At 47.2% G+C, this 71,460-nt stretch overlaps 3 long non-coding RNA genes across 4 annotated transcripts; 1 reads left to right on the top strand and 2 right to left on the bottom strand.

Annotated features, from left to right (window-relative positions):
* Positions 1–40,606: 40,606 nt before the first annotated feature.
* Positions 40,607–43,124, bottom strand: LOC129052261 (uncharacterized). The gene is made up of 3 exons (XR_008517233.1): positions 42,732–43,124; positions 42,036–42,083; positions 40,607–40,687 (listed from the first exon to the last, which is right to left on the bottom strand). It is a non-coding gene; the product is annotated as an uncharacterized LOC129052261 (long non-coding RNA).
* Positions 43,125–43,188: 64 nt separating this feature from the next.
* LOC129052264 (uncharacterized) lies at positions 43,189–54,810 on the top strand. Of its 2 annotated transcripts, none has more exons than XR_008517234.1 (3): positions 43,189–43,573; positions 44,057–44,285; positions 44,960–47,005. It is a non-coding gene; the product is annotated as an uncharacterized LOC129052264 (long non-coding RNA). The 2 variants fall into 2 exon arrangements; XR_008517235.1 differs by lacking the exon at positions 44,960–47,005 and adding an exon at positions 54,214–54,810 and having other exon boundaries at positions 43,249–43,573.
* A 3,968-nt stretch (positions 54,811–58,778) lies between these two features.
* Positions 58,779–59,607, bottom strand: LOC129060528 (uncharacterized). Its single transcript, XR_008527338.1, has 2 exons — positions 59,368–59,607; positions 58,779–59,129 (listed from the first exon to the last, which is right to left on the bottom strand). It is a non-coding gene; the product is annotated as an uncharacterized LOC129060528 (long non-coding RNA).
* Between the last annotated feature and the right edge of the window lie 11,853 nt (positions 59,608–71,460).

The following is a 71,460-nucleotide window of genomic DNA, read 5'->3' as shown; positions in this document are numbered from 1 at the left end:
GCACAGGGCCTCCCTGCTATGTGCAACCTCAGGACTTGGTGCCCTGTGTCCAAGTTGCTTCAGCTCCAGTGGTGACTAAAAGGGACCAAGGCACAGCTCAGGTCATTGCTTCATATGGTGCAAGCCCCAAGCCTTGGTGGCTTCCATGTGGTGTTGAGCCTGTGGGTGCACAGAAGTCAAGAGTTGAGGTTTGGGAATCTCCGTCTAGATTTCAGAGAATGTATGGAAACACCTGGATGTCCAGGCAGAAGTTTGCTGCAGGGGTGGAGCCCTCATGGAGAACCTCTGCTAGGGCAGCATGGAAGGGAAATGTGGGGTTGGAGCCCCCACAGACAGTCCCCACTGGGGCACTGCCTAATGGAGCTGTGAGAAGAAGGCAACTATCCTCCAGACCCCAGAATGATAGATCCACCTACAGCTTGCACCATGCACCTGGAAAAGCCACAGAAACTCAATGACAGCCTGTGAATGCAGCCAGAAGAGGGGATGTACCTTGCAAAGCCACAGGGGCAGAGCTGCCCAAGGCTATGGGAGACCACCTCTTGTATAAGCATGACCTGGGTGTGAGACATAGAGTCAAAGGAGATCATTTTGGAACTTTAAGTTTAATGACTGCCATATTGGATTTCAAACTTGCATGGGGCCTGTAATCATTTTGTTTTGGCCAGTTTCTTCCATTTGGGATGGGTGTATTTACACAATGCCTGTACCCCCATTGTATCTGGGAAGTAACTAACTTGCCTTTGATTTTACAGGCTCATAGGCAGAAGAGACTTGCCTTGTCTCAGATGACACTTTGGACTTGGACTTTTGGGTTAATGCTGGAATGAGCTAAGACTTTGAGGAACTGTTGAAAAGGCGTGATTGTGTTTTGACATGTGAGGACATAAGATTTGGGGAGGGCCAGGGGTTGAATAATATGGTTTGGCTGTGTTCCCACCTAAATCTCATCCTTAATGTAGTTTCCATAATCCCATGTATTGTGGGAAGAATGTAGTGGGAGGTAACTGAACCCTGGGGACTGTTTCCCCCATGCTATTCTCATGATAGTGAGTGAGTTCTCACAAGATCTGATGGTTTTATAAGGGTTTTTCCCCCTTTGCTATGCACGTCTCCTTCCTGCTGCCATGTGAAGAAGGTCCCTTTCTTCTCTTTCACCTTCCACCATGATTGTTTCTTGAGGCCTTCCCAGCCATGCAGAACTGTGAGTCAATTAAACCTCTTCTCTTTGTAATTACCCAATCTCAGGTATTTCTTCATAGCAGACTAAGAATGGACTAATACACCAGCCCACAGGTGTCTTGGTGTGTGACTGTCACTGCAGTTGGGGGCCAACTGTGTGGGCTGGAGCTGAGTAGGTTTTGTGAGAAAATGTGTAAACAAACTGATTTCTTGTTGGTAACTCCAGCACATATTTGTGTAAGGGGGTGCTTGTCAGCTGAGAGCTCAGACCAGCGTTTTTAAGATTGTGTTCCGATAGGGCTCACAGTGACTTTCCCCAAGTCTGTTCTCATCAGAGAAAAATGTCTGGCCCATCATCACAGGGATGATGCCTGTGATTCCTATTATAGATTAAATGTTTGGGGAATGTGCTACTGGGTAAGGCTGTCAGGGGCATTTCTTGCAACCTTAAGTGGATCAGTTGGTAATAGATCTTCTTGGTTAAATCCCAGCAATTGCTGTCACACAGGACTGACTTTACTTTCTGACCTGTTACTTAGTAGCTGTGTAGACTTGGACAAGTGATTTAATTTTTTAAACCTCTGTTTTCTCCTACAAATGATGTAGGATTAGATGATGCTATGATTATAATATGCATAGCACCATTATATATTCTCTTATCCTAATCACCAATATCATGACAGTTCATGTCTGTTGAGCTCTTACAATGAATATTTGTTGAGCAAATAAAATGAGTTTTAAATATTGTGGTATAGAAAAAACAGGGTGGGAATGTCAGGGACAAGGGTTCTTTTAAAAGGGCAAAAAGAAACCAGGCTTGGAAAGAATTGGGAGCTGGCTAATACAATTAATTGAATTATTGAACTACTGATATAGGAACCTTTTTGTAAATAATCAAATAAAGGAGCTACTTATCTCTCAGACATTCCTTCTGAGCTCATTTTCCTAATCCTGGATTATATTCTTTAGATATTCCTTTACTGAGGGTCTTCTCAGTTTTTGTTTGTTAGAAAGCATCTTCACGTCATTGAATTCTTCACAATTGACAGTTATTTTCACTCTGTAGCCTGGTGCTTTCCACTGCCTTTTGTCTTTGCTGTGGCTGTTGAGAAGTCTTTTTTTTTTTTTAGATAAGCTGTCTTTTCTCTTTGACTGCGTTTCAGATCTTTGTCTTTGACGTTTTACAGCTTTGATATAATTAAATTTATTGAATCCTCTTTCTCCCATTGCTTTGCATGTTTACATTCCATTTCTTTTCAGTTATGATATAGTTTGGGTCTGTGTCTCTACCCAAATCTCATATCGAATTATAATCCCCACTGCTGGGAGTGGGGCCTGGTAGGAGGTGATTGGATCATGGGAACAGTTTCTCATGGTTTAACACCATCCTTCCTGGTTCTGTCATCATGATAGTGAGTTCTCCTGAGACCTGGTTATTTAAAAGTGTGTGGCAATCCCCCCTCCCTCTCTTCTTCCTGCTCCAACCATGTGGCATGCTGGCTCCTCCTTTACCTTCCACCATGATTGCAGTTTCCTGAGGCCTCCCCAGAATCTGAGCATATGCCAGCATCATGATTACTGTACAGCCTGCAGAATCACGAGCCAATGAAACCTCTTTCCTTTATAATTTGCCCAGTCTCAGGTATTTCTTTATAGCAATGTGAGAATGGATAAATGCAATTTATTTCCTCAACAAATATTTGCAGTTTGGCTCCCTGTTCTGAGGATATGGGATTCCAGCCCAATGACACTTACATTCTAGCAGGGAATATAAGCATTAGACATAATAAATAGGTAACTTAGCTCATAGAATAAGCTAATTAAAAGAGTTTTGAACAGTGTAGAGCAAGGTATGGAGGAAGTCATATGGGTTGGTTGATAATGATGATAAATAGGTGATGAAGGTCATTGAGAAGGTGACATTCTGTTACCAAAAAATCAGCAATTCAGTCTACATTCTGCTGCTCACTGCACAGAAAGCCAATCACTGAGACAACAAGTATTGCCAGGGAAGAAGGCTTTAATCAGGTGCTGCAGCCAAGGAGATGGAAGATCAGCCTTAAATCCATCTCCCTGACTGACTAAAATCAGGAGTTTATATAGCAGGGAAGAAGTATAACTACATGCAGGAAAACAGGAATGAAGAAGGGATAAGAAAGAGGAGTTGGTCAACAGGAAGCCTGTAGTCCCTTAGGCAACCATGATGGGTGAGGGGGTTTGTCTTCTCACTGTCCAGATGTAGTGATCTGGTGAGGTACAGTTACTTGATAGTATCTGGGAGGCCTGATGGTTGGTTTCCTGAGAATAGAACTCAGATAGGACAAATGTAAGTTTCTCAAGTTTTAAAATAGGGAAGGTCAATTTCTATGTTTATTCAAAAGAAACCATAAGCATTAGTTCTATGGGACAAAGGGGCTGGTTTCAATTTGAGCAAAGAATGAATTTAATTGTACTTAACTGTAACATTTTTGCCTTCACACTTGACTTATACAGTCTGGAGTGAATCGGAACCTTGCTCTCGACCTGTTCAATACTAGGATCACACACTCTTCTCTACCTACTCTCTCTTACCTCACATTCCTGTTTTCCAGCGCTTTTGTTCAACCTGGTTTCAATGCTCCTGAGATGCTCATTACGGGGGCCTCTGCAGGGACTCCAAATATAGCTTTGTTCTTTCCCCCTCGGGCTCTGAGGAATTTCTGAAATAAAATCAATATCAGGATTGAGGTCAAAAGATCACCTTCATTCTTGTGGGTGGCTAACCTGGAAGATGGAGCTCAAATCCCAGAAAGAGGCAGGCCTGCCTGCTTGCACCTATGCTTTTCACCCTTGTGTGGTGTGAGTTTGCTCTCAGGGCTCTCTTCCCACTGTCTTTTCTTTCCTTGATTTTTTTTGTTTTGTTTTAAGGAGCAGAGAGTTTAATAGGCAAGAAAGAAAAGAGAAGGCAGAAAAAAGAGGATCCCTCATATAGAGACAGAGTGAGGGGGGGCTCCAAAGCTGAAAGAGGAGGTCCCCAAGTGTGGTGGACACCAGCCAGGTGTATATGCAGAGGCTGGAGGAGGCAATGTCTTGTCACCCTTGCTGGAGAGCAGGTTTTTGTTTAGCCTACATTTCTGCTGAACTCCTCAAACGGGGCTCTCACTTCCAAGACTCTGCCTTATGTGGGGTTCATGATTTCACTCCTGTCTTTGTGTTGGTTACAGAAGCCGAGATGTACTCCTACCCCAGCTTGCATGTGCACACATGTTTATACATGCATACAGAAAGACATATGCACAGACATGCAAACACACGCACACACATGTGCACACAGTCACACATGCACATGCATTCACAGACACATACATGCACATATAGACACATGTACACATGCACAGACACACACATGCACACACATAGGCACACAGACATACACAGATACTTGCACATACAGCCCCCCATCCCCCCCCCCACACAGACACATAGACACACACCCTGGGAGTTGTGGCCTCAGCTTAGGTGCTTACCATTCTGGTTGTCAGTTTGTCTCATTCTTTTTTAAGCCCTCAGGGTTTTCCCTTACTCTCTGGAGAGTTCAGCTGTGTATATAAAAGCATGCTTGCAGATCTAACCAAGCATTTCTAGGGATTTGAAGTTATATAGTCTATCACATTCCTGGAGGTGGAAGATTGGGTGATTTTTAAAAACACTCCCCACACTATTCTGCACCTTGCTTTTCACACATCACATGATGTCTCAGAATTATTTTCATACAAGTGCATAAAACCCACTTCCTTTTTCTTAAGTGTTGTGTAGTATTCCTATATCTTAATTCATTTACTATTTCCCTTTTGATGCACTTTGAGATTTTTTCCAGTTTTTCAATATTAAAAACAATGCAATAAGCATTTCATGCATGTCCACATGCACATTTTCAGGGTTTCTCTATGGTAGAAGCAGAGATAGAGTTATTGGGTTAAATAGGCTGTCCATGTCTAACTTAAAAGCATTGGCAAAGCTTTATCCAGACAATATCAGTTTCCATTCTCACAGATGATGTATGCGTGAATTCCCTTCACTCCAACCTCAAAAAGACTTCTTCATCCTTTATGTTGTAGGGGGATAATGGCTATGCAGAGAAAGAAAGTGAAATCAGGGTATAGAGGGAGGCAGGGATACTATTTTGAAAAGGGTTGTGAGGGAGACCCGAGGGAGCAAGGGAGGGAACCCTGCAGATATCCTGGGAGGCATGTCAGGAAAGAAAACAGAAGTGCAAAGGCCCTGGCGCAGGAGTGTGCCTGGGCAGCAGGGGTGGAGAGAGAGAGGAAGGGAAAGGACCAGCCAGAGACGTGGTGGGAGCAGATGGGGATGGGCTCTGGGGTCTCTGTGCAGATGGGGTGGGCCAGGTTGGTCTCTGTGCAGATGCTGGTATGACTCACAGTGAGACAGGAAGCCATTAGAAGTCTAGGAGCTGAGATGGGGCAACATAGGCTTTTGTCTTGGGAGGGTTATTCTGGCTGCTGTACTGAGAATGAACTGTTAGCAGATGTGGGCAGAAGTGAGGAAACCAGTTAGGAGGCTCCTGTGGAAACCAGGAGGCACATGGTGACATCTCAGACCAGGAGGAGATCAGTGGAAGTGATGAGAAGTGATTGAATTAGGGATTTATTTTTAAGACAGAGTCAACAGCATTTGCTGAGAGATAACGTGTGTGTGTGTGTGTTATGTACACAATTATTTGTATACAGAATAAGAATTTCATCCAACACAGACTGTCAAACTGGGAAGGTGTGTGTATGTGAGATAGATGCATAGATAGATGAATAGATGGATGAATGGATAGATAGATACATAGATAAAGAAATCAATGGATGGATAAGTGAATGGATAGATACATGGATGGATGGATAGATACATAGACATAGATAAACGCATAAATGGATTGATAGATGATGGATGGATAGGTGGATAGATACATAAATATATGCGTAGATACATAGATAAGTGGGTAATTGGATATATAGATAGATGATGAATCAAAGAGTGGAAGGGTGGATAGGTGAATGGATGGACAGGTACATACATAGATATAAGTGTAGATAGATAAATGCATAAATGGATAGACAGGTGATGGATGAATGGACAGATACACAGATATATACATAGAGAGGTGCATAGATAGATAAGTAGATGCATAGGTAGATAGACAATGAATGTATTAATAATAGATAGATGGACAGACAAACAGATAGAAAGCAAGGTAGATAATGCCTTTCAGAGAAAAGGAGAGAGAGCGAGAGGAATGCTGGACCAGAGTGTGGGGGTGCAGTTTGATGAGATGGGGAAGAAAATGAGAAGTAGGTTGGAGTGAACTAGTCTGCTCAGGCTGCCATAATCCAAGACTAGCACAGACTGGGGGGCTTCAACAACTGAAATTTATTTCCCACAGTTCTAGAGAACGGACATCTAAAATCTAAGATCAAGGTGTTGGCAGATTTTGTTCCTGATGAGGTCCTCTTCCTGGATCTGTGGATGGCTGCCTTCTTGCTGTGTCTTCACATGGCATTTGTTCTGTGTGAGTGGAGAGCTCTGGCGTCTCTTCTTCTTCTTATAAGGACTCCAGTCCTATCTTGATAGGGCCTTGTTCTTCTGACTTCATTAACCTGAACCACCTCCTTAAAGGCTGCATCTCCAAATATAGTCACACTGGATTTAAATATTCAACATATAAATTTTGGGGGGACATAATTCAGTCCATAATATTGGAAAATCAAATTTATTTTTGTTACATTAAGTTTGAGATGCCTATTAGATCACCGAGTGAAGGTTGGGTGAAAAGCTGGCTTTATGAGTTTAGGAGACAGGGATGGGCTGGCGATGTGAATTTGGCAGTTGACCCTATGAAATTTGTGTTAAAAGCCATGAGAAAATCTAAGAAATGGACCAGAAAAGAAAAGAAAAGAATGGAAATCTGATCCCTGAGGGATGTGAATATTTAGAGGCAGACCTTTCTGTAGACAGGCACTAGCCACGGAATTGTCTGCATGTAGAATTAAACCCCAACCCCCTTCTTTTTTTTCGGGCTCTGGAGAAATCCCTTACATTCCTGAGAGCTTTGCCCTGTCTGTAGTGCCACGATTGTGTATTCACCAGGGACTTCTCAGGGACTGTGGTGGAAGCATTTCAAGCTATTTAGCTTTATCTTCAGCTTCAGCAGATGTCAACCACAATGCTTCCCAAAGTGGTGGTACTTATTTATAATCCCACTTGCAGCTGCCATTCTTTAAAAGAAGTTGGTGTAGGAAGAAGGAAATGGGAATGTTTGGAGAATCTTCCCCCACTCCCCCAAGCTCTGGATGGGGATGGGTTACTCTGAGGTCGTGGGGGACTGAGTTCACTGCAGGACATGGACCCATGCCCATCTTCTTTGACAAACAGGCTGCTGTTTGAGGACCTGGAAATATGCCTTTTATACTCTTGTTCTGGATCAGGAGTTCTCCACCTCAGCACTACTGACATGGGGAACAAGATGGTCCTTTGTCCCAGGGGGCTGTCCTGTGCATCATAGGAGGTGGAGCAACAAGCATCCCTGGCCTCTACCCACCAGATGCCAGGGTTCACTCCCAATCACAGCAATCAAGCATGTCTCCAGACTTTGCCCAGTGGACCCTATGAAGCAAAATAACCTCTGGTTGAATCCACTGTCTGGTGCAGACCAACCAGGTTCCCAAAGCAAGAATGTTGCAGATCGCTCTTATCTACATAGGATGAAAAATGTGAGGACAGATGCCAGACTCACGTTGAAATTTAATTACCATTGTAACAGTATTAGGAGGTGGGACCTTTAAGATGTGATTAGGCCATGAGGGTGGAGTGAATGGATGAATGTCATTGTCTTGGGAGAGGGCTCCTGATAAAAAGATGTGAGTTCAGTCCCCTCTTCTCTCTCTGTGGTCCTCTCTTTGCCCTTCTGCCATGGGACGATGCAGCAAGAAGGCCCTCACCAGATGCCAGCACCTTGATCTTGGACTTCCCAAATTTCAGAACTGTGGGGAAATAGGTTTCTGATTTTTATAAATTACCCAGTCTCAAGTATCCTTTCGTAGCAGCACAAAACATACTAAGGCAACAGATTTGTGCAAAGCTCCTAATATACTAAGGGGGCAAACCAATTGCACCCTGAAACCACAGATCTCTGTCTCATCATCGTGTCTCCTTTCATTATAAAATTACATAGTATACACCACTAATTACACAAATCATCATCTGTTGGAAAAAGCAAACACAGCAATCATGGTTTAATAGAAATTAAAATAGTTTACTCTCATCAAATGATTACCTTGCCATCCAAGGCAAAAATGACAACTTCTGGCATGAACCCAGCCCCTATTTACAGCTGACTCCTGAATTGATGGTGGTTGTCTTTTAATACGAATTATTTGTATACAGAATAAGGATTTCATCCAACACAAACTGTCCAACTGGGAAGGCTTAAAACTGGAATCTTTTTACATAATTAACCAGCCAAGGGGACATGCTTAGAAATAAGATGTCGGAAACATTTACCCTGGGCAGCTGGGGGCAGAGCGGGCTGCCAGGCAGTCAGTGGTGAAGCCATCCAGGCCACTGCCCCCAGCTTGGGGACAATTAAATGATCCTTCCCTTTGCCATTAGCCACAGGCTCAGCTACTGAGGGCTTAAATGTTCATGAGAAGATTTGCCCAGATCCACACGGCACCTTCCCAGGACATCTCTCTGAAGGGTGCATGTGAGCTTGTGCTTGGTATTTTTTTTTTTTTTTTTTTTTAACTAATTCTGGGCCTTTCCCTCTTCTGCCTCAGAGGTTCCTTGTTAGAAGGAGTGGGAGCCACGCAGTGGGTGCCAGGAGAGAAAGCCTGTACCAACCCATGGAACCCACTTTGCTCACTAGGCTAGGACCCCAGGGGACCTAGCAGGAGCAGCAGGGCAGCCGTAGCCCGTGGCTTTGATGTTTGCCTGTCTTCACTCGCTGTCTTTGTTCTTAATGGAAGCTGCTTCTCTCAGTTCTCTTGTGATTTTCAGAAAGACCATGAAGCAAAGATCAGAAGAGCTGGTTCCTGGTAAACAATTAACTGGGCATTTATTATGTGAGCAGGTTGTTGCTGAGTCGGGGCAGCCTCCCTGAGAGGCATGCGAGGCAGTGTTTGGGGTTTGCTGGGTTAATATTCTGGCTCTCAGTCTCTGAGCCTGACTTCTCATCTGTGATGGGGAGGAATAATAGCTCTCTGGGAAGCCAGGGTCCCGCAGGGAGCAGGCTCCATTGCAAGGCTCAGATGCAGGGTCCTTTGCTGAACTGTTGGCAAGTTACAGGAGCCAAGAACTCAGGGAACCCAGAGACCACGCAGGATGGGCAGTGGATAGCACACCAGAGGCTGATGGGGCGCGGGGAGGAGAAAGCACTCCTGGCATCCTGGACTGAAGGTGTCCTGCAGAAGGGACAGAGCAGCTGCCGAGAAGTCACACCCAGGCAGAGACGGAGAGGGTCAGAAAGAACTGACCTCTCTTTCCTCCACCTGCCATGGCCTCCTGGTTCCTCTCGCTGGCCAGAGGTGCAGGAGCCTGGGTGATGTGGTCTCAGGGGTCAGCCTGCAGGACACAGGGAAGGCAGAGGACAAACCTGGGGGCAACATGAACAAGCAACCCCATCTCAGGCAAGGTGACCACAGTGACCAAATGGAATGAAGTGCCAATCACAGAGGATGTCTTAATCAAGGTGAGCTGTGTAGCATCAATGTTCCTTGCAGGAGTTAGGGACACCACCTTACTGCCCCACCTCTCAACTGTAAACAGGAAAGAAAGTCTCCTCCAATGCTGCTTTTGACTCAGCAAGCCATAGGAGGCGAGGGTTGAAGGGAGGTCTGTGGTGAAGAATTTGTAGGTGCAGAATATCTCGTCTCCTGCGTCAGGAAGTTCTGCTGCTGGTGTTCCCCGTTCCACTCCATAGCCTTCTCTCCTGGCAGCGCAGCCACCTTTCTCTCCTAACTGAAAATGAGGACGACATTTGCAAATATCATGGGGAAGGCTGTGCAGGCCAGAGCTTGCTTGATAGTGGGCCTCAGGTGATATGGCTTCGACGTATTTGCCAACCACCCCTTCATCCCAAGAGACCCGTCTCAGGCCTGAGTCTTGTGTGATCTGTCCCACTGGCTCGGGCAGAGGCAGTTTCAATGAAAGGGAGTGCAGTCAGCCTCCAGGAGCTAAAGTTCCAGCTCATCAAATGCCTCGGGAGACCAGATTTGTCCCAGGGGACTTCTGCAGGCGGGAGGGCCTGCTGGACGCTCATAAATGCTGTAGAGAGTCAAGCGGCTAATTGGGAGTGAATGTCTCAATTCATCAAGTCACGTTTGGTGCTGGTGCACATGGCTGGGGATAGAAGAAATGGATATCTAAAACCCTGCTGCAGTCCATAAAGGGCTCTCCATCTTCATGGGTGGCAAGGCCAGGCGACATGGCCAGTGCCCAGTGGACAGAGAGCTCCCAGTGGTCAGGGAGAGGAGAGGCGGCCAGGGCCTGGGCTGCTGGGGTGCGGGAGCTCCTGGAGAGGTGAGGATATTTCTAGAGGATATTAAGCAAACAAGACCTGGGAGCTATCTCCAAGGCTGAGAGAACGTTCCAGCAACTCACCCGTGGAGGGTCCCACATGTCCAGTCCCGTGCCCTCCCCACGGGGACACAGAACCAGCCGTGCGGCCAACATGCCGCACCACACTCTCCTGATGAGGTCTCTTCCTCTTTCAACCCATCCCAGAGATTGCAGCTCTCTTTTCTCAAGTCTGTTTATTTTTTGTGCTTCTCTTTGCTCAAGAACAAGATTTAAAAACTGAATTAATGTAGCAAAATTCCATCACAAAAGCTTTGAAGCAACAATTTTCCAAATGCCACGCTGAGAAGGGCAAGAGGACCGGCGCGGCCCCACTGGCGACTTTATTATCCAGTTGATAGCTTGCTAAGTGAATCTCCACTGCATTTTTCTACCCGGGACACCCAGCTGACAGCAGCTTTTTACCTCTGTCTTTGAAGCTTAATTTACAAAGTGCCATCTGACATAGCTAAGATTTGGCTTTCTCTTTTTAATTCCCTTCCCTCTGGTTTTTCAAAAAAAGTGGGGGAAAGACTTAAAAGCTGCACAGGCGAAACTAATGAATAAATAAAGAGCCAGGACGAACACATGGACACAGGAAGGGGAACATCACACACCGGGGCCTGTTGTGGGGTGGGAGGAGGGGGAAGGGATAGCATTAGGAGATATACCTAATGTTAATGTTAAATGATGAGTTAATGGGTGCAGCACACCAACATGGCACATGTATACATATGTAACAAACCTGCACGTTGTGCACAGGTACCCTAAAACTTAAAGTATAATTTAAAAAAAAAAAAAAGCCAGGACGGTGGCCCCAGGTCCGGGCTTCATCATGCATAAACAAAGGGGTTTCGGTGGAGAAGCCTCAAATCTTTCCTGCTTCCTCAGTCCTGGGGTTCGGGGTGATTTGCTCAGTCATGGCTGGACCTGAGCTCTGTTAGAAGTCTTCTTCAATTAACTGTTCGTTTTAGGATGAAAAGAGCCGCGGCTCTGTCCGTTATGCCTCCATATTGATCGTGTAGAAATTGGCTGTGGGTTCAGCCATTTGGCGGTTGATTCATTATTTTCAATCAAGCAGCTTGTGTGTCAGGCTGTTAAGGTAGCCAGAGTCTCCAGGGCCTATGCATGATCCAGTTATTTCCGTTATTGAGACACAACCCAAATTAACTGAACCATAAATGTTTTCTTTTAGTGGGCAGCTGGGGAAGAATGCATGGAAATCTATCAAGAGTTTCATTTTCCATGGAAACGTAACATAGTAAATGGAAACCTCTCAGTCCTCGGAGAGAAGCCCATGACACTAGCACTGGGGTCTTTTAGGGGACCCCAGCCCAGCCTTTCAGTGTCTCAGGAAGGGGTGATTTTGAGAAGCTGATATATGTAATGCAACAGAAAAATACTGCGCTGGGCGAGCTGAGTATTTCCAGGCGAAAAACAAGTGTGCAGCCTCATTCAGAGACAGGTATCACTTAGGGCTCTTTTTAAGGGAGGTTATAGAAAGTCTAGCTCCCGATGTCATCTGGCTTAAGGAAAAAGGCAGTTCCTTGCCTCACAGGGCAGAACAGACCCGGGAGAGCCCTAGCATCAGGTGTGGTTTGATCAGGGCTCACCATCACACGGTGCCTGGGTTGTCCATCTCTATTCTTGGTGTTGGCACTGTTTTCAGGCAGCTCTCCCTGTGCTCATAACTTGGCTGCCGGCAGCTCTCAGCCTGCATCTTTCCCATCTTGAATCTGTAAGAACAAAATAAAACAGTTTCTTCTAGTAGCTCCTGCAGAAAGCTAGAAGAGACTTCTTCCCAGGAATCTTCCAAGATAAACCTTGATTTCATTGGCCTGGCAGATCGCATAACTGTTTACAAATCAATCAGTGTAGCTATGGAGATGGGATATATGAAGGGCTAACACTGCCCGTGGTGGGGCCTTGGAGCCTGGGGTGGCATCAAAGCTCTCCAACACCTCTGCTGAGGATGGAGGAGGACAGTCTGAGACTACGGGAAAGAGAAGGAGCATGGAGGCTGCTGTCCATGTGGGTGTGCTCTCCTGCTCAGTGGGCAGCCAAGACAAATACCCTCAGAGAAAACAAACAGCCCCCCTTGTCCTCATTCCCTAGTCCTGCGGGAGCTTCATTTCCAGGTGGGAAAGCCACAATCTTCCCCAAATGTTCAGCGGCACCTGAGCCAGCTCTTCCCCTTCCTGCAAAACTGCACCACCCTTCTCTGGGCCGGCTCCCTCACTCTGGGCTCCTACACTTAGGGCTCTAGCCAGGGTCCCACCTGGGCATTTCCACATCTAGTCCCCTCCCTGATTGCCTCTGGGCTGGCACGGGGCTGCCGTCATGAGCCAGGACCATGGGAATCATTGTTGTTCTGGTTTCTTTGCATAGTTCCAGCTAACTTCCCCCTGTACAAGTTAAATGTTATAAAGCATTTTAAAATCACATAAATCCATATTTTGTAATAAAAATGCAAATGATACAGAGGTGACTACCTCCCCACCTCCCAGATCACTCCCTCCCGACTGCCCCTCGTCCAGTTAGATGTGGGCGGGATGAGCAGGAGAGGGCCCTGCTGGAGAGGCGCAGTGGTCAGAACCACGGTGGATGGGCTGTGAAAGGCCCCTGCTGAGAGAGGCTGCAGCATCAGGTGGGAAAGGCTGGAGGGCAGGCAGGGCTCAGTGCAGGGGCTGGAGCATGCAGTCTGCAGGGTGGACCCTGAAGGAGGATGGAGCCTCTTTCTGGGTCAGGCTCTGTGGCCTTGCCTGCCACCTTCTCAACTGCAGTGTCTGTAAACCTCTTCCAAGTGTGACTTCCCAGAGCTTGCAATCCATTGCTTCCTCATTTCTTCTTCCTTCCTTCTTCCTCCTACTCTTTCTTCCTTCCTCCATTCCTCCTTTCTTCTTTCTTCTACCTCTCCCTCCCTCATTCCTTTGCCCTGCTCCATCCCAGGGCATTAGTGTGCTTATTGTGGGTAGTGGTGAGTGGGAAGACATTGCCGGGTTAATAGCTGTAATTATTGACTCATGGACAATCAATCGCCCCAGCAAGTCCACAGTCCTGAGTGACTGCAAAGAGCAGCAGTGACCGCTAGGCTTGGCCAGCAGCAGATGGTCCTCTCCTCTCGTGTAACCTAGGAGGTAGGACCGGAGGGGCTTCTTGGATGAAAGAAGGGCAGGCAGTCCGCTCTGGGCTCAGGGCAGGGTGGCTGGATTTAGCATTTTATCTGGCAACCTCATCTTCCTGCATCCAGAGGGTTGTCCCCCGCAGCAATCACTCAGCAGATATTTGCTGAATGGACGACTGAAGCATCTCTGATGGTGCCCGTTCTCTCAGCTCTCTGCCTCTGTCCAGCACCTGCTCCTTTCCTGCCTGGATCATTCCAACAGGAATGGGCCCCAGCCTATGGACACATAGAATTTTGTGTTGCCACTTTTCCTTTTAGCATTTTAAAGGTGTTCTACTGTTGAATTGCCTCCATAGTTTCTGGTAGAAGTCTACAGTAATTGAAATTATTTTTTCTATGTCTGTGACTTATTTTTTAATCTCCGATTGCCTTTAAGATTTTTGCTTCATCTTTGTTTTTAGCAGTTTGATTATTATGTGCCTGGCATGGTTTTCTTTGCATTTATATTGTTTATGATTTGCTAAACTCGAAAATGTCAATTTATATGCATCACCAAGTTTAGGAAGTTGTTGGCTATTATTTCTTCAAAATTTTTTTTCTGCTTATTCTTCCTCTAGTCTCCAGTTACCTGTATTTTAGAGGCAGTCCCTAAGGCTCTGTCCATTTTTCTTCAGTATTTTTCTTTTTACTCTTTAGATTGGATGATTTCTACTGATCTGGTTTCAAGTTCATTTACTTATTCACTAATAATTTCCCTGTTGCTATGAAACCCATCACTTACGTTTTTATTTCAGATACTCTAATTTTTAGTTCCACCTGCTCCATTTTCTCTGTTCATACATTTTCTACTTTCCGCTGAGAGTTCCTTTCTCTCTACTTGCTGTCAGCATTTCCTTCTGCCTCATGGAGCACGGTTGTGCTAGCTGCTTTACAGTCTACCTCTGTTAATTCCAGCATTTGAGTCATCCTGGGTCTGATCTCTGTTGATTGTCTTTTTACTTGAGAATTATCCCCCCTTTCCTGGTTTTCTTGTGTGTTGAGTAATTTGGGGTAGCACCTGGATGTTGTGAATGCCGTGTGTGGAGATTCTGGTGTTTGTTACATTTCCCTAAGGAGGATTGTTTTGTTTTAGCAGACAATTAACTTGGGTAGATGCAAACGACAAATTCTCTTACCTACAGGTAGTGGCAGCTCAGATCTTGGTTCTGTTCCTTTTCCTTTTTCTTTAACTGAGTTGTTTTCAGGTAAAGAGAACAGTTCAAAGGCCAGTTGGAGACTTTGGGTTGAGATTAAAGGCAGACTCTGGGGCTCCCCTTCTCTAGTCTTATCCTTCATGAGCTCCCTTCTCACTCCCCAGCATCGGTGGCCTCCTGGGCTATGTCTCTTCCTAGCCAGAGAGATGGCGGGTTCTCTATCAGGGCTCCAGCAGCACCAAGCCCTGCTGGAATCAAGGTCTTTCTACAGATCAAAGCCACGAAGATGGGAGACTTGTCACGCACTGGTCTTTTCTTCTTGCCTTTGTTCACTCTCTAAAGCCTTTGAGAAGTTTTGTTTGTTTTATTTTGGGCTGGAGTTTATCATTCTTTTTCCTTCCTTCCTTCCTTCCTTCCTTCCTTCCTTCCTTCCTTCCACTCTCTCTCTCTCTTTTTTTTTTGACAGAGTCTTGCTTTGTCACCCAGGCTGGAGTGCATTGGCACGATCTCAGCTTACTGCAGCCTCCGCCTCCCGGGTTCAAGCGTTTCTCCTGTCTCAGCCTCCGGAGAAGCTAGGATTACAGGTGTGCCCCACCACGCATGGCTAATTTTTGTATTTTTGGTAGAGATGGGGTCTCACCATGTTGGCCAGGCTTTTCTCGAACTCCTGACCTCAGGTGATCCGCCCACCTCGGCCTCCCAAGGTGCTGGGATTACAGGCGTGAACCACCACACCCGGCCCATTTATAGTTATTTTCCATGGAAGCATTAGTCCATTGGGAATGTATTCTACCGTATAATGTCAATAAATATTTAATTCTGTCCACTTATTTATCTGTTTACTTATTTACTTTTTGGACTCCTTGGAGCTGGGGATCTATGCATCTAGTTCTGCCAGGATTGAAATGGGGCAAGGAAGGGGAGGGCTGAAGTGTAATGTGGATGAAGTGTCCATCAGTGCCTGAATCTCTGCTTCAGAAACAGCAGCTTGGGTTTTTTCTTTTGTAGCTATTTTATATATGGACATTTCAAGTAGGATTTCATTGTAAACTTTTTATTGGCTAAAGGATGTTTGAAAACCATTTCTCTAAATATTCTCCAAGTTCTGATGCTCGGAGGAACTCTGGCTTCTGGGGGCTTCAGCCGTGTGTGTTTAGAACCCTGGTTCTTGAACCAGACTGACTTGTGTTTGAATCCCAGTTTGGCATGTACCAGCTGTGTGACCTGGGGCTCATTCCTTACCCTCACTCCACCGCCATTTCTTCATCTTTAAGATGGAGATAATTACACCCCGCTTATAGAAGGGTGTGAGTATCCAGGGAGATAGGGCACATTTAGCCTTCAGCAGAGGCGTCACGTACGGCAGGCATGTGTTATGGACTAAATGGTTGTGTCTCTCCACATCCATATATTGAAGCCTTGACCTCCAGTGTGATGGCATTTGAAGGCGAGTCCTTTTGGAGGTAATTAGGTCATGAGGATGGGGCCCTCTTGATGGTATTCGTGCCCTTATAAGAAGAGATGCCACAGAGCTTTCTCTCTTCCCTGCTATGCGAGGACACTCAGAGAAGGCAGTCAAGCCAGGCCCTCACCCTGCTGGCACCCTGGCCTTGGACTCCCAGCCTCTACAGCTGCATGAAGTAAGTGTCTGTGGTTTAAGTCCCAGTCTGCACTACTTGGCTATGGCAGCCCGAGATGCCAAAGACAGTGTGAATGCTGTTGATTAGTAGTACTCATTAAAGTCGACATGGATACTTCTGTGAATAAAAGCTAACCTACTGGAGAGCTTGATGAGATCTGGGGACAGCATAGAAAGCCCCCTTCCCCCACTCTGCGGAGCAGTTGCATCCATGTGATCGTGAGACAGAAGCCCTCTGCTCATTGTCAAAGATGTGACAGCTGCCACTTGGTCACTTTAGAATCAACAGTCCTAGGCGCCTTACTGACAGCTCCCGGCTCCCCCAGCTGGACTGGCCAGGGGGATTGCCTCTCTTACAAATCCCCTCCAGGATGCAGCGAATAGGAAACTTGCATTTAGAAAAAGGATGGACCAGGATTCTGGATGTGAGTGGCATTATCCATTGTACAAGAGGGTTTCCAGTATGTCCCATCCTAAATAGCTAGCTTCTTTTAATGCCCTTACAACAGATTCATTGTAAGGATTTGAGCGTTTTAGGGAGTAGGTCTAAACTGAGGTCTGCTGCCCCTTTATTGGAGTCCTGGCATATCTGGAGGTGAGAAGGGCACTGCCCTCTGAGCAAATGCCCAGCGAAATTGCAGAAGGAGGTGGATGTGGGGTGGGGAGGAAGGAAAAGTCATGCAGGGCACTTGTCCCGTCGGGCAGCTTTACAAGGTCATCATCAAATGCGATTTTCCAATTGCCACCTTGTTGCTGTGGGAACAAATGAAACCTGAGATTATTGGAAATCTATATGAAAATCCTGTTCTGTGTCAGGCTCCTAACAGCTTTTCCTTGTGCCTCCCCCGAGCGGGGGAAAGCTAACCTGGCACAGCACAGGAACAAATGTTTTGGTTTGGTGAACATCTTTAAATCTTTTGTAGCTTAGGGCTTTGTCCTCATTTGCGAAGCAGGATTGAACCTTTGTGTGGGTGAAGGTGGGGTGTGTGGGGAGGAGGGAAGTCAGGATTTAGGCTTAACACAGAGACTCCCAACTGAGGCTAACCCAGTGTGGCCCACACTCTAAAGTATCCTGACAACTGTCAGGAACCACCTAAGGCTCCCTGACATGAAAACAGACTTTTTCTCCCTGGACTTAAGAGCCGGGTTGGGATTTGCTTAATTTCAAAACTGAGTTAACACCTTTTTGCCCAAAGAGGTCCAGGATCTGTGGTCTGTTAGTGTTAAATCAAGATAAGCCTAAAGCTGTCTCCTCACATATTTTAAGTTTGACCTAAATATTTCTATGTTCATGGTGAACTATAATCTAAATGGATTTGTAAACAGACTGTAGCCTACTCTTGTGCCAATCACCGAGTTTTGGCCCATCAGAGGTGGCCAGCTGTTCAAATCGTGTTCAATAAGGCAAGTGCCAACTTGTAAAATCTGGCTGTTTCTGCATCTCACTTCTGTTTTCTGTACATCACTTTCCTTTTTCTGTCCACAAATCTTCTTTCGCCATGTAGCTGTGCTGAAGTCTCTGTGCCTACACCGGCTTGGGAGGCTGCCTGATTTGTGCATAGTTCTTTGCTCAGTTAAACTCTTTTAAATTTAATTTGGCTAAAGTTTTTCTTTTAACAGCAGAGAGGTAGAAAATCTGATCAGCAAAGGTCTTTGATAAGCACTTTTTGCTTATTTGTTTGTTTTAAACAAGGTCAACCCATGTTTCTTAAGATCAAGTGGTAGAAAATACTCTTTGCAAAGTTATAGCTCTCCTAGCAATGTGTGCTTGCATGAGTGTGTGTGTGTGTCTTATTTCACCCTTTGTTGCCACTGTTGATGTCTTCAAAGCAACTGAAGTACTCAACTTTTACAACTGCAGCAACAGGGCCTGGCATCTGTGCCTTGGTGGAGAGTCTGGGAGAAGGCAGGTCCAGAACCCAGCAATGGGTATGATCCTGATCTGGCCTACTCAGATTGGGAAGGCTGAGCTCCTGAGGCAAGTCAGCGCCCTGAAGCAAGGAGGAAGAAAAAGTAACTGGTGGGTGAGAAATCAGAACGCGTCACCTGGATCAGACTCTGAGAGAAGTGGGGCTCTCAAGAAGGGCTGCTGAACTTCAGATAACTCCTTGAGGCTATTAGTACCTCAGAGGCAGTCAGTAAGCGGATGATGAATGAATGAATGATTAAATGAATGAATGAGGCTGGGGACTCTGCCACACTTACCTGTTTATTCCCCACAGGTCTTGGCTCAGGGCTGGGTACAGAGAAAGTACTTGGTAAATGTTGAATTAATTACAGAATTGTTTCAGCCCCTCAGGGAATTCAGAATTCCACAGCCTTTGCCATCCTGGGGGCTATGCACCTGCCTTATGCTGCAGCTTTGGTTTCTCTAAAGGAACCTGGTCCAAGGTCTTTCCATCTGCTCTGGAGCTGTGGAACTGGTAGAAGAATCCTACCAAGCTGATTTACCCTCAGGCAAATTCAAGCCTTTTCTTCACAAGTCCAACTGTGAATATTTGTCTGTACTCAGATTCATTTTCTCTTACTCTGCTGGAGGACTGAAGCCAAACTGATATAATGAGTCATAATAAATAATTTATGATGGTGGTGGAAATACAGATGTTATTCTTCCAAAGTATGCAGATACAGAAAAGTTTTTAAGTCTCAGGGAAAGATTTGTGAGGATATTTTCACCACTTTGACCATAGGTGGAAAAAGATTTCAGGGCATGTTTAGCAGCCATGAAGTCATAACATATAAGGTCATGCCTTAGGTGGCCCAGAGCTCTTCCTTCAATCTGACTTAAACTGCACACCCTGTGTTGATGGAGCCAGACAAGCATATTGAGCTCCTTTAACACTTGCTTCTGAAACTGGGCTTCACTGTGGAACTTGGGAGGGACTCCACCTGAACTAATTCTCCTCTAGGCAATTTTATTGGAACAAAGTTTTATGTGGCAAATAATGAGCAAAGCAGCTGTAAAATCCTAAAGGAATGAAAAATAATTTCTGAAGAGATGCTGAAATCTCTTAGAATGAGAATATCACATTGATTCCTTCAATTACTATGAGAAACATACATCTGTAGCATACATTTTAATAGGCATTAAAGACAATTTAATGAGAAAACAATTTAAAATTTGGTAAACATGCCTTTTGTTGATATGCAGCAGAGCTTTTTGGGGGTTGGGGGAGGGGCTGGAGGCTCATTAGGTCCAGGTTGCTTTATTAGGTGCTCTGTTGTTCTGAATATTTTAGCAGCTGAGGTTCAGTCTTGGGTGCCTGCAGACTTGAGTGTGATTATAAATAGGTTGTGATGTTGATGAAGAACCTGGGCATCTGTTTCAGAGATGGGCTGATGTTAAACTCTGGCACACTGCATCCAGTAGCCAATATCAGATAGCTCAAAACACTCATTATTCCTTCTCAAAATAAATGGCTTGAGAAGGAGGCAACACAGGCTGAAGATGTAATTTCATGAAAGTCCAGGCGTGGTCAGGGGGAGAACCATTCAAGTTACTGGATGTGAGAGAGTGACCACCCTGTAGGGCTTTGACTTTGGATGCTCCTTGAGCTGGAATTTCATCCCTTGGTGCAGCAGAGCTCACTCTGGCAGGGAGAGAGGAACACCAGCTAATAACCCCAAACCATGCTTGTTCTCAGGCTAAGCCAAGTGAACATGGGACACAACCATTGTTTCTGACTGGTTTTACTCACCTAATTAAGGGACAGTGAATAATAATAGCTCAGTTATTCAGCTCTTACTCTGTACCAGGCACCATGTCCAGGATTCTACATGGGTTACTATATTAGTTTTCTATTTCTTCAAAACAAATTACCATAGAAGCTTAAACAACACTCATTTATTATCTTACAATTGTGGGTCAGGAGTCCCAGCATGGCTTAGCTGGGTCCTTTGCTCAGGATTTCCCAAGGCTGCATCAAGGTGTCAGCTCGTTTGGGTTCTCATCAGAGGTTCAACTGGGGAAGGATCTGCTTGTAAGTTCTTTCAGGTGATTGTCAAAATTCATTTCCTTGCTATTGTAGAATGCATGGTGACTTTCTTCTTCATGGTTAGCAGGAAAGAAAGGATGTGTTGCTTGGAGCCTTTGACTTCAGGGAGGGTCCCTGTCCCTTTTTTGAAGGGCTCATCTGATTTGGCCAGGCCCACCTAGGGCCTTTTGATTAGCTCAGAATCAACTGATTAGGGACATTTATCACCTCTGCAATGTCTCTTCACTTTTGTCGTATTCTATTGGTTAGAAGAAGGTCATAGGTCTCACTCATACATATGATGTGTGTGACAGGCCTAGGGCTGCTTGATGAACACATTGTCCTGATTAGAGTGTCATGACCAACAGCAAAATACACTTTGAGTGTTTTGGATCACACAAAGGCATGGATATTGGGGGAGTGGGAATCAAGGAGTCACCCTAGAGTGCCACATTGCTGCCACAATTGGCAATATCCACCAAAACCCTATGAGCTGCTTATAAGTTCATATGCTGCTGTTCTTCATTCTTCTTTCTACCGACCAGGGAGCTGAGCCTTGCAAAGATAAAGTGGCTTGTCTAAGGTCGACCAGCTAGACATTGGTTAAGTTAGAATCCAAACCTAGAATGTCTGCTTCCAGAGCCCTTGCATGCTAATATCCTGCAATCCCTGGTGAGAAATGAATGAGGCAGAAAAGTCCTGTGGGAAAGGTCATGGTGGCTCTATCATGTGAAATGTATATTACAAAAACAATAGATTGAATTTGCTCATTTGCATAAACAAGCCCTGAGTGAATGTTAATTCCCACCCTGATTATTTTCATGATTTTATTTTTTTGGCTACAGGAGTAGAGTTCAACAGAGTCTCTGGCTGGTGGAAACACACAATAGCTGGAGTGAGAGCACATCATAGGCATCAAGGTTAACAGCAGCTTACATCCAGGTCTAGAGGCAGCACAACTCAACGTGTATTTTGCTGTTGATTATGACATTGTAGTCAGGACAACGTGTTCGCCCAGCATCCCTGGGCCCGTCACATACATTATCTCATGCAGTTCTCCAAGCATTCCTTGTAGCCTGTCTATAATACCCGTGTTAACAATGGGCAAATGGCAGGTCACCAGGTTGAGAGACTTCTGCAAGTTCACCCAGCTTGAGAACAGCCAAGGTGAGATTTAAATCCAAGTCCAGGGGTAGGCCCACAGCTTAGTTTTTGTATGTAGTTATCATGATGAACTGCATTCTATGGCAAGCTGGCAACATGTCTTTGCTCACATGGCACCTGAGTCTCTGAGGGCAGGACCTGCCCTGGTACCTGTGTGCTGCACAGAGCTTGTTGCCTAGCAGCACTGGCCCTGAGTTCCTGGCTTATCATGGAGGTGCTGTTGAATAGGCCCTGGGATCTTGTGAGTTGAGAGTCTTTAGAGACCTATGAACTGCACATACAGCTCCATGCCCTAAGGGCTCACAGCCATCCAGGCTGAGGGCCTGAGGATCTGAGGATCTGAGGGTCCACTGCACTGAGCAATGGCAGGGAGGTCATCTGGAAGGAGAGAAGAACCTCAGCTGTGCACTGATGTGGGTTCATGGACCAGGTCACTGATTCACTTAGGTTTACATCCTGGGAGTGTTGGGTGTGGGATGGGAGTAGATGTGCCTGTTGGCATAGGCTGGGTGGAGAAGGGCCTCCCCTTCCCTCTGCTACAGCCATCCCTTTGGAGCTTGGCCTCATCTCCCTCACTGCTGTCATAAACACTGGGCCTTGGGCAGGTGGGTCATGGAGCGGAACTGCAGAACCCATTGGTGTGGGCTGGGCCAGGTCACTTGTTCACCCACTTGACCTCATAGTCCTGTCCTATGATGGCATCTATCTGGCTGGCTCCACTCTGTGCTTCCTGGACCCCTAGGATAGATGCTGAGATGGGTCCTAGACCCCCGAGACTGATCATGGCCCCGTCATTCTCAGTTTCCAAATCTCTTTCCTAGACAAGGATCCAACATTTTCTTGCCTTTCACCTGCAGGAAATTAGGACCATTCATAACTTAAGAAATCAGGCTGTTACCACCCCACTCCCAAAACACCTCCCTGAGTCCTGTGCAGGCTCAATGAGGTCCTTGAGAGGGAGGGCACTGAAAATGCAGTGAGTCAACTTCAGAAGAAAAATGGAGAGCTCACCAGAGATGCATTTTCATGAGAAGGAATATTCAAGGAAGAAAGACTTCTGGAATACACAGAACCATGCCCGAGGTCTACTAGAAAGCTCTGTGAATCACAAACACAGTCAAATAGTTTTATGACTGATCTAATGCTTTTGATAGGTTGCTGCACAGAGCTGCTGGACTCATGACCTATTGATAACTATACTTCCAGGAGCTAAATTCACCAGTTACACACATTTGATAGGGAACATACTTTTCTCTTTCTTGCTTTTATATTCTTTTTCTCTCCTCTCCTGCCTAAATTTTGTGTGCTTGAGAGTGACAGATGCAAACATCACAAAGAATTAACAGCATTTTGGGAGGTGACTTGTGTATCCAGCCTTACGAATGGCCCCAAAGCAATCTTGCTTTCTTGATTCCTGTGTGCAGATGATTCACTGATGCTCACTCTTGGCATGGATTCTATTAACTTCCATCAGCAGCATCCCAAGTAGACTGCAGATCCTTTGGTGCCCGGGATTTCTGTCTTATCCTTCTTAGGAGCTGCTACAGCTCCAAGTGTAACATCTGATGCACAAAGTGTGCATAAATATTTGTTGGTTGGTTTAGATCTGAAATAGGAGTTTGGAGAAAGGAGCAGCCTGCCTTAGGTGAAATAGTCTAATATTTCAACTCCTTCACATGATGCAGTAATCTGTGAGATGTCCAAGCATCTTGTGGGGGACATTTCTAGAATGTTCTAGAATTTCCTAGAATATTGCACACCCACAGAGTAATGAGCAGAGCAGATCAGATCATCAGATCTAATCAGAGAGGAGATATGATGATCCTGGCAGTAGACTGACATATGCTACCTCTCATTCACCACAAAGGGACACATCCTGCTACTTGGCCCACACAGCATCTGTTTTTCCCCCTTTCTCACTCACAAAACCATGGATCTTTTATGGTGACATGTGTCCAACTAAAATGACAGCTCTCCCAGATTCCCTTGAGAATAATGATGGCCAGATAACCCAAGTCTGACCAAGGAGACTCAAATGAAAATTACTGGAAAAAGCAACCCTTCCCAAACAAAAATTAAAGGCCGCACTGGAAGAAGGTTATTTGCTCCTCATCCTTTCACCCTTCCCTTTTCTTCCTACCTGGAAACTGGGAGTGATGGCTGGTGGCACAGCGGCCATCTTGGGGCAATGAGCATAAAAACCGTAGTAATGATGATGGAGCAGAAGAGGGAAGAACTGAGGTCTCGTGTCATGGTTGACTATCCTACCAGCTCGGGACTGCCTATCCCTGCTGCATGAGTTAAATAAACACCCTGAAAATTACAGCCACTGTTAGATGGTTTCCTGTTATTTGCAGCTCAGTGTAGTTCCCATGTGCTGCCATGGTGATACTTCATATTCTCCCCATGCGTTGGGTATTATTATTATTTTTTATTTTATTATATTTTGAGATGGAGTTTCACTCTCGTTGCTCAGGCTGGAGTGCAATGGCACAATCTCAGCTCTCTGCAACTTCCACCTCCTGGGTTCAAGAGATTCTCCTGCTTCAGCCTCCTGAGTAGCTGGGATTACATGCATGCACCACCAAGCCTGGCTAATTTTGTATTTTTAGTAGAGTTGGGATTTCTCCATGTTGGTCAGGCTGGTCTTGAACTCTTGACCTCAGGTGATCCGTCCGCCTTGGCCTCCCAAGGTTCTGGGATTACAGGCATGAGCCACCGTGCCTGGCCTGATTGGGTATTATTAATCATGTTTTGCAAATAAGAAAGTCCCAGCTCAGAGAAGTGATATAACATGCCTCTGATCACAGAGCTTGTGGGTGGCAAACATGGACAAGCATGTCTTATTCCAATGCCTCCATTCCATATATTCTTTCTGGGTGTGAAGAAGGGGAAAAGATTTGAACAAGAGGTCCCTTCCTGCCTGCACAATCTCATTTATCATTGGGTAATTTATTCAATAAGTATTATTATACTTAAGCTCTATCTGTGGTGGTCCATAAACAAGAGGCCCTTCTCTGTAGAATCTTCTAGACTGAAGGGCTCTCCTTCTTTCTGGAGATCTTTGGGGCAGGGATTTGTGTTTTGCTGTTTGCTAAGGGAGGTGGCTCCCTCACCCCAGTTCCCACCCCACCCCTCTGACCCAGGTTCCCAGTATTCTCAATGGAGTTGCAGCATCTCTCGCCCTCCATGGTCAACAGGGACCAGGGAAAGTTTAATCCATTTGCCACCTACTGAACCATGGACAACAATTGTTGACAGGACAAAGTTAACTCAGGTTTTCAATTAAAAAGAACACTAGGGATCAGCATCCAAATGCTGATGTAGCTGCCAGGAAGAAAGTGATGTAGATCCAGCAGAGTAGGAGTGGCTGTGGCTCTCGCAGGTGCATTTATAAGGAAGTTTCCTTCTACATTTGTAGACACCATGGGTGGTGTCTAAAGGTTAGAGATAGGAGACCCCTATTCAAATGGTGTGGCTATTGTAGAATTAAGGGAAAAGCAAACACTCAGTGAGTGCATACTCTCCCTTGGCTCTGTGTTAAGCACAGTAAGAGGAGGTGTGTTGCCTCCTCTTACCCCATGACAACCATGACCTCTCATTCACCACAGGTGAATAACCATGGGGTCATTATTACTGTGATTGCCAGTTTAGAGGCAAAAAATAATGGGAGGGCCAGAGAGGCCAAATGACACGCCCGAGGTCCCATAGGAAGATGGGCCAGAGATGCTTCACCAGAGCCTCTTCTTTTGTCTCTGGGCTGGGGAAAGGGAAGTCTGAGGCTGCTGTAGGAAAGGCAAATGTATCTCTTAACCATTTGATGAGCATCTCTGTTAGGTGTTCAGGATATAAAATTAATAATTGATGTCTCATTACTGGGTCAATATCCAAAAGAAAATAAATCATTTTACCAAAAAGATAGATGCACTCCTATGTTCATTGCTGCGCTGTTCACAATAGCAAAGATATGGAATCAATGCAGGTGCCCATCAATGGTAGATTGGATAAAGAAAATGTGGTACATATACACCATGGACTACTACACAGCCATTTTTTAAATTTAAAAAATAATACAATCATATTCTTTCCAGCAACATGGATGGAGCTAGAGGCCATAATCCTAAGCAAATTAATGCAGGAACAGAAAAGCAAATACCACATTTTCTCACTTATAAGTGTGAGCTAAGCATTGAGCACACATGAACATAAATATGGAAACAGTAGACACTGTGGACTACTAGTGGGTGGAGGAGTGGGTGGGTTAAAAAACTACCTATTTTCTGGGTTCAGTGGCTCACACCTTTAATCCTAGCACTTTGGGAGGCTGAGTTGGGCAGATTGCTTAAGTTCAGGAGTTTGAGATCAGCCTGGGCAACATGGTGAAACCCCATCTCTACAGAAAAAACAACAACAACAAAAATATAGCTGGGTGTGGTGGTGCGCAACTGTAGTCTCAGCCACTTGAGAGGCTGAGGTAGGAGGATCATTTGAGCCTGAGAGGCAGAGGTTGCAGTGAGCTGACATTGTGCTATTGCACTCCAGCCTGGGTGACAGAGCAAGACCCTGTCTCAAAAATAAATAAATAAATAAATAAATAAATAAATAAATAAAATAAACTACCTATTGGGTACTGTGCTTATTAGCAGGGTGACTGGATCCATACTCCAAACCTCAGCACTATGCCATTTACCCATGAAACAAACGTGCACATATACTCCCTGTATCTAAAATATGTTTGAAATTAATAAAAAAAATCTAGCCTCTTTCTGGGAGGGAACTAAATTGAGTGAGGAAGTGATGAATTCACTGAGAAAACAGGTCAGATATTGTAGAAGAAAAGACTCCCAAGCCATTTGCTTATGACCCCATCAATTCCAGCAATGCTTACAACAATCCACTTCCCCAGGGTAAAAAGCTCAGCAACTTTTTGAGACCAGTGACGCTGAAGATTTCCTGAATGCCTCCAGTGTGCCAGGATTTACTCAGATTAACTCACTCCTTACAACAATTGGAAGAGGATGCTCTCTGCTTAAGTTGCCCCCAGAATCAGATCCTGAGATAACGATTCAAGTGCAAGTTGATTATTTAGGAGGGGAATAGAGAACTGACACAGGGGAAGGACAGTGTTATAAAGGGGATGTTGTCAAGCCAGCTTGACAAGCGTGATATCTGGAGTTTAATCCCACAGGGAACCTCTGAGAAATGGGTAAACACAGCACCATGGTTTACTGTGTAATTTACTATGATGGTGACGGTGATAATGATGGTGATGAGCATCGTGATGGAGGTGCAGGCGATGATGTGGAGATGATTTCTTTTCTAAATATTGAAGTATATTTTGCATTTTGATGAGGTTTCTGTCTCTATAGAATAAATTCTTGGTCATTAAAACTCAAATAACAGGAGATGACTACATTTTATTTATTTTGAAATTAAATTTATTTTTTTCCAACTTTTATTTTAGGTTCAGGAGGTACACATGCAGGTTTGTTACATGGGTAAATTGTGTGTCTTGGGGTTTGGTGTAGAGATTATTTCATCACCCGGGTAATGAGGATAGTACCTGATAGGCAGTTTTTTCATCCTCACCCTCCTCCCAGCCCCCACTCTCAAGTAGAGCCTGGTGTCTGCTGTTGCTTTCTTTGTGTCCATGTGTATTCAATGTTTAGCTCCCACTTATAAGTGAGAATATGTGATGTTGGTTTTCTGTTCCTGGGTTAGTTTGTTTAGGATTATGGCCTCCAGCTCCATCCATGTTGCTGTAAAGGACCTGATCTCATTCTTTTTTATGGCAGTGTAGTATTCCATGGTGTATATGTACCACATATTCTTTATCCAGTCCACCATTGATGAGCATTTAGGTTAATTCTACGCTTTTGCTATTGAGAATAGTGCTGCAGTGAACATAGGCATGCTTGTGTCTTTATGGCAGAACGATTTATTTTCCTCTGGGCGTATACCCAGTAATGGGATTGCTGGGTTGAATGGTAGTTCTGTTTTAATTTCTTTGAGAAATCCCCAAACTGCTTCCCACGGTGGCTGAACTAATGTGCATTCCCACCAGCAGCATATAAGTGTTCCCTTTTCTCTGCAACGTCACCAACATCTGTTATTTTTTGACTTTTTATTAATAACCGTTTTGACTGGTGTGAGATAACATCTCATTGTGGTTTTGATTTGTATTTCTCTAATGATTAAACATTTTTTCATATGCTTGTTGGCTGCATGTGTTTTGAGAACTGTCTGTTCATGTCCTTTGTCCATTTTTTAATGGGATTATTTGTTTTTTGCTTGTTGATTTAAGTTACTTATAGGTTCTGGATATTAGACCTTTGTCAGATGCAGAGTCTGCAAGTATTTTCTCCAATTCTGTAAGGTGTCTGTCTACTCTGTTGCTAGTTTCTTTTTTGTATAGAAGCTCTTTAGTTTAATTAGGTCCCATTTGTCAGTATTTGTTTTTGTTGTAATTGCTGTTGGTATCTTCGTCATGAAAATCTTTCCCAGTACCTATGTCCAGAATGACATTTCCTAGGTTTTCTTCTAGGGTTTTTATAGTTTTGAGTTTTTTTTGTTTGTTTGTTTGTTTGTTTGTTTTTTGAGATGGAGTCTCACTCTGGAGTGCAGTGGCATGGCCTCGGCTCACTGTGAGCTCCGCCTCTTGAGTTTTAAATTTAAATCTTTAAATCACTTGAGTTGATTTTTGTGGTGAGGGGAAGGGGCCAGTTTCAATCTTCTCCACATGGCTAGCCAGTTACTGCAGCAACATTTATTGAATAGGGAGTCCTTTCCTCATTGCTTATTTTTGTAGACTTTGTCAAAGATCAAATGGTTGTAGGTGTGTGGCTTTATTTCTAGGTTCTCTAACCTGTTATATTGACCTATGTGTCTGTATTTGTACTAGAGCATGCTGTTTTGGTTACCGTAGCATTATAGCATAGTCTGAAGTTGGGTAGTATGATGTCTCCAGCTTTGTTATTTTTCCTTAGGATTGCCTTGGCTATTCTGACACTTTATGGTTCCATATAAATTTTAGAATAGTTATTTCTAATTCTGTGAAAAACGTTGATGGTAGTTAGGAATAACATTGAATCTATGAATTGCTTTGGGCAGTATGCGCATTTTAGCAATATTGATTCTTTCTAGCCATGAGCATGGAATGTTCCATCTGTTTGTGTCATCTCTGATTACTTTTAGCAGTGTTTTGTAATTCTCGTTGTAGAGATCTTTCACCTCCTTGGTTAGCTGTATTCCTAGGTATTTTATTTTTGTGGCTATTGTGAATGGGATTATGCTCTTGATTTGGCTCTCAGCTTGGATGTGGATGGTGTATAGAAATGCTACCGATTTTTGTGCTTTGATTTTGTATCCCGAAACTTTGCTGAAGTTGTTTATCAGATTTAAGAGCTTTTGGGTAGAGACTTTGGAGTTTTCTAGGTATAAAGTAATATCATCTGCAATGAGAGATAGTTTGACTTACTCTCTTCTTATTTAGCTGCTTTTTATTTCTTTCTTTTGCCTGATTGTTCTGGCTAGGACTTCCAGTACTATGTTGTGTAGGAGTGGTGAGGGTGAGCATCCTTGTCTCAAGGGGAATGCTTCCAGCTTTTGCCTTTTCAGTATAATGTTGGCTATGGGTTTGTCATAGATGGCTCTTGTGATTTTGAGATGTGTTTCTTCAATGCCTAGTTTATTGAGGATTTTTTAACATGAAGGGATGTTGAATTTTATCAATAGTTTTTCTGCATCCATTGGGATAATCATGTGGTTTTTGTTTTTATTTCTGTTTATTTGATGAATCACATTTATTGATTTGTGTATGTTGAACCAACCTTGCATCCCAGGAATAAAGCCTACTTTATTATGGTGAATTAGCTTTTTCATATGCTGTTGTATTTGGTTTGTTAGTTGAGGATTTTTGCATGTATGTTCATCAGAGATATTGGCCTGAAGTTTCCTTTTTTTTGTTGTGTCGCCACCAGGTTTTAGTATGATAATGATGCTGATCTCATAGAATGAGTTAGGGAGGAGTCCTTACTGCTCAATTTTTGGGAATAGTTTCAGTAGGATTGGTACTAGCCCTTCTTTATACATCTGGTAGAATTTGGCTGTGAATCCATCTGGTCCAGGGCTTTTCCTGGTTGATAGACTTTTTATTACTGATTCCATTTCAGAACTCATTATTGGTTAGTTCAAGGAATCACTTTTTTCCTGGTTCAATCTTGGGAGATAGTATATTTCTAGGAATGTATCTATTTCTTCTGGATTTTCTAGTTTGTATACATGGAGGTATTTACAATAATCTCTGAAGGTTTTTTTCTGGTATTTCTGTGAAATCGATGGTAATGTCACCTTTTCATTTCTGATTGTGTTTATTTCTATCTTCTCTCTCTTTTTTCTTTATTAGTCTAGCTAGCATTCTATCAATCTTCTTTCAAAAAGCACACTTTTGGTTTGTTGATCTTTTTTTTTTCTGTATTTCAGTTTCATTCAGTTCAGCTCTGATTTTAGTTATTTATTTTCTTCTGCTAGCTTTGGAGTTGCTTTGCTCTTGTTTTTCTAGTTGCTTTAGGTGTGATGCTAAGTTGTTAATTTGAAATCGTTCCAACTTTTTGATGTGGGTGTTTAGTTCTACAAGTTTTCCTCTTAACACTGCCTTAGGTGTGTCCCAGAGATTCTGGTTTGTTGTATCTTTGTTTTCATTAGTTTCAAAGAATTTCTTGATATCTGCCTTAATTTCATTGTTTACTCAAAAGTCATTCAGGAGCAGGTTGTTTAATTTACACGTAATTGTATGGTTTTGAGAGGTCTTCTTAGTATTGATTTCTATTTGTATTGAGCTGTGGTTGAGACTGTGGTTGGTATGATTTCAGTTTTAAAGAATTTGTTTAGAATTGTTTTATGGCTGATGTTGTGGTTGATTTTAGAATATGTGCCAAGTGCAGATGAGAAGAATGTATATTCTGTTGTTGGGTGGAGTGTTCTGCAGCTGTGTGTTAGGTCCACTTGGTCAAGTGTTGAGTTCAGGCCCTGAATGTCTTTATTAGTTTTCTGTCTCAATGATCTATCTGGGACTGTGGGTGGGGTGTTGAAGTCTCCCACTATTATTGTGTGGTTATCTATGAACTTGTTTTATCAATCTGGGTGCTCCAGTGTTGGGTGCATATATATTTAGTATAGTTAAGTCTTCTTGTTGAACTGAACCTTTTATCCCTTCTTTGTCTTTTTTGATCGTTGTTGGTTTAAAGTCTGTTTTGTCTGAAATTAGAATAGCAACTCCTGCTCTTTTTTTGATTTCCATTTGCTTGGTAGATTTTTCTCCATCCCTTTACTTTGAGTCTGTGGGTGTCATCACATGTGAGATGAGTCTCTTGAAGACAGCATACAGTTTGGTCTTGCTTCTTTATCCAACTTGCCACTCTGTGCCTTTTAATTGGGGCATTTAGCCTGTTTATGTTAAAGGTTAATATTGATATGTGCAGATTTGGTCCTGTCATGATATTGTTAGCTGGTTGTCATACAGGCTTGATTGTGTAGTTGCTTTATAGTGTCAACGATTTATATAGTTAGTGTGTTTTTGAGGTGGCCAGTAATGGTCTTTCATTTTCACATTTAGTACTCCCTTAAAGACCTTTTGTAAGACAAGTCTGGTAGTTATGAACTCCCTTAACATTTGTTTGTCTGAAAAGGATCTTATTTCTCATTTTCTTATGAAGCTTAGTTTAGCTGGATATAAAATTCTTGATTGAAATTTATTTTCTTTAAGAATGCTGAATATAGGTCCCTAGTCTCTTCTGGCTTCTAGGGTAGGGTTGATGATGAAAAGTCTGCTGTTAGCCTAAGGATTTCCCTTTGTAGGTGACCTGTCCCTTCTCTCTAGCTGCCTTTAATATTTTTTTCTTTCACATTGACCTTGGAGAATCTGGTGATTATGTGTCTTGGGAATGGGAATGGTTGTTTTGTATAGTATCTCACAGGGGTTCTCTGTATTTTTGGATTTGAATGTTGACCTTTCTAGAGAGGTTGGGGAAATTTTTATGGACAATATCCTCAAATATGTTTTCCAAGTTGCTTGCTCTTTCTTCCTCTCTTTCAGGGATGCCAATCAGTCATAGGTTTGGTCTATTTACATAATCTCATGTTTCTTGAAAGTTTTATTTATTCTTTATTCTTTGTTTTTGTCTAACAGAGTTGATTCAAGGAACCAGCCCTTGAGCTCTGAGATTCTTTCCTCAACTTGATCTATTCTGCTGTTAATATTTCCAATTGTATTGTGAAATTCTTATAGTGAGTTTTTCAGCTCTATCAATTCAGTTTGATTCTTTCTTAAAATGGATATTTCATCTTTCAGCTCTTGCATCATTTTATTGCATTCCTTGGATTCCTTGGATTGGGTTTCAACTTTCTCCTGAATCTCAATGATCTCCACTCCTACCCAGATTTTGAATTCTATGTCTATAATTTCAGCCATTTCAGCCTGGTTAAGAACCATTGCTGGAGAACTAGTGTAATCATTTGGAGGTTTGAAAAAAACACTCTGGCTTTCTGAGTTGCCAGAATTCTTGCATTGCTTCTTTCTCATTTGTGTGTGGTCTGATGTTTCTTTAATCTTTAAAGTTGTTGTCCTTTGGATAGGGTTTTTGGATTTTATATTCTTTTATGCCCTTGAGGGTTTGACTGTGGTAAAAATTTGATTCAGTTGAATGGCTTCATTTCTGAAAGATTCTGGGGGGGCAAGGCTCAGCTTAGCACTCCTGGCTGCATGCTGAAACTCTGGGAGGCTATTATCAGGCCCATGGTTTTGTTCTCTGGTCCCTTAAGGTTAAGCACCTGCTGGACTGGAGGGGCTGACTCATTCCTAGTCTGCTGGCAACAACACTCTTCTGGAGGTCACTGGCCAAAACACTTCAGTGGGGCAGTGGCAGCAAGGTCCATGCTCATGTGTGCATGCCAACAGTGGTGGTGCATAGTGAGGTACATATGCATAGGTGGGGGTAGAGCTGTAGTGGGGGCAGGGTGTCTGTGCATGTGTATGCCAGTGGGGCAGGGTGGCAGTGTCTGTGTAGGGACCTTTTTAAAAAGTTACCTGCTATTTAAACAATAAATAGGTAAATTCACACCAGGTATATTCTGGAATCAGTAGAAGTTCAGAGTGATCATTTATACTTCCCGTAACATGTCTTGTAGGCTGTTAATCCCAGTGAAAGCAGACATCAACACCACCAAGCTTCTAGCATGGGGGCTGACATAGTGTAACCTGCAGTGAACCTTTGCAGAGTGAAGGATGAGTATAGCGAACGTATTCGGTGATGGCCCTGTGAAAGCACAACGGCTTTTTGTATGTAAGAAGTGTTAAGTTCCAGTATAGGTATGTTTTAGTTTTTATTTTGCATTGTTTTGTTTCTAAATTTTTGTATTAGATTGGAGTACAACATACGTATAGTGAATTGTATAAATCACAAATGTATGGCTTGATGAATTTTTACAAAGTGCATATACCCATGTGACCACTACAAAAGTCAAGGTTTGGGGTGTTGCCTGCACCCTGGAAGCCTCTCTCATGCCTGTTATCTTCATTATTCCCCAAAGTAACCCCAATGAGACTTCTACCTTCACAGAATAGTTTTTCCTATTTTTAAACGTCATTTAAATGAATCGTGGTTTTTACTCTTTTGTCTGGTTTCATTTGTTCAGTGTTATGTGCTTGAGATTCATTCATGCTTTTGCATATAGCAGTACTTCATTCTTTTTCATTGCTATACAGAACTCCTTTGTATGACTATATTACAATTTATTTATCCATTCTACTGCTGTTGGACGTTTGAGTATTTCTAGCTTTTTGTTATCGCAATAAAGGTGCTATGAACGTCCTTGTGCATATCATTTAGTAGATAAACGTGTTCATTTTTCTTAGGTATTTACATAGAAGTGGAATCTCTGGGGACTAGGTTAAGAGGGTGTTTAGCTTGAGTAGGTTCTGAAAAACATTTTTCCAGACTGGTTGTGCAAGTGTGTACTCTGCCAGTGTTGTGTGCCCGTCCTAGCTCTGTAGCTGGTCTTGTGTAGGTTCAAATCTCATTCTTGCTGCTTCCAAGCTGTGTGAAATTGGAGCTTAGAAAGGTTCAGTAACTTGCACCTTGATAACTGTAAAATAAGAATCCTAATTTGTCTACTTCATCTATGCAGAATGAATGCGTTTAAATATATAGAAAAAGAGCATACTTTAGTAAAGTCCTGGCTTCTGGTGCATGCTCAAGAAGTGATAGCTGTTATCATCCCTATTAGTATTTATCTAGACTATTTAGTGAAACAGACTTATCCATGCTACACTTTTCCAAGAAAATGGAGACTTGGTATGACTGGATTATTTCATTTTGATGTTTTACAAGCATGACGAAGGATGTGACCTGAGGCAGAAATGGCAGGTCTGAGAACTACACACCAGAGATCATCCTCCCAGGAACTGTGCAAATTATCTCATGCAGTGTCATTTTGTAGAACATGGATTTTTCACGAAAGCCTATCAAGGGTAGAGTAATTATTCTCCATGACAGAAAACATCAGTCAGCTAAAATTATCATTCTAGCCAAGCATGTAACTAGGATTAACTAAATATGCAATTGTGAAAAATGCTCATGAGGTAGAAGGTTTTTCTTTTTTCACACAGTTGTTGGGGGGTTCAAATAAGTGACTGTCTTTCCAGCTTCACTTCCTCCAAGTCCTCCCCCAAGCCTGCTTGCCAGAACATGCTGGACTTTTCTGCATCTCAGGGTCTCCACTGGCAACATCTCTCTCCTTCTCCCCTCCCCAGTGAACTTCTTTCAGCTCAGTCGAGAGGCAACACCCAACAGTAAACCTCCCTCTTACTGCCCCCTGAGCTACCAAAGTAATTCATCACATCCTCTGTTACACGGGTGCCATTGCACCTTGATCAGCTGGGTATCTTTGCTTCCTATGGTCTTCTAGAAGCTTCTCAAAGCCAGAAATTTTCAAGGTTCCTATTTGTTTCCTCTGCTTACCCAATAAATAGTTGATGAGTTAATTCATTCACAGAACACAAAATAGGGCCTCTCTGTGACCCCTTCTAACTCTAAACACCTGCCTTCTTCCACTGCAGTATTGAGTGCAAGCTTCTCCACCACGGCTGATGCTCCAGGCTCTTTAGAGAGGCCACACAGGGCAGTGGCAGGGAGCACGGGTGTCAGGTGCAGACCCGGTTGCTGCACACTGGCTCTATTGCTTATGAACTGTGAGGTCTTGGTCGGGCTGGCTACCTGCTCTGGACCACAATTCTTCATCTGCCATCCCTAGGGGGCTACCATTAGAGACACAGCCACATCCACGATAAAGGCCACCAGGGTTGTGTGAATAAGGAGGTTGAAAATCTGCTCCAAGTCACCTGTGACAAGGGGCCTTTGGGAACCAGTTTCCACCAGAAGCCAGTGAGAGAACTGAGGGCACTGCCTGTAGACACTTGGGGAGTATTTGGGGGTGACAATGTCTGGGAACCTATGAGAGGTTATACTTGGTTAACTGCCAAGACCTGTGTGGTAAAAGGATGAAAAAAATGGAAATTAATCAAAAGAGCAAAAGAGAAAGTATTGATGTTTTGGTAGATGTCCAAACTCTCCTTGCTATTTTTGCCCTGACATGCCTGAAATGTGTTGATTTTTCTAAAAGGTTGGGATCAGAGAGACTACATGACATTATCTGGCTTCCTGCAATGGACGTTCAACTTCAGGTTCTCAAAAGTGCCCTGTGAAGGGCTGTGTGAGCCAATGTTTCATTGACTTTCCCATTAGTTCAACATCTAGTCTGTTATTTCCATGTGCTTATGAAAAAAGATTCTCTAAATCATACTTGGTGCTAATTATTTCCCTAGGTCTAAATTAGTGACAATAGGGAAAATTAACTAATATTTCCCCACTTGGAGGTAACTGTGTAATAACTTCAGACATGGGTGAGCCCGTGGAGGCAGGGGGCCTCTAATCCAGTTTCCACACAGCAGCCAGGAAGTGACAAGAGCAGAATACCCCTGGGAGCCCATGTGCAGACTGGGGGCCAGTGTCCCTGGCCCTGCCCTGCTACAAGTGCAGAGCCATCCATGCTGGTCAGGGAACCCCCTTGGACCTAGGAGTCAAGGGAAAATGTTTCAGGATTTCACGAGAAATCCGTAGCAATTCCTTCAAAGAATATGAAGACATATTTCCACAACTGATAAAAAGAAAACCAATTACAACACAAAAGAGAACTGAAAACCAGCCTTGCTCAGCCTTCAGGAAATCAGGTGACAATGGGCAGATACCAGCTCCTGAGCCAGGACATCACCCAGAGGAGCAGAGACATCAGCAAATGCCTCTTTCTGGGTAGGGAGCCAGGGGGGCTAGTGGGAGCAGCTCTGGATCTCCTCCCAGGGCAGGTTGACTAGGCTCCTCTAAAAACAGTGCCGTGTCCTTGCTGGTACCTTTATGACCTGGTTGCCCTTCTCTGGCTGGGGACCTGGCAGGGTGACCAACCATCTTGGTTTGTCCAGCACTAAGGGGGTTTCTGGAATGTAGGACTTTCAGTTTTAAAATTCAGACAGTCCCAGGAAAGCCCTGGGATGTAAGACTTTAGTGCTGTCATCTGGAAAGTCCCAAATAAACAGGAGTAGTTGGTGGTCCTGAGTCTGGGTGGCTCATTTTGCTTTCATGCCTACCCTGCCCACGCCTAGGAGGCTTGGCCAGGCTCAGACCCTGTGTGTCTTGGTTCCTTAACAGCTTGGGGCCTGGCATCCTCACAGCTGTCCCCTTTTCTCCTCCCAGACTCCCAACTAATGCCTTCCAGCCTCTGATCATCAGGGATGGTCCTTTTTTGTGGTACCCTGTGCGGCCGAATTCCACCCTTCACTCTGAGCAGAAGCCACTGCTTTGGTACAATCTGTTGATTTCAAGGCAGGTGTCCAAGTCAAGATAAGGATGAGCAGAAGCCCCTCCCTCCATTGCAGCCCCCATCTCCCTACATGGCTCATTCAACCCCATTCCATTCACAGCAGATCCTCTGAAGGTGACCCCCCTCGAAAAGAGAAGCTGGGTGGTGTGGATGGAACAAGAACAGGAAACAGAAATGAAAATCTACTGAACTCTCTCTGTGGCCTCAGCACCTCATCAATAATCTTTTCAGATCCTGCATGAATTGATTCATCTCTCTGAGTTTTCAGGCTCCTCGTCTACAAAATGGGTCAATAAGTGTGCCCACTTCAGAGGTGTTTGTAAGAACAGACATGTGAAGCTCCAAATGGAGAGTAAGCACTGTAACAGGGCTAGCTGTTCTCATTATTGTTTTCATTTATTCATTCATCCAGCTATCCTTCTGCCTATCTATTCACCCATCCATCCATCCATCCATCCATTTATCCATCATCCATCCACACATCCATCCATCTGTCCACCCACCCACCCATCAGTCATTCCACTTATTCATCCACACACTCATCCATCTATCTACCCATCCATCCACCCACTCCTCAACTCATCAACTCATCCATCCATCCATCCATCCATCCATCCATCTATCCATCCATCCGTCTACCCACCCATCCATCTACTTATCCATCCATCTACCTATTCATCTATCTACCCATTCATCCACTCATTCACCTATCCATCCATCAATCCATCCATCAATCCATGCATCCATCCATCCATCTACACATCCATCCATCTATCTACTCATCTAACCACCCACTCATCAACCCATCCATCCATCCATCCATCCATCCATCCATCAGTCCATCCATCCATTTCATGAATATTCACCAAAAGGCCATGTTCTAGCGACTGTGGGAATAATTACGAACAAGACAGACAAGGTTTCTGTCCTCACAGGGACTATATTTTAGTTGGGGGATTGTATTAGTCCATTCTCACGCTGTTATAAGGACATACCTGAGATTTCCTAATTTATAAACAAAAAGAGGTTTAATGGGCTTACAGTTCCACATGGCTAGGGAGGCCTCACAATCATGGTGGAAGGCAAAGGAGGAGCAAAGGCATGTCTTACATGGTGGCAGGCAAGAGAGTGTGTGCAGGGGAACTGCCCTTTATAAAACCATCAGATCTCATGACACTTATTCACTATCATGAGAACAGCAAAGGAAAAACTCACCCCCATGATCCAATTACATCCCATTGGGTCCCTCCCATGACATGTGGGGATTATGGGGGCTATGATTCAAGATGAGATTTGGGTGAGGACACAGCCAAACCACATCAGGGACTAAGAATAAACAGATAAAAAGAGTTACTTCAAGTGTGGTGGATATTAGAAAGGAATCAAACAAAGCCAGGAGGGGGTGTGACAAACATTCTTCTAGATGTACTGAGAACAGGAAGACCAAGAGGAACTGCTTGGGAAGAATGGGGGCTGGGAGCTGACGTTCCGAGATTGTGGGGCCACATGTGCATGGCCCTAGGTGGAAAAGAGGTTGGCGAGAGAAGGAGGAATGAGTAGGTGAGGAGAAGCTGATGCTGTTGTAACTGAGGGGCAGAGGGCCCTTGTCAGGAGGTGATACACAGGCAGACCCTCAGGTGTGGGGGTGCTCAGGTGTGCTCTTCTGCAGTGGGAGCTTTGTGAGGTTGCCACACAAAGGAGTGGCCAGATCTGAGTTGCTTTAGGAAGATCATAGGTGGAGACTGGACTGGAAGAAGCAGATGTAGATGTGAGGGGGCCAATGAGGAGGGTCCTGTGGTCACGTGGAAAAGAAGGATTGGTTCCCTGGATGAAGATGTGGCATGGAGACAGAGCAGCAGGCTTGAGATGGGGTCTGAAGGGAAGGGATTGGAAGTGGAGGCTGAGGAAGAGGATGCCATCAAAAGTCACTCCCAGTTTCCAGGCCGGATGATCAGTGGGTGGAGCTGCCATTGCCAGGGCCCGGGCTGCAGTGGGCTGGGTGGAAGAGCTTTGGGGAGCATATGGTGGGCAAGGAGCATTCACCCCACCTTGTGCTTTCAGGAACCCAGAGACCTCCAGTGGGGACGTCAGGTGCCCAGGTGGAAATGTGAGTGGAGGGTCCCCTCAGGTGAGGTCTCGGGCAGGTGTAAGGGTGGGTCAAGAGCCTGTGTTTATGATGAAGGCACCTCAGAGATGTCTATGTAAGGAAGCGCAGTGTGCTCCACATGCACCAGGCCAGTTGTGTGGGCTTATCCCTCCTGCAGTTTTACAGCCTGCTGTGGTGTTGTCTTTTGAAAGGGGCCAGGCAAGGGGGCGCCCATATGGAGAGCTGCATGATACAGCAGTGCAAGGGCATTGGAGGGAGGGAGGGAGGGCTCCTGAAGGAAGTCCCTGTTCAGGGAGTCTGGAGGCCTCCAAGCCCTGGGAAGCAGGGTCATCCTCCTCCAGACTGTGGTGTTAACTTTCGAATTCACCCAGCAAAGGGCAGTGGGAGGAGCCCCCTCCCCACACCAACTGCCCTCGGCTGCACGATTCACAACATCAGGGAGAGAACCAGGAGGCGTGCACCAGGCATGCACCCATGCACCTGGCATGCAGCGTGCAGGTGTTGTGGCCTTACCAGCATGTGGGCTTAGGACCCCTAAACTGGCCCTGCTGAGGAGGGGAGATGGCCATGAGGATGAGGGACTCACCTTCTCTCCCCAGGAAACGTGATAAGAGAGACAGCTCACTCTGAGGCAGAGCTAACAGCTCCCTGCAGACACCATGAGCAAATCCCTGAGCCGTCAGGGAAACAGGCCAGGACCACCCTGCCATACATCGCTCCTACAGGGAATGTGTTCTGAGTTCCAAGCACTTGCTGACACTGCATTTGCGGCTGAGCTTGGAGTGGTGAATGAGGAGGGGGTGGGCATTTTCTGTGCAGGACCTGGGATGGTGGGGAAAGAAAGGACGTTGCTCACGTGTCTCCTGGGACTGGGCCTCCAAGTTCCCCACCTACCCCTGGCAAGGAGTGGGACTGGGGAGGGGGTGGCCTACAGCTCACCCTTCAGAGTATACATGGAAATAATTATGTTACTGAGCAAACATCGCCCCAAATAAAAGCAACGAATTTGTCCTACGGAGGATTTTATAGGGAACATGAGCTAAAGGCAACATTCTAAGTGGTTGTCAGAGCAAAAAGACAATAAAGCCTGCAATTAGGTATCTAAGCCTCTTCCAAAATGCCAAATTGGATTCTTATAATTCCTTAAGATTTCTAATGTCCAATTCAGACCTGCTGGGCCAGTGCGAATGTCCCATCGATGTTAAATGCATCTCCCTTCTTATCTCCAGGGAGTTTATTTTCACAACAAATGCTCCCAGAGGTGATAAATACATGGATTGATTTTTCCACTTGTGTTTTCCAGCCAATTGTCTTTTCAGAAGAACGATGAAACATTCTGGGATAACAATCCCAGTCTCCCCAATTACTCCAATTGCCTGAAGTTGTCTTTATCCAAGCAGATTCTCTTCCCTTTTGCGGTCTTGGAGGGCTTGGGATTGGGGGAAGCTGCTCCCTGGCCTGCAGAATGCCCGTGGCCAGACCAGGTGGCCAGGACTTCATGGAGCATCCTGGATGCTATCATGCTTTCTCCCCTGGCAAGGATGGCCCCGCTCTACTCCAGACTAAACAAGGGCAGAACACACCCTACCTCCCTTGGATTGTGCCCCTAGACCCCAGGATTTGGGTCATTTCTCTCCCAGGCCACGCTTTCCACACCCAATGCCTCTGGCCGGATGTTAAAAGCAACAAGTCGACACACACATCAACTGAGAGTACTTTATTCTCCATCCTGCCTGATAAATCCTTTTGCCTGGGGCTTCATCTCTGAATTAGTGTCTTCTGGAAAAAAAGAAAAAAGCAAGCAGAAGCCTGACAAAGCAGCCATAGACAAGTCATTCCCCATTTGCGGTGTTGGGCTGCAGCTGAAGTTTCTGTCTACACATCGGGTGGAGGGGGAAAGGCTGATGGATGGAGTTGGGGGAGGGTGGGGCGAGGCCAGGTCAGGGAGTCCAAGTGGGCCCTGTCTGGGGTGAAACTTGCACCCTTCACCTGGTAGAGTCAGCGTGGCTCATCCTGTCCCTTCCTCCTTCCCTCTTCCAGAAATATGGCTTTGCCCGAGGTTCATGGCGGTCCATCCAGACCACCCTGCAAGGTGTGTGCATCACGTGGGTGACACAGTTGGGGACAGGTGTGTTGTGATGAGGCCAGGATTTGTTTTAATCAGGTTTGGTAAGACACACAGACATGGAAAAGACCTGTGAAGGAGGAAGTTTGTTATACTCGCAGATCCCTGGAAAACAGGAGGCGCCGTGTACCAGGTGGGGCCACGTGGGGAAGCACTAGGGTGGGCCAGAAGGCTAGTGGGGAGGAAGTGGTCTGCACCACTGTTCCCTGTGGTTTCTGTGGGAAGGAATGGGCGGGGCAGGGTAGGCGGGCTCAGAAAAGGCTCGTGTGGGTAATTGCTGCTGGCTCTGGGGAGAGACGCTGTCCCTAGCTCTCTGGCACCTGGATTGGGTTGACTAGGGCAGGTGGATGGTGGCCCTGGGGGGAGACCCTGATAGAGGAGGTCGTGGGGTGTGGGCTCTCGGTGGGTTGGTAGGAAAGGTGGGCTCCCAGGCCAGTCCTTTACTACCTCTAGGAATTGGCCAGGCCTGGGAGGGGCAGTTCCTCCAGGGTCAGTAAGACCCCAGAGGTCAAAGCGCCAGAAACACAGAAAATTAAAAGCATGGTGGAAGATTGAAGAAATATAACATCATCTTCCTTTCACCAAGCATACATGACAGACCAGGCGTTTTTCAAATATTCACTCACTTAATTTGTGCCATAGCCCTGAGACGTGGGAATTACACCCGTGCACAGACGGAGATGCTGAGGCTCAGAGAGCTTCAGTGCATTGTCTGTGGTCATGGAGCTGACGTGGCCCCAAGGGGTCTGTACCAGGTCTGGTCCCTGACCCTCACGGACCCCAGCCAGTGACCCTCACCAAGGCCCTGGTTGGGAAATTCAGTCTTCCGTCTCCTGCTCAGGCCCCTTCCCTGTCCCACTAGGGACTGAGCAGTGCTAAATTGATTGATTGATCCATTGATCAGTTCATTCCATGATAGGCACTGAAGGGCTTCTAGTGCTGGGTTCAGATGGCAGCCACCCAGGGAAACAGAGGCGGACTGTGAAAGAAATAGACCCTTACCCGCTAGTGCTGGCGGGGACCCCGGCCTGGAGAAATAGGTGGCGTGGCCTACACGGAAGCCAACACATAATCTGTTGTTAGATAGATGTGTGCTTTTAAGTGCAAGAGAATGGGATTGTTTCATTCATGGGAAGCCAGGTGTGGATGCGATGCAGATTTCTTCCCTGCGGGCTCTGCCTCCTGCAGGTGTGGCATAGATGGATGGGCTGTGTCGGGACAAAAGGCACCTGAGGCCTCTGAGGCACAGCTGGGCCTGAGCCCGTGGCTGCTAAAATCATTTCCAATCTCCTCCCATTTATCACCTGGCATCCGCATGTTCGAGTATTTATTTATTGTATTTATTCATGTTCTGGAATTTCACCCTGTATGCTGTGGGAACTGCCCCCCTCCCCGCAATCCAGTGAGAAAGGGCAGCCCCAGGACTGCTGGCCTCGGGGTCAGGGCACCCACAGGGTGTGCACGGGGGCTGCCAGTCCTGCATCTTGTCCTGAGCTCCATGTTGAGCTCTGCCCCGTGACCCAGTCCCTGACTGAGACCAAGTCCCCGCCAGGCACTGTAGCCCTAGCTTCAGGGGAAACCCAGAGACCACCTGGGTGAAGGGTCACCCAGAGACAATGGGGCCGTGGGTCCAGCTCCCCCCGTCCTGGTCATCCACAGGGATGCTGTCGGGGTCAGGCCCCTCCTCTCTGACTGTACCATTGCTTTGGGAAGAGATGCAGCTTTTCTATGCTAGGACTTTCAGGGGCTCAGCTGTCCCTGAACAGCGCAGGTGCCCACGATCCTGAGACGCCACAGGTTCGTGTTTGCCTCGTATAGCAGTTCCTTGTTTGCCCCTCGAGTGGCCAGGCCCAGGGCCCGGAGGAAACATTTCATGGAAAATCAGCATCTTCACCGGTGTCCTTTACAATGGAAACCACAGAATGTCCCTTGAAATCCCGTGAACACAGCTGAGTTGGAACGGAGGAAAAGCAACACGCCTTGCTCTCCCCTCTGTCCCGAAGCAACGCCTGGGCCAGGCCCTCCTCTCAGCTTCCCTTCAGGAACCACCTCCTGGCAGAGTCCTTCCCACAGTGGGGACAGGGGCAGAGGCTCAGGGGGGGCCACAGTGGCTGCTCTGGGGTGCGACAAACCACTGATGTCACTGATGGTCACTATGACAGAGTCTTGGCCCTGGCTGGTTGAACACTGAACCTTCAAGGGAAGGGACCTTGGGGAAGCAGAGCTCTGGATGGGTGGGGGCATCTTTCGCTGAGTAATTCAGCGAAAACCCCAGCCCCCATGGCTGTGTGCAGAGAAATCTGTATTTTTAGTAGAGATAGGATTTCACCATCTTGGCCAGGCTAGTCTCGAACTCCTGACCTTGTGATCCACCCGCCTCAGCCTCCCAAAGTGCTGGGATTACAGGCGTGAACCACCATGGCTGGCCTGTACCAGCCACATTTCAAGTGCTCAGTAGTTAGATGTGTAGTGCAGAGAATGTTTCCATGGTTCCAGAAAGTTCTATGGGGCAGCAGGGCCGTCTATACCTCACTTACATAGTAAGTTTATTGTTTATGTCCTCAATTGGAACATGAGCCACCCATGAGGACAGAAATTATCATCTAGTTTGTCCACGGCTATGTTTCTGGCTCTAGAAAAGTCTCTGGCATCCAGTAGACTCTCATAGGTGTCTTTCAAAAGGATGACCATGCAGCTGGGATGAGCTTAGACCTGCCTTCAAGATGCCCCCCTTCGTGTCCCTCCACGTCCCCTGCAGCACCCCTGCAGTAACACTGGACAGACAGCCCTCATTTCTGCAGGACCCCATGGGTGTTGCTCTCCCAATGTTCAGCAGACCTCCTCCTGCAGGGGTGATGGGGCATCCCTGCTGGCCTGGGGGTAGGTGTGGCTGTGGGACTTGCGTGGCTAGTGTGTAAGTGGCAGTGACCTGGCTCAGCTCCAGGTGGATGCTCAAAGGGCCAGCATGTGATTCGCTTTCCTTTGTTTCCCTGGGCCACTGCCATGTCACTGGCATGACCCAGATAGGGGCTGCTCCATTGTTGGCAGAATCGGATCCCCTGCCCTGTAGACAGAGTGGAAAAGTGGAATAATAGATAAGTCTCTCATGTCAAAGCCACTGAGATTTGGAGGATGTTTGTTATGCAGCTCAACCTAGTCCTCCATGACCAGCACAAGTGCTTACTCTGAGTCCAGCACCAAGAGCTTCCACACACTGTGAAGGGCATTCTCTGGTGACCAGCCCCATTGCAGGTGGGTAAACTGAGGTTCACGGAGTCGCAGTGATAGCCTAAGGTCAGATCCTTGTGCTCCTCCTGCATCTCCCTGCTGCTGCTCCTCTATGGCCTCATTTCCTCATCCGACTACAGGCTCCAAGCCGAAGTAAGGTCCATGTTGTAATCATTTCTTATATATTAGATTATATATATTATATTATATTATATATATTATATTATATTATTTATATTATATTATATTATTTATATTATATTATATTATATTATATTATATTATATATCCCCGGAGCTGCACTTGAGGCTGGATTACATGAGGAGCTGGAAGCAAGTTAGAGGACATGCGGGAGCTGCAGTGAGGGCTGCTACTGCAGCCAGTTCCTGGCTGGGGGCTGGCATCTCCCTCCACTCACTGTGGGACTAGCAGATATGACACTCCAGCTGTGGAGGCTGCCGGGGGCTGGGTGGGGCACAGTTGCAGAAGGCTGTGGACTCTCCCATTGGGAGAGTTTCTTTCCCTGGCACCCACGTTGCCCTTTTCTGGTGCTCTGTTTTTCACCGGATTCCCATGGAATCCGAGGGGCAGTGGTCTCAACTGCATATTTTTCATGTACAGACTTTGCAGTGCCGCTTGTATCCCATTAGTTCTGACCTGCTCTTTCTCTCTCCCTCCCTTTCCCTTTCACACACTAGTTTAACATCACAATTCAAGACTAGTAAACAGTCTGCATCCTCAAGCAGTATCTTTTCTACATTCTGCTCTTGGGTGGAGTGAAAGCATTCATTATCAGCTTGATGTTTAAACATTTCCTCCTTGCCTGGGCACTGAAACCATCAGCATCAATACTCACCCGGGAAGCATGCAGGTTTCCCTCCGTGGCTGTGCCGGTCTCATTCCCAGTGAATGGGTACTTGGTCAGGCCCGGAGTGCTCAGATCCCCCCAGGGATGTGGGGATGTGGCACACTTTGCTTTATAAAGTCCACTGAGCCACTGCATGCCCCGTTCCCTTCTCCACAACCTGGAATACTCTGCACATCCACCTGAGGTCCCTCAAAGCAGGGACTGGCCTGAGTGAGCTCCAGGCAGGAGGGGGTTGTTCCGAGCAAGGAGAGAGAAAGCTCATGTTCTTTGAGATTTTCCCCAAGGCAGGCTGGTGTCCACTGGAGCAGGCCCAGCCTCAGGCCCAGCCCCCACCTTGCAGTCTTCCCATCCTTAGAACATCTCTTCCCCAGGCCCTCACGGGCTGAGTATCCCCAAGGGCAGAGAGCTTTCCTTTCCCTCATTGTGGAAACTCCTGGAGAGCTCCCTGATGGTCTGATCAAAGGACTCAGCACTCTGCAAACTGCACAGGTGCACACAGTTGCCTAAAGAACACAGGGCTTCGTGGGACCCTTGTGCACAGTCACTGGCCTGCAAAGGTTGTGGGGCTTTGTTGGGGTCCTGTGGCCAATCCAGTGAGAGTTCCCAGTCTACAGGGATCGCATCCAAGTGTAGGACCCTCTGCCTGCTGTTACTTTCCGTTCATCCATCCCCCAAATCCTACACTTGTGTGAGGATGTACACACGTGTGTGTGTGTGGGTGTGTGTATGTGTGCATGGCCAGAGTCCAAGGGGAAAACATGCAAAGACACCTCAGCTGAAGACTAGAATAATTGTACATTACCCACCCCAGCTGCAGGAGGTGTGCTCTGGATGCGGAATTTGCTTCTGTGACTAAGAAGGGAGGTGAGCCCCCGACAAGCTGGCTCCCCACCTGAGTGAACTGTGACTCAGAACCAGGCATGGAGGAAAAACATCTAGCACAGTAGAGTGGGCAGTCTCCAAGGCTCTCAGAAAGAACCCAGGATGAGTCTTCCCCACCCCAAGGCTTCCTCTTCTTCCTGGCTCCTGCAGACATGGAGGCTGTTGTTGGGGAGGGCTCTGGCCACCTGATCTGTGGCTTCCATATCTGTCGTGGGATTTGAAGGCCCCCAGTGATGTGGCAAAGAGCAAAAGGGAGGAAGAAAGGGGCCTGAGATGCTTCCCCCAGCAAGGTTCCTGGGCAGGGAAGCTGTGGCCCTGGGCTTCTGCCTGGCTGAGCTGTGAAAAGACAGAAATGGAAGATGAGGGAATTGAGGGAGGACCTGCTGTGGTGATCATGAAGCCAGGCCCGAGGCAAGAGCTGGCCAAGAGGAGTCCCTGCTTGGGAGAGTGGCCAGGATGCTATGGGGGAGGGAGAAACTGCAGAGAATTGTCCCCTGGGGCTGGGTCAGGGTCCATATAACTTACAGGATCATAGGAGGGCTGAGGGTCCAGGCTGGGTGTCCAGGCCCCAGTCTCTAAGTCCCTCTGCAGCAAGGAGAGCCAAGGCATCCCCATCTGGCGATGATCAGAGAGGTGGGTCCATGGCTGCCAGCTCCCGTACCAGCCTCTATTCTGTGCCACAACGTGGCCCTCAGGCTCTGCTGCCTTCTAAGCTGACTGAGGACCACAGGATCTAGACATCTGACCGAAGCACCAAATCTCTCCTAAATCTCCCTCTGAGCCCTGGTCAGACAGGGGGTGCTCAGACCAATGAAGGGCAGGCAAGCCCCAGACTGGGGCTTAGCCTGGGAGGGTTCTTGGCTTCATTCAGGAAAGAATTCAAGAACAGCTGGTGGTAGAAGAAAACAGCTTTATTGAGGCCACCACATTCCAGCTCCATGACTACTCCTGCAGGGCTGGGCTACCCCACAGGCAGCATGCTGGGAGCAGCAGTGCAAGGACAGCGCTGCAGGTATATTTATACCCACTGTCAATTACATGCAAATTTAGGGTCAGATTATGCATACATTTTTAGAAAAATGGTAGTAACTTCCTGGTCATTGGATCCTTGCCCTGGAAAGGGGAGGTAATGTTCAGGTATTGCCATGGCAACAGTAAACTGACATGGCACACTGGTGGGCATGGCTTATGGAAAGTGGCTTCCAACTCGTTTTTATTTTAGCGAGTCCTCAGTCTGGTCTGGTGCTTGAGCCCTGCCTATGAAGTTGAGTCCTGCCTCCCACCTCAAGACCACCCAGGCATGCAGGGGTGTGGAAACCTGCAAGGGGGTTTCCAGGCCTCAGAGCGGGGACGCTAGGGAGAAGGTGCCAAGACGTGGGCTTGGGTCTTCCTGCCCTGCCAGGCAGAATGGATGCTGAAGCAGCTGATGGGCTTCGTGCATGTATTAGTCTGTTTTCATTCTGCTGATAAAGATATACCTGAGACTGGTAATTTATAAAGAAAAAGAGGTTTAATGGCCTCACAGTTCCACATGGCTGGGAAGGCCTCACAATCATGGTGGAAGGTGAAAGGCACATCTTACATGGCAGCAGACAGGAGAGAATAAGAACCAAGACCACCACCCTTATAAAACCATGAGATCTTGTGAGACTTACTCACTGCCGTGAGAACAGCATGGGGGAAACTGCCCCTATGGTTCAATTATCTTCCATCAGGTCCCTCCAACAAGACGTGGGAATTATGAGAGCCACAATTCAAGATGAGATTTGGGTGGGGACACAGCCAAACAGTATCAGTGCATGTGCAGCAGACGCAGTTCTCAACAAAGTGCCTGGTCTCACGTGACCCTCGAGGTGCACTGGAGAGCAGGCAGCATCCATAGGATGGGAGTGGAGGAGCTGAGGTCCAGGCAGGCCGGCAGAGGGGAGGTGACGAAGTTGGGACTCATGCCTAGGCTGTGTGCCTCCCAAGCCTGAAAGCCTTGTTTGGGTGCCATGCTGACTGGCAGTGGAGGTGACATCCTCACCACAGAACAGGCGTGGAAGAGCCATAGGGCCTTGGGAATGGCAGTCTGCCTGGTGGTGGGGCATTTGTCTGGGCACTGGAAAATAGGTGGCCCTTTGCATGCATGGTTAGCAGGGACCTGAGAGGGCTGGCAGGAGTGTCAGGCATATTTTGTCAGCTCTTCTGAGCTGCCTGTGAAGTGCAATCGACAACTGTGCCACCTCAAAGGGTAGGAGGGTCAGATAAGTGAGACAGGCAAGAGCTTCAATACAATTCCTGGCACATGATGTGAGCTCAGGAACACACAGCCGTTCCTACTGTCATTATTATTGTCAGAATTTGGCTATTTGGAGATTGGTGCAGAGAATTAAGCACATATAAAATGCTCAGCGCAGAAATAAAAGCTCTTTGTTTCTGACAGCTCAGAACTGCCTAGTGTGGACTGGGCTGATGGTGGGTTCTTTGCAGAACTAGCTGGCCTCAGAGCAGGGACACTAGTGAGAAGCATCTGGTTCAGGTGTGGACAGCCCAGAGAGGCGTCTCAGTCCCTTCCAGCAACATGGGGGATTCCAAGCCCCTCCTGTGTCTGCCCTTCTGAAGTCTCTGCCCTCTTTTTAGAAGCAACACTGTCCTCTGACTTGAACCTGGTGTTTTTTTCTTCTTGGCCCCAGTGAGCTATGCCAGGTGGCCACAAATGCAGAGCCTTGGGTGTCCCTCTCATTCCCAAGGAGAGGCCTTTTCCCTGTAGTCTCTGCATGTGCTGGGCACCCTGCCAGAGCCAACATCTTGTTCATCTTCCTCTTCCAGCTCCCTCAGTGACCAAAATGGACTTTTCTGCAGAATGTGGAGACTCAAGGCTTGCCCATTGCTGGAGCAGAGGAGAGGCTTCCCTGGATACCTCTGCAGGTGTCATGAGGGCTGCTGTCCTGTCCTCGCGGCCGAGATAAAAGCCCTTCAGTGATGCCAGTACATGCCTGGGGGATTGAGGAGGTGACATGGGTGAAGAACACTCATTTGGGTAAAAGAGAAAAACATGTACAAATTGCCCTTAATGGAAGCCAAACGCCCTCTTGGTGCTTGGACCCACATGTAAAAGTTACCCATCAAAATTTAGGTGTCGAGGAGGTGGCTGCAGGGATGCAGGCTTATGTTTTTCCTGCAGGGATGGCCACGATTTGGATATTTCAAAGAAGAGAGAGTGGGAGTCCATTGAGCCCAGAGCCCTCTCTGCTGTCACTGAAGCTGTCATCTCCTGGTCCCCAGGCTGGCAACTGCCCTATTTCTTTCGCCCGCCACCAGTGTGACCAAGTGTGTTCAAGCTGAACTCCTCCCTGGACAGCGGCGTGTGCGGCCATCTCAACGTCTCAATCGCCTGTAAGGAAAGATGTGTCTCTCCTGCTTTTTTTCAAACTGCAGTGGCATCTTTGGGGTGTGAATGATGGATCAAAGCCGCATTTCTTCTGCACCCCTCTCCCTTTCAACGGAGGCAGTGTGCTTAGATGGCAAGCATTGTTTTTTAGCCCCTCAGGTGTGCTTGGAGGAGGCACTGGCTGGGCTTCCCTGCAGGAACAACAAGTCTTTTGGTGACTCTCCTGAGCTTGACAAATAGCCCTGTCTGCCCCGATGACAGGGGCCCGTGTGCTGGGGAAAGAGCAGCAGGAGTGACTCACAACAGATAGGTTTTCTTTTCTGAGTCAGAGTCTGCTTGTGGGGAGTGGATGCCAGAGAACATGGAAGCCAATTAAAGGCCATTGAAAAATTGGGTTGAAAAAAAGCCCCCTAAAGACAGGGCCTGTTACAGCTGGCAGGTATTCTGGGATGTGGGGATGGAAAGAACACTTTTCTGCAGTAGCCCATGTTGGGGCTGTGTGGCCGCGGCCATGGAGGGCAGACGCAGCCTCTCCACGAGGCCACCCACACTCCAGTGACGGTCACACCAGAAGGTGGGCTCAGCGTGGAGGGACTGGGGAGAATGTGTTGGGCAGTTTATTCGTCACTTTTTGGAAAAGGATCTAGGGATATCACGGTTGCTCTGGGTGTCCAGGATGGGGTGCATGGAGTGGGAGCCGGGCGGGAGCAGTGGCTTCTTTCGAGCATATGGTGCCACCAGCCCTGCCCTCTCCCTTCTCATAGGACCCCTGTCTCGGCTCCCTCTCCTCTGAGAGGTTCCTAGCTCGGCCTTCCAAGACCACCCTAGGTGACCAGAGATGGCTTCTTGTTCCTGCAGACCTTCAAAACCAGCCCTGGTGGGCAGGGCAAAGGGCAGGGCACAGTCACAGTGTGGGTGGAGATGGAGTAGAGAGTTTTCCTGGAACCAGTTAGACTCCTGGGGGAGACTCCCAGCAGAGCTGGTGGCCACTCCCAGGCTATGCTCTCGGACATGGCCCCTGGCCACCTGTGGCAATGTAAATTTAAATTCTTATGAATGCAGTTACATAAAAAATTAAATTCCTCAGACATAGGAGTCACATTTCAAATACTCAGTAGCCACGTTGTGAACACTCATCCACGCAGAAAATTCCATTAGACACTGCTGCTGTCTCTAATCTTACTCCTTGCCTGCTTACAACTTCCTGGTCAGCACCCTGGCCAGGGCTGCCGTCCTTTCTCCACCAAGCTGAGACCCAGAGGTTTCTCAAGGACTGGTGATGACACTGTCTGCCTGTCACTGAGTGTCCCCGGGGGCCGCGTGACAGAGCAGACTGCCTGAGGGACAGCAAGAGTGGCTCTTTGGGTGTCTGGGGGTGGGGCCATGTCCTCTCAACGGATTTGGGGTAGGAGGGGTCCAAGAAGCCAGGGCCCTACCTCCCGCTGGGACCCACCCAGAGGAAGGAGATATTGGAGGCGTCTTGCTGGTCCAGGATGCTTGCTGGCTGGGGCTCAGGGTGAGGCATGGAGCCAGTCCACTGTCTCACTGGGACAGGTGGCCTGTCCCAACAAGAACAACAAATGTATGGTCTATCTTCCCTCAACCGCGTCCCTGCTGCACCTGGGCCAGCCACTGGCTCCCTTTTGAAACTCCTTCCTCTCCAGGGGCCTCCAGTGTCCCAGCAGTCCCTCTAGGAGCCCTCCTCCAGTTCAGCTGTAGGACAGGGTGGGAAGCTGCCTGTTCTGGGGGGGCTCAGAACTAGTGGTCTGCCTGAGAGTGAGTGGGACAGTTCAGCACACTGCTCATTGTCAAATGCCATCAACAGGGCAACAGATGAACTCTACTACAGCCATTCAATCCAAGGACACTGGCTGGGGATGGCGTGCACCCCAGGCATGGGCATGGTGTGCTAGAACTCCCAGTCTGGAGGGGGAGTGAAGCGCATACAGCCCTGGGGAAGCCATAGTGCCCAATATTCACCTGACCCATTGTTCTATAGGCCAGCGCATCTCCTCCAAGAACCTGGTGCTGCGCAGGGGCTGTGCTTCTGCACCTTGGCAGTGCGGGACATAGCCTTTTCTGTGTTGAGAATCCCTGACCTGTGCTTCACCTCTGGAGCTGCCGAGGGTTTTCCCGTTTGCGTCTCAAGGCCTTGGGTAGGCACAGGTGGCACCTTTGGGAGGTGACAGCAGTGGTGGCGAGGAGTGGGGCAGGGAGCAGGGGTGGTATTAGTGGGAGAGCGGGGTGGGCTTGGGCTCACATCCTCACTCCACTTCGTCTCTGAGTCTGTTGCATCGCCTTTAAAATGGGCAGTCATAGTGATCTTGCTGGCTGCTGTGGGATTCACACAAAGAAACAGAAAGCAGCCCAGCACCTGGAAGGAATGTGGAGGCTGACAGCTTGGTATCAGCATGTCTGCCTTGGGTTTTCGTTCTGCCACTGTGCACAGCTCGGGGGATCTCAGGGGAGTCACCGAGTCTCTCTGGGTCCAGGAAAACCCCTTGCTCCAAGGGCTTATGGTACACTACCTGTGGGTAATGCACACAGGCATGTTGCATCGTGCCAGGAAAAGTTGAGATGCTCAAGAAGGGGTAGATAGCTTCTGTGCTAGAATGATTCCTTCCTGTGTTCTGTTGTTATTTGCATACCATTCTTCAGTTTGTTTCTAAGTTATTTTTTATTTTTTGAGACAGAGTCTCTCTGTTGCCCAGGCTGGAGTGCAGTGGCGTGATCTCAGCTTGCTGCAACCTCTGCCTCCTTGGCTCAAGCGATTCTCCTGCCTCAGCCTCCTAAGTAGCTGGGATTGCAGGTGCCCGCCACTATACCTGACTCACTTTTTCTGTTTTTAATAGAGATAGGGTTTCACTGTGTTGGCCAGGTTGGTCTCAAACTCCTGGCCTCAAGTGATCCGCCCACCTCGGCCTCCCGAAGTGCTGGGATTACAGGCCACACCCAGCCTGTCTGTAAGTTATTTTAAACAGTGCTTTATGGGGGCATAGTCTCAATACTGTAAAATGCACAGTTTCAAATGAAATGTTAGTTGAATTTTGACAACGGAAACTTACCCAGATTGAGTGAACATTTTTATCATGCCAGAAAGACCCTGCCCTTGGCAGCCGTCTCCCCTCCCGACCCCATCTGCAGGCAGCCATTGATCTGACTTTCATCACCTTAGATTCGTCCTGCTTGTTCTTGAACTTCATATAAATGGAATCATGCCATCTGTACTCTGTCTTGTCTGGCTTCCTTCATCCCACTCATGTTTTCAAGACTCATCCAAGTGGCTGCATGCATCAGCCATTTTTTCTTTATTTTTCTCCCTCTTTCCTCCCCTTCTTTCTGAGTAGAATTCATTGAATGGATATACTACAGTTTGTTGATCAATTCTGTTGTTGATGAGCATTGGGGTTTTTCCTAGTTTTTGGCTACTACAAATAAAGTTGCTATGAACGTACATTCTTGTACAAGTATTTGGTGGGCCTATTTATCGTTGTTATAGACCTAGAAGAATTCCTGGATCTTAGGGTAAATGTATGTTCAGCCATATAAGAAACTGTCAAAAAGCTTTCCAAAGTGGTGTAACCATCCCCACACATGCACCAGTAACGGGTAAGTATTCCAGCCTACCCACACCCTCGCCAGCTCTGTGGCTTTCGGGATTTGTAATTTTTGCCATTGTGGTGGTGTGTAGTGGTTCTTTACTGTGGTTTTAATTTGCATTTCTCTAATGGTCAGGGATGTTGAGCAACTTTTCCTGTGGTTGTTATGCATTCTGTTATCTTGTGCCCTTGAAATAAGGTAGACTCAATCTTCCGACTTTACTCTTTATTTCAATCATATCTTGACCACTTATTCTTGTTAAGTCTTTTGCAGATTTAGAGGGAAGTTGTCTCTTTATTATTGATTTGTGATAGACTTTTATGTATATATCCAGGGTGTAGGCTTTTTGTCTGACATATATATTACAAATACTGGCTTTCACTCCATGGCTGATTTTGCTGCTGTCCTTTGATGAACAAAAGGCCTAAATTTATAAGAAATTGGTTTTTTTCCTTTTATGGGTAGAGCATTTGTGTCCTAAGGGATTATTGTGTGCCCCAAGACCACAAAGATCCTCTTCTATGTTTTCTACTAGAGATTTATAGTCTTAACTTTCACATTTAAGCTTATGACCTATATTGAATTAATTTTTGTATATGGTATAAGGTAGGAGTGAATGATTATTTTTACTCATGTAGATGTGCAGTTACTTACATATAACTTATCGAAAAGACGTTCCTTTGCCCATGGCATTCTTTTGGTGCCTTTTAAAAAACTAGTTCACACACACACACACACACATACACACACATGTGCATACATATACATTTATTTATACATGCACAAATGCACACACACTTTTGGAGTCACTGCTTTGTTCCATTGATCTATTTGTTTAATTCCTTTACTCATACTACACTATCTTAATTACTATAACTTTATAGTAAATCTTGAATTATGGTAGATTAAATCCTCTGACTTTATTTTATTTTTTCAATAATACCCTATTTATTCTTAGCCTTTTAAAATTTTCATATAACATTTTAAATTAACTTGTCAATTCCTACCAAACATTCTGCTGGAATTTTGATGAAAATCACAGTGAATCTGTAGGTCAACTTGTGGAGAATTGACTGCTTAGTAGTGTAAACTCCTCCCATCCATGGTCTCTCTCCATATATTTAGGCCTTTTAAAATTTCTCTCAGCACTGTTTTGTGGTTTTAAACATGCCAGCTACATACGCTTTTAAACATATCATAACCATGTTTATGGTTACACTTTTCCACAGGCTGTACAGGTGGCATGGCTGGGGAAACCTCAGGAAACTTACAATCATGGAGGAAGGTGAAGGGGAAAAAAGTACATCTTCATGTGGCCACAGGATAGAGAGAAAGGGAAAGTGCTACACATTTTACAACAATCAGATCTTCGGAGAACTCACTCACTATCACAAGAACAGCAAGGGGGAAGTCCACCCCCATGATTCAGTCACCTCCCACCAACACTGGAATTAGAATTCAACATGAGATTTGAGTGGGGACACAGAGCCAAACCATATCATTCTGCTCCTGGCTCTTCCTAATCTCATGTCCTTCTCACATTTTAAAACACAATCGTCCCTTCCCAACAGTCCCCCACAGTCTTAGTGCATTCCCACATTAACTCAAAAGTCCAAGTCCAGTGTCTTATCTCAGACAAGGCAAATCCCTTCCTCCTATGAGTCTGCACAATAAAAAACAAGTTAGTTACTTCTGAGATACAATGGGGGTACAGGCATTGGGAAAATGCTCCCATTGGAAAAGGGGAAAATTAGCCAAAATAAAGGGGCTACAGGCCCCATGCAAGCCTGAAATCCAGCAGGGCAGTCATTAAATCTTAAACCTCCAAAATAATCTCCTTTTACTCTATGTCTCACATCCAGGGCACACTGATGGAAGAGGTGGGCTCCCATGGCCTTGCACAGCTCCTTAATGAGCTGACATTGAGTGCCTGCAGCTTTTCCAGATGCATAGTGCAAGCTGTCAGTGGATCTACCATTCTGGGGTGTGGAGGACAGTGGCCCTCTTCCTACAGATCCACTAGGCAGTGCCCCAGTGGGGACTCTGAGTGGGATCTCCAATCCCACATTTTACCTCTGCACTGCCCTAGTAGAGGTTCTCCATGAGGGTTCTGCCCCTGCAGCAGACTTCTGCCTGGATATCTACTCATTTCCATAATCCTCTGAAGTCTAGGTGGAGGCTCTCAAACTTCAACTCTTGCCCTCTGTGCACCTGCAGGCACAACACCACGTGGAAGCTGCCAAGGCTTGGGGCTTGCACCCTCTGAAACAATGGCCCCAGCTGTACCTTGGCCCCTTTTAGCCACAACTGAAGCTGGAGTGGTTGGGATGCAGGGCACTGTGTCCTGAGGCTGCACAGAGCAGTGGGGCCCTGAGCCTGATCCACAAAACCATTTTTCCCATCTAGGCCTCCAGGCCTGTGATGGGAGGGGCTGCTGTGAAGGTTTCTGAAATGCCCTGGAGGCATTTTCCCCATTGTCTTGGCTATTAACATTTGGCTCCTCTTTACTTATGCAAATTTCTGCAGTCTTGAATTCCTACCCATAAAATGGATTTTTGTTTTCTACCACATGGTCAGGCTGCAAAATTCCTAAACTTTTATGCTCTGCTTCACTTTTAAATATAAGTTCCAGTGTCAGATCATCTCTTTGCTGACAAATATGAGCATACACTATTGGAAGCAGCCAGGCCATGTCTTGAATGCTTTGCTGCTTAGAAATTTCTTTTGCCAGATACCCCCTAAATAATCTCTCTCAAGTTGAAAGTTCTACAGATCTCTAGAGCAGGGGCACAATGCCATCAGTCTCTTTGTTAGAGCATAGCAAGAATGACCTTTACTCCAGTTCCCAATAAGTTCCTCATCTCCATCTGAGACTACCCCATCCTGGACTTCACTGTCCATATCACTATTAGCAGTTTGGTCACAACCATTCAACAAGTCTCTAGGAATTTCCAAACTTTCCCTCATCTTCTTGTCTTCTTCTGAGCCCTACAATCTGTTCCAACTTCTGCCTGTTACCCAGTTCCACAGTAACTTCCACATTTTCAGGTATCTATATAGTAATCCCTAACTCCTGGTATCAATTTTCTGTATTAGTCCATTCTTGCACTGCTATATGGAACTACGTGAGACTGCGTAATTTATAAAGAGAAGAGATTTAACTGACTCACAATTCCACAAGCTATACAGACAGAATGGCCTCAGGAAACTTACAATCATGGCAGAAGGTGAAGGGGAAGCAAGCACATCTTCATGTGGCCAGCAAGAGAAAGAAAGAAAAGGGGGAAGTGCTGCATACTTTTACAACAACCAGATCTTGTGGAAAGTCACTATCATGAGGACAGCAAGGGGGAAGTCCACCCCCATGATTCAGTCACCTCCCACCAGGCCCTTCCTCTAACACTAGAATTGTAATTCAACATGAAATTTGGATGGGGACACAGCCAAACCATATCACAGTTTAACCTTTTTCATTAAGAATACTCATGGCTTGGACTTTGAGGTCATTGTTTGGCAAATATTTGGTCCTCTTCCCCTGTACTGTGAGTAGAGGGTACTTCCTTGCCCATGTAAAGTTGGGGTTGGCCACAAGAGTTCCTTTTGCTAAAGGAAATGTGGTAGACCCAAGGCAAGGCAAGCCAAGGCCATAAATGAGCTCATGCTGTTTGGCCTCTTGTAATCTAGGGATCCTCATGGGAAGGGCTTCCCATGAAGCCTGGGCTTAGAAATGAACACATGTGGTTGAACTTGCATCCAATTGTACAGTCTGCAGTTAATTCACCTGCATGAAGCAGAACATCAGAGCCACCCATCTGGTTCTGCCTAGGTCAACCAAACCAACCAAACCTAGGTCAACCTGTGAAGCCATGAGCATCAGAGTATGTGCTAATTGCTGTAAGGCTCTGAGTTTTGGGATGATTTGTTATGCAACATTTCTGTGGACATTGCTATTGCTGACAAATACAGCCATCATAGGATTAATACTTCTATTAGGCATTCAAAGGGATATGTCCTGGAGGAGCGAGGGAGCTGTGTGAATCTGGAGGAACTTATAATCGTGGGAGACATCAGCACATAAATTTGTGGGCCTGGATGAGACTACCAAGGCAGAGTGTGCATAGAGAGAAGACAGCTGGATTCAGAGCCCTGTGATGAGGGATAGATGAAGAGGGTCTAGAAGAGGAAGCAGGTGAGTAATGGGAAAAATAGGTATGTGAATCTTTGCAGTCTTGAAGAAATTATTTCATAAAACAAAAGGTGATCAACTGTATGAAAATTAAAGAAGACCACCCCATGAGAACAAGCAGAGGCTTTCCATTCAGAGCTTGCTGTAGCAAAGGAGTTGACCGCCATCACCTGCTTTTGGCAAAGACCCAAAGACAGGCAGAGGGATGGGAGAACTTTACAGTGGAAAACAGAGACAGCTTCAGGTGCATCCTGATTGGAGGCCATTGGCCTGGAGGAGCAGAAGGTGGGCTGAATAGATAGGGGCAGATGTCTTCTGTGATGGGTTTGGGGAACATAAGGGGCTTTCTCTACTTGGCCCTAAGTTGGAAAAGAGGCAAAAATTAGGGAAGCTGCAGTCATTGGCCAAGTCCTGACTGTTCTGGGCCAATGGCTGCAGAACTGATAGGTTGGAGTGCCCTGGCTGTTTGTCTGTTCAGTCCCTCAACTGTATCAAAAGCTGTCCAGAGTTTGAGCAAAATGAGAAGAGAGCATTGGCAATGCCTGATCATTGGTGAACAAGTGGGCAGTGGGAGGAAGGGAGCCTGGATGTGAGATGGAGAACACAGAAAATGGAGGGATGGCTGCAAAGGGGAGCAGTGTGAGTGGGTGGTGGCTGGAGGGGAACATGCAGTCAAGGGGTTCTGTACTTCTGTTGTCATTACTTTGGAATGGGCTATTCCAGCATGTTTGTAGGCAGATGGGAATCATCCCCCAGGGAGGAAGAAATTGAAGAGGCAAGAAGGAGAAGGAAAAGTGAGGATAAGAGAGGTGGGATTCAGAGTGCTGGGGGAACCTGGAGTGGGTTGAATAGGGCACCCTTGGAAATCATGGCCTCCCAGAACCTTAGAATGTGACCTTATTTAGAAATAGTGTCTTTGTAGATATTATTAGTTAAGGACCTTAAGATGAAATCATGCAGGATTTTCGGATAGATAGAACCTTATAATGACTAATGTCATCATAAGAAGAGAAGACACAGAGAAGAAGGTGAGGTGGAGATGGGGTCAGAAACTGGAGTGATGGTGTCTGTAAGCCAAGAAACAGCTCGGACGGAGGGATGGAGGGCTGCCACCAGGAGCCTGGGAGAGGCGTAGCATAGAGTCTCCCTGCAGCCACCAGGAGGAACCAGCCCTCCCACACCTTGATCCTGGACTTCTGGTCTCTAGAACTGTGAGAGAATAAATGTATGCTGTTTTAAGCCACCCGGTTTGTGACAGTGTGTTATGGCAGCCCAATTCTGTCTCCCTCCCTGAATCCACCGGCGGCCCGGGTAGGAGTTAGAGGGGGAGGTGCCTTATCACCATTGCTCATTGCTTCTCCTCATCCGTTGGGAAAGTGGGAGAGGAACTGGGTTTTCCAACATTTCATTTAAATCTGACACCAACTGGAGTTAGTATAGACTCAGAGTAGAGGACACAGTCCCACAAGACTGTCCCCCACTGCAGACACCAAGCACAAGTCCCAGGTTGTGACCTGTATGTACTTCTGATCCACCTGCATAAATGACCCCCTCCTTGGGTGTGAGAATTTACTGTTAGGGCTCACAGAACTCAAGGAAACACTTAACTTAGGTTTACCAGTTTACTGTTTAATAAAGGGTAAGATAGATGAAGAGGGGCACAGGGCGAGGTCCAGAGGATCCCCATGCAGGAGCTTCTTTCCCTGCAGAGTTGGGGTGCACTCCCTCCCAGCGTGTGGATGTGTTCTTGTTCACCAGCCTGGAAGTTTCCCGAACTCTGCAGTTCAGGGATTTTCATCACATAAGCACGATTCATTATGAACTCCATCTCCAGCCTGTCTCTCCTCTCCACACTGGTCTCTTGAGTGACCAGCGGCCATCCAGGAACCCACAAAGAGTCACCTCATTACACCAGAAGACGCTCCTGTCACTCAGGAAATTCCGACGAATTTAGCAACTCTGTGTCAGGAAACAGGGTCAAAGACCAAATACTAGAACAAAAGATTCTCCCAGCACCCCTACTGCTCAAGAAATTCCAACAGTTTTAGGAGCTCTGTGCATGGAACAGGGGGCGGAGATCAAATATACATACACATATACATACACATATACATATACATATACATATACACATACACGTGTGTGTATGTATAAACATATTTTTTATACACACAGACACACACACACACACACACACATTTTTTGAGATGTGGTCTCGCTCTGTCACCAGGCTGGAATGCAGTGGTGCCATCTCGGCTCACTGCAGCCTCTGCCTCCCCGGTTCAAGCGATTCTTCTGCCTCAGCCTCCTGAGTAGCTGGGACTACAGGCATGCACTACCATGCCCAGCTAATTTTTGTATTTTTAGTAGAGATGGGGTTTCACCATATTGGCCAGGATGGCCTCCATCTCTTGACCTCATGATCTGCCTGCCTCAACCTCCCAAAGTGCTGGGATTACAGGTGTGAGCCACCACACCTGGCCCAAATATACATATTTTTATGATGTCACAGCCACAGGGAGAATTTGCTGGGCAGGCCCTGCTCCTGGGGGAGGCCTGCCTGGCCTCATGTGGGTTGAATCTGGGAGAGGATTAGGAAGCCCGCACAGTCCCCATCTCGGCTTCACTGCCCTGTCGTCTCACTCTGCTTGATGCCAGCTGTCACACTTGGGGTTTTGTTTCTTGGGTGATTCTAAACGTGGTGTCCCTTATTGGTCCCCAAAACTATAGCATGAGGAGGGTCTGACACTCAGGGTGGGGAGCCTGGTGGCTGCCACCTAGACCACTCTGCCAGTTGGGGGCTTCCCCGAGCTCCCTCAGGCAAGCCTGGAACTTGGGGATGGAATGGTGAGGGTGGGCTCTGGATGGGACCTTCCCCCACTAGCTCACCTTCTGTTCCATCTTTTATCCTCTCCAACCAGTGTACCTCAGCTTACTTTAACCTGCTCCTGTATTTCATTCTCTGGGCTTTTGCTCCAGCTGTTTCTCCCAGCTGGAAACTTTGCATGCATTTCTTTTCATTAAAGCCCAGCTCGAACCCACATCATCCAGAATGCCCCTTCTGCGCCACTGCATCCCCCGCCCCTGATCACCAGGATGCATACTGCACCCGCTGGCACTCACTCACCCTGGCCGTTTCTGATTTCACAGCTGTAGGCAAACATGGCAAAGATCCTCAAGGCCCTTCTTTTGTGTGGAAGTAGTGAACTCTGTCAGGGTGCAAACAGTGGCCAGAGTTTTCTTAGGACCCCTGAGAAAACTTGTTCCTCCTCAGTCCCTACCTAGTACGCCATGAGTTTCTACAAATGCTGGCAAATGCCTGCGAATGCAAATTTCCCTGACTTTTCATGGAATGCCACTTGTCAGCCTCGTGGAAATTTAGAAAGCATCTCATGCGGCAAATCAACTGCCTGAAACTGAGTTAAAAACAATTCTGCATGTTAGGGCTGGTCTCGTAATCAACACTGCCCAGACCTGCCTCTATGCAGTCCCCAGCACGCCCACTTCCCACATCAGTTTCTTCCACATTGTTCTGCATCTGCTGAGGATAAAGGATGAAGGGCGTTCATTTCCTGGGGAATTTTCTGCAACCTCCAGAGCTTTGGTCTGCAGGTTTCAGCCACCAAATAAAACAATGATATTTGGGACAATTACCACCCCCCACCTCTCCCCTTCCACCAAGTCAAAAGAGGATCTTGCTGACATCTGTGTGGAAAGAAGCAAGTTTTGTCCCCTAGACAGGTAACAGAGCTGAGACTGCCTGCTGGCCGTTGCCACCTGTGGCTGAGTCCTTGTTCTTCAACCTCTCAGGAGTGAGTGGGGGATGCAACCCTGAGTTCATTCAGTCAACAAATATGTATTGACTATTTCAAGAAGACTAATTATCCAGGTGGGCCCAGAATTAAGGCAGTTTCCTGGGACGGGAAACTTTGAGTGCCAAACCTGGGAAACTGCACCCAAACCAGGCTTAGTTGCTCACCCTAGAGAGCTATAGCAGGTGGGGGGCTGGGGAGGCCCTCCCCACAAGGAGCTCATAGTCTACAGAAAAAGAGAGATGCGAAAATAAGTAGCTCTCAACTTCCAGTTGCCATATGTCCTCCTAGAGAAAAGTTGGTTTGTAACTGGGGCCACGTAATGAGACCTGTCCAGTCAGTACTCAGAGGTTTCCCATGGGTCCACAGAGTCAGAGGCTCCCCCGGTGCCTGTGTGCGTGCGTGTATGTAAGCATGCCTATGTGTGTGTGCACGCATATGTGAGCATGGAGCACGTCCTCCTGGTTCATTATTTCACGGAGGGGAGGGAATTAATTTCACTGCCCTGGCCTGAGAGGGAAAGAACTGGGAAGAGGAGCTCAGCTTCCAACCTGCCCAGGAGTGACCCCTGATTGGAAGGGCTGTGTGTGTGTATGTGTAGCTCTTCCCTTCCTCTCCCATCCCATGGGGGCTGGCCTGGAGAGTGTGCCTTTGTCTTCCTTCCCACTGTGCTACTGTGCTGTGGGAGCTGATTTGGGGAGGGGGTTGCAGTCACCTTCAGAGCTGGCAGCTTGTTGGGGTGCCTGTATAATTCAGGAGCCCCATTGAGGCCACACAGCTGGCTTGGTGGGTCTCCTAGCTTTTATCGGGGATACCTACCTGACTCCTGTCTTTCTCAATTGATCTTCTTTCAAATGTTGGGTCAGGGAAAGGGGGTTGTATTGGCCCCTTAAAACCTCAACATGAAAAAAACCAAAAACTCAAATGTAAATTATCTGTGTGGAGTACACAGAGGGAAATCTTGTTTGTGACCCAGAACCTTTGTCTGAGCCCAGAGGTCCCTGAGAAGGTGGGGCTGGTGCAGGGTGATACTGGTTGGTTGCTTGAGGGGGTAGAGCTGCTTGGGGTGGAGCTTTTATTGGGGTGAGGTTATTTGGGCCTAAGGCCATGTATTCATTCTCATGCTGCTAATAAGAACATACCCAAGAGTGGGTAGTTTATAAAGGAAAGAGGTTTAATCGACTCACAGTTATGCATGGCTGGGGAGGCCTCAGGAAACTTACAATTATGGTGGAAGGGGAAGCAAACGTGTCCTTCTTCACACGGCAGCAGCAAGGAGAAGTGTTGAGCAAAGTGGGGGGAAAGCCCCTTATAAAACCATCAGATCTCATGAGAAGTCACTCATTATCATGAGAAAAGCATGAGGGTAGCCACCCCCATGATTCAACTGCCTCTCACCATGTCCCTCCCATGACACACGGGGATTATGGGAACAACAGTTCAAGATTAAATTTGGATGGGGATACAACCAAACCATATCAAGCTGAGGTGGAGCTGGTTGGGGGTGGGGCTGTTTAGGGTGGGGCTAGTTGGAGTGTGGGTTTGGTTAGGGGTGAGGCTGGTGCAGGGGGGTCCTCACTAATATAACTTTACCTTCGCTACCTCCTGGGACTTCCTGGAGAGCTGGGGCCACATTTGAACATCTTTATCTCCCATAGGCCAACTGTTTCTGAAACACAGGAGGCATATGATGTATTTTGAATTATTATTCTGGAATTTTAAATGTTTTCTTTGAAGTCATACAGCCATCTGTCTGTCTTTTTTTTTTCTCTCTCACTGTTTGTCTACCCTTCTGTCTCTGCGTCAGCATCCCTGGAGGTCAGAGCAGGGCAGGGGAGGCGGTGTACCCTTCCATCCTCACAAGGCTTTGGGCCAAGTGAAACCCCCTCCCTCGGAGGCCCCTTTCTGGGACTACACCTTCCACCTGACTCTTGTGACAGCAACAGAACTTCTTGCTGCCTTTCCAGGGGGCAGTAAATAGGTTTGCATCTGATGGTGGTCAGTAAAAGAGATAAAGGACGCAGGGTCACTGTTTGGAAAAACAACCCATGGAAGGACCCCCCACCCAACCCCGTTGATTCACCTACCTCTCCAGCCACCCACCCTCCTTCCCTCGTAATCATCTCCTCCCAGATGAAGGAGCTTTCAGAGAGCCAAAAGAGAAGGTGGAAGGCACCGTCTCTTCTGGTGGACACGGGGAAACAAGATGAAAAAAACCACAAGACCTAGTAAGGTCAAGATCCACCCAGCCACCTCCCCTCCCACCAGAAGTTATTAAAGCCCCTCTTCCTGGCTCTCAGAGCACCGCAGGGGACCCGGGGCAGGCAGCAGGCCTTTCTGATGCTTAAAGTTTTAGCATTTAGGACAATGCCCTGTGCTTATCCTCTGCACACCCCTAGCTTCCTGGCCATCTTTGGAGTTCATTCATTCATTCATTCATTCATTCATTCACTCATTCAACAAATCTCCACTGAACATCAACAATGTCACTGGCACTGCTCCGAAAGCAGGGGATAAACTGATGAGCAAAACAGACCAAACTGCAGCTCCAAGGACCTTTTAGCCAGGGGAGGAGAGCCTGGCAGTTGGCAAGCGTGTCCACAGCCCCCAAGGAACCAGAAACCGCGTCCTGGGGAGCAGGGAGCTTGTGGAAGAACTGAAGCTCAGTAAAGAGGTGACTGAAATGGGGGCACCACGGGGTCAGAGTCTGCAGGGCAGTCACAGTTGGACATGGCTGAGGAATCACGGAGGAGACTCAAGGCATGAGCGAGTAGGGGTACTTGTGACACAGGTGGTTCAAAATCAGCATGGAGTGGGGACCCAGAGCAAGGGCGTGAGCCGTCAGACTGGGCCCTCCAGGGGTGACTTCATTCCCTATCTCCTTTCACGTCTGAGCCCTCCCCACAAAACTGGTTCTGCTTGGCACCCTGCCCTGTGCCTAAAGCTAAGCCTCAAAGTGGCCTCCTGGGCCAGAGCCAGGGGTAAGGGCAAATCAGGAATTTGACTTTGAAGCAGGCAAGGGGCAGGGAAGCAGCTGTGTACAGAAGTGTGGGATTTCTTCCTTTTCTGTGCATCCAGCCCTTCTTGCTACTGTCCGGGCACACCCCAGGCATCTTGGTGCAGCCCACAGGGCCCTCTGGAGCCTGGTCCCTGGGGACCCTCTGTTCCCACCTCCTGCCACCCAGTGACTCCTTCACTCACAGCCTCTGCCTGTTCAGTGTTCTGCACCCAGGTCTCAAATCCCATTGCACTGCCCCCCAGAAACTCATTAGAGTAGAGGTGTCCTGCAGGAAGCAGTCCTCTGTCCTCCTGCTGAGGGTCCCTACTGCTTTAGGGCCCACTGTAGTATTTCACAATCACTTAATCTCGCCTGTCACACCATTGGCTTCTTCAGGGATGGACCTAGCCTTTTCATCTCTGTGACCCCAAGATTTTTCCCTGTGTCCTGCATGGGGTAGGTTTTCCAAATAGGACTGTGGAGGGGATATGCAAATAGCAACCAACCTTTGAAGCACACTTCACTAAATAAAAGGAGTGGGAAATGGCACTGGGAAAATGAATATCTTGGGGGATTGAGCCAAAAAGACATCAGAAATCAGCTCCAAGAAGGAGCCAGGAAAGGGATGGAGTGGCTGGCCTGGAGTGGCCTAAAGTGAACAGATTCGTGAGCCACAGCCACAACTCCGTGTTTATCTTGATGGTGAATATCAGGCACCTGAGAAAGGAGACGGAGCTTTGTAAGTCTCTTCATTTTCCCCTCTATTTTTAGCAAGGTAGAATTGTTACGGATTTAATGGGGGAATAAATACTGCCCTTCACCATCCCAGGTATTCGTTCTGTTAATAATTTTTCAAGCGGAGAATAAAGAGGAGCCGTGTAAAAATAGTTACATCCTAATTTGGCCCGATTTCAAATTATCTAATTAGAGAAAGTCCGGAGTTTCTTATTTTTAGAAGTGTTTACTCAGGATATTTCCAGCTAGGTGGGGGAAATGAACAGAAGAAGTGCAGTGCAGGGCACAGCAAGGTGGGTCTGCAGCGGCAATGACCTGGAACGGCTGAGGCCAATCACGGGAATCAACCAGAGGATGCCTGGGGACCGGTGAGGGGTGCCCGTCCCCACTCAACCCACAGCTAACCGCGGCAACGATGCCACGCTGATTTGCTTCATTGAAGATGAACATTTATGATACCAGCACCTCCTACAACCTTTTCTTCATTGTTCTGTGTAACATGGACCATTTTCTCTCCAACGTTGCCCTTCTTGAGAGAAGGGTGATAAATACGTTGAAGCCCAATTGTCTTTATTATTGTGAAAGTCCTTTCCTGGTACCACTGTCAGGCTCTCCACCTCCAAACATCAGTCACTCTCCATCCCCACCCTGCCGGTCTTCCAGGTCATTAGTGAAGGGCTGTGTCTCTTCACTCAGCCTCAGAGTCAAAACTCGGCACGCAGCATGCTGGTGTCTGGCCCCGGGAAAGTGGTGAGAGTGATGTGAGGATGTGTGGCCTCATGGTTAGACGGCGGGGTGCTGAGCTCCAGGCATCGCTCCGTGTGAGTGGATGGACCCCAGAGGAGGCAGTACAGTAGGGAGGCTGTGGCCACAGTGTGATGAAGTCATACTGACAGTTCCCTCAAGCCCCTATAAGCTGGTTTTGCAGGATTAATCATCTAACTTATTCAACAAACCTTCATTGAACACCCACATGGTGACTTAGACTGAATCACAGCAATGAGTCCTGTCTTTACGGGGCTCACAGTTGTCTGGGAGGAGGTGGGCAGAGCAAAAATTCAAAAGAAAACAGGACAGAGTGGAGGAGCTTGACTGTGGGGCAGCTTCAGATTGGGAGTGGGATTCAGAGGAGACATGTCAGCTGGAACTCGAATGAGCAGAAGGAGGTGGCCAGGGAGATGCTGGGTCCTTCTCTGAGATTGAGAACTTCATGTGAAGCTTTATGGTATACTTGGCGTTTCTTTAATTTTGGAGGCACAGCTCAGATCTGAGTTGGAATCATATCTCTGGAGCAATCAGAGCTCAATACAGTCTCCATCTCCTGGGCTCAAGAAATTATCTTTCTTTAGCCTCCAAAGTAGCTGGAACTACAGGCACATGCCACCTTGACCAGCTATTTTTAAAAAATTTTTGCAGAGATGAGTTCTCACTATGTTTCCCAGGCTGGTCTTGAACTCCTGAGCCCCAGCTATCCTCCTGCCTTGGCCTCCCAAAGGGCTGGGATTACAGGCATGAACCCCCATGCTCAGCCCTCTCTCCTCTTTCGTTGTGAGACCTTGGGCAAATCCCAACATCTGCCTGGGTCTCAATCTTCTCACCTATAAAATGGGTTTAATGGTCTCGTTTGCTGAGTTGCCAGGTCGATTGCAAGAATCAAATGAGTGGAAGTGTGTAAAATGCTCAGCAGATGGCAAATCCTCGTAAAGGATAACATGTCCTGGGTCGGTCCCCAAAAGCAGGCCCTGAGATAAGGACTTGGGTCTTCCAGGAAAAACCAGTAAGAGAGTTGATGTGAGAACATCATTTAAAAGAAAAAAAAAAGGAGAGGAGAAAAGGGACAATTTTGGGCAAAATCCAGCCTCAGCTTGCCCTTGTAGGGAGCTCTGGGGAGTAGGTTGTCGCTCTGCATTTATCCCTACTAGAAGTGAGAGAGCTGTGCTATTCTATTTCTGCACTGGCCAGCCCTTGACCTAGGCAATTGTGGGGTTGAAGTAGAGGTTGAGGGGGAAGAAAGTAAACTTCTTGACATTCTGGCTCGCTGATTTGTAGGAGAAGCAGTCCCAGCAGCCTTTGGTGTAAGCCTAATATATGTATATGTATATATATATATATATATAAAATTTATTTATTTATTTTTTTTTTGAGACAGAGTCTCATTCTGTTGCCCAGGCTGGAGTGCAGTGGTGTGATCTTGGCTCAATGCAACCTCTGCCTTCTGGGTTCAAGCAATTCTCCTGCCTCAGCCTCCCGAGTATCTGGGATTACAGACGCGCATGACCATGCCTGGCTAATTTTTTGTAATTTTAGTAGAGATGGGGTTTCACCATGTTGGCCAGGCTGGTCTCGAACTCCTGGCCTTAGGTGATCCACCCACCTCGGCCTCCCAAAGTGCTGGGATTACAGGTGTGAGCCATTGTGCCCGGCTGTAAGCCCAATATTATGTGCTACCTTGATATCTGAAACGAGAAGGCCTCAAATGGCCTAACAGCAAGCTCCCTGCCCCGATTCTACTCCCCCAGATAAGACCCCCCAGCCAAACCACACCCTTTATCTTTGCCTGTTTATCCTGGAGGAGTGTGCTTCAGTTTCTTGCCAGACGCAGGACTCTTGAAATAAGGAAATCACATCCTCCCATGGGAACCAGAGGACCCAGTCTCTTGATACAGCAAACGACACCTCGCACAGCCAGGGCCAGTCCACTCTGTACCCAGTGCAGTCTCTGTGTGGGCCTGTGTGGGCAGGGACCCCACCCCTGGGCTGTGAGTATGCAACACTGATAAGCTGCTGTCATTTCATCTGCCCAGTGTCAGGTGTGTGTTTAGCCAGCCCCATAACCCTGGCATGGGAATCTTTCCCCCACCAACAGGGGGAAGAGGTCAAGACATAGCCCAAACATTGGTCCTCTGAAGAGGGTCTCAGGTATGGGGCTGTGGAAGCAAAGCCCACAGATGCCAGGATGTGCACACGGAAATGGCACAGGGATCTGGGCAGAGCCTTAGTGCTGACTGTTTCAGCTGGGTGGACCCAGCAGAGCTGGACAGTGTCAGGCTGCAGGGCTCCCGTCTTGCCTCCTGATATGGTTTGGATCTGTGTTCCCACCCAGATCTCCTGTTGAAATGTAATTCCCAGTGCTGGAGATGGGGCCTAGTGGGAGGTGATTGGATCCCGGGGTGGGTTCTAGTGGTTTAGCACCATCCCCCTAGTGCTGCTCTCATGATAGAGTTCTCAGGAGATCTGGCTGTTTAAAAACATGTGGCACCTCCCTCTTCTCTCTCTTGTTCCCACTCCTGCCCTGTAAAATGAGCTGCTTCCCCTTTTTTGCCTTCTGCCATGATTGAATGTTTCCTGAGGCTTCCCCAGTCATGCTTCCTGTGCAGCCTATGGAACTGTGAGCCAATTAAACCTCTTTTCCTCATAAATTACCCAGTCTTAGGTATTTATTTACAGGAGTTCAAGAATGGATTAAAACACTTTCCCTCTGGGTCTGATCTCCCTCTTTGGGTGCATCGGCCACCCTTCTCCCACCGCCGCCCACCGCCCTTGCCATGAGGCTCCATCTTGGTGCTTCCACCTCAAGGCTGCGGCTTTATTCTGGGGGGTGTGTAGCTTCTGGGCTTCTTCCAGCTCAGCTGACTTTGCCTTTGAAGGACAGGTGCGGTGTCTCGAAGACAGCTCCTTGCACCTTCCCTGGGATCAGGGAGATGGTGATTGCTGAGTCTTCTCCAGCAGATCTGGAACGTGATTGTGAGGGTTGTGGATTGGAGGTGGGAGGCTGGGATTGGCCACAACAGGCCAGCCTAGTCGGAGGCACTGCTGTAGCTACAGTGACCACCAAGGGCTCACATTTGCCAAATGCCCACATTTGCATGCCAGGCATTGTGTCCAGCAGTTCACCTGCCCCATCTCGGGTCTTTCTCAGCACCCAGAGCTACCAGATGTTAGCACTGCCTCGAAAGCAGGTGCACACTGGGCCTCTCAGGGTGGAGCCCAGTCTGATGACTCCGAAGCCCGTGGGTGTGACTGCCACACTGCTCCCTGCCCTACAGTCCTGCCCCCTCCCTTACAACACACCCAGCAGTTTCCCGAGGGGAGACTAGACCCTTCTGGTTCCATTCAGTACAACAGACATTTATTGAGCACCTGCTGTGTCTTGGAGACGCTGCTCGGTGCCAGGGCCACACTCAGAGGGGGGCCTGTCCAGAATAGATGACTGCTGTGCAATGAGACAGATGCCAAGACAGAGAGTAACCTGGATATGACGGGGTCACCAAGGTGACAGTGGCACCTGCTCACCCCTGCCCAGCTTCTGGAGGGGAAGATGCCTGAGCTGGGACAGGAGACAAGACAGGGATTTCCAGGGAGGGAATCTGGGCAGGCCCAGGAGCACCAGTGAGAGGAGCAGCCCTGGGCGTGTGGAGCGCACCTGGCCTGGTGTGGTCAGAGCTGGGTGGGGACCACTGCGGAAGCAGAGGGAGGCATAGATAGGCTGGGGAGGAAGCCAGTCTGCGGTAGGTGGGAGGAGCCACTGGTCTATTTTCAGGGAGATAAGTGGTTCAGACATGAAGAACAGCAGCATCTGATACAGCCTCTGTCCCAGTGGCTGTGAAGGGCCACAGGTGGTGCAAATGGTCTCACCTCCATGTCCCTAGGCCTCCCGCACACGTCCTGCCTGCCTCACCTGTGCCTAGAACCCGGGTCCACGCCTGGAGCACATGTCCTGTCTGCCTCACCTGTGCCTAAAGCCCAGGTCCTGCCTACAGCACATGTCCTTCCTGCCTTGCCCTACAGACAGAGAACCCGGGTCCACGCCTGGAGCACATGTTGCTGTGAATGCCACTGGTCACACCCTCCCCCGTGGATGGCAGGCTGGGGGGTTCTGTGGGCTCACAATTCTCTACCATGGGGGATTGCTCAGAGAAAGGAGAAATAAATACCAGTGGGGGGTGGGGCGGGTTTGCCAGAATCCAGGTGAGAGGTCCGGGTGCCTGGATGGAGGTGGGGCTCAGATCAGAGGATTTCAGGAGCAGATCGGCCACAGGTGGCAATAGTCAGATGGGAGTGTTAAGAAGAGCGAATAATTGAGAAAGCTACATCCCAGGACCAGGGACCGGAGGTGGGGCACACGGCAGGCTCAGGCACCAGGGGCCGGGAATGGAGCCTGAGGCGTTGATTGAGGCTCTGAAGGGAGACTTCCTTCCCATGGGGTAAGGAGAGCCATGTGTCCTACAGCCCTCAGCAGTGAGAAGGCGAGTCAGGGCTCTGGTCCCTCTAGGAACAACATGGCCACTCTGTCATTTCCAACCTCATGGAAAACCCTTCTGTGAAAGATTGAATCCTACATTTAGCCTCAGCTAAGGGACAGCGTGGACCACAGTTCAATCACCCTTCAGATTGGAAGGCCCTGGAGGCCTCCCAGCTTCCTCCCCAAACACAATCCCCATTTTCCAGGGCTGTAGGGAAGTGCTGCTTGGTGGGGGGCAGGGGCCAGGCGGGACCTGAGTACTTTCTGCTCGGCTGCATGCACATTTCATTTTCCTTCAGAGCATATGCATTTCACTAATGGGGAGATTTTAAGTAAAGACCTTATTACTGCAGTAACAATAGTGACTGTGTTAGGGTGGTGGGATTAGCAGGTGCTTGTGATGTCTTTTAAATTCCTTTAATAGTGCTACTGCATTGCTCTTTCTATTATAATTTTTGAAATGTGTAACAGTAAAAGATCGTGTAGGGCCATGCAAGCCTTCTGCCAAACAAAAATCCTGGGGGGGTTAAGACTGCCATAGATAAGGGGAATTCTGGTGAAATGCAGCCCTGAGCCTCCACGAGGCCCCATCCTGGCTGTATTGGGGTCTCTGCCAAACTCCCATCCTGCAGGAGAACAGAGTGGGGGCTGCCTGTGCCCAGTGGTCTAATTGTGTGTGAGCAGGAAGCTGAGACTGAGTGTCACTCGCAGACAGGGACCTTTGTCACTTCGAAGATGGCTTTTGCATTGTGGAAAGCAGGCAAGCCAAGGGCAGGATGTGGGGCAAATAATAAATTCCAAGGAATGAGGGGCTGCTCCCTGGCGTCCCTGGCATGTTCTGCAGAGCCTGGGTCTAGGGAGGGAAAAAGGAGCCGAAAACAGAAAGAAATGATAACAACGGGGAAAGAAAGGAAACAAAAAAGGGGAACGTGGACATGCTGCAAGGGGCTGAAGGGTCCCATCAGAAAAAAATGAAATGAATTAAGGAGAGCTGTGTTCCAAATACTGCAAACTTGGGAATGAGAGATGCGGTAGGAGGAAGAGAGCAAAGGCAGGCAGGAAAGGAAGTGAATCTGGAGTCATTCTGATGGGATCCCGGGGTGCCCAGGCATCTGGTCAACCCTGTTATCCTGGGCGCATCTGTGAGGGCGTTTCTGGATGAGATTAGCTTTTTCCCTCTCTTCGGACTCTGAAACATCAGTGCTTCCTGATTCTCAAGCCCAGTGGCCTTGGGACAGGAACTCATTCAACAGCTTGCAGCTCTCCTGGGTTCCTGCTGGCCTGCCCCGCTCACCTTGCAGCTCCTGGGACCTGCCCGCCTCCATGATGGTGGGAGCCAGTTCCTCATAATAAATCTCTTTATAGATCTCTATATGTCCTCCCACAGGCTATGCTTTTCTGGAGAGCCCTGACTAGCACAGGAGGGTGGGAACTGCCAGGGAAGGGAGCTCTCAAGAGTCACAGTGTCTTTGTCCTCTTGAGGATGAGGAACGGGCCTCCAAA

This window comes from Pongo abelii, chromosome 1 (assembly GCF_028885655.2).
Source record: "Pongo abelii isolate AG06213 chromosome 1, NHGRI_mPonAbe1-v2.0_pri, whole genome shotgun sequence".
Taxonomy (NCBI): Eukaryota; Metazoa; Chordata; class Mammalia; order Primates; family Hominidae; genus Pongo; species Pongo abelii.
This window is presented reverse-complemented; position numbering and strand designations above follow the sequence as displayed.